This window comes from Primulina eburnea, chromosome 13, assembly GCF_022965805.1.
Source record: "Primulina eburnea isolate SZY01 chromosome 13, ASM2296580v1, whole genome shotgun sequence".
Lineage (NCBI taxonomy): Eukaryota > Viridiplantae > Streptophyta > Magnoliopsida > Lamiales > Gesneriaceae > Primulina > Primulina eburnea.
In genome coordinates, this window is record NC_133113.1 from 28,451,079 (window position 1) to 28,521,896 (window position 70,818).

The 70,818-nt window shown below is 34.7% G+C and overlaps 9 protein-coding genes and 1 pseudogene across 18 annotated transcripts in view; 5 read left to right on the forward strand and 5 right to left on the reverse strand.

Moving 5' to 3' along the window:
* Positions 1 to 1,459: 1,459 nt before the first annotated feature.
* LOC140809817 (CASP-like protein 5A2) lies at positions 1,460 to 4,625 on the forward strand. Its single transcript, XM_073167553.1, has 3 exons — positions 1,460 to 1,981; positions 3,063 to 3,195; positions 4,209 to 4,625. The coding sequence occupies exons 1-3, from the start codon at positions 1,761 to 1,763 to the stop codon at positions 4,398 to 4,400; spliced, it is 546 nt and encodes a 181-aa protein (XP_073023654.1). The 5' UTR covers positions 1,460 to 1,760; the 3' UTR covers positions 4,401 to 4,625.
* Positions 4,626 to 5,158: 533 nt separating this feature from the next.
* LOC140808716 (vacuolar fusion protein MON1 homolog) lies at positions 5,159 to 13,386 on the reverse strand. Its single transcript, XM_073165911.1, has 14 exons — positions 12,618 to 13,386; positions 12,241 to 12,320; positions 12,017 to 12,088; positions 11,877 to 11,916; positions 10,112 to 10,213; positions 9,848 to 9,969; positions 8,711 to 8,843; positions 8,500 to 8,591; positions 7,560 to 7,641; positions 7,356 to 7,420; positions 6,872 to 7,174; positions 6,698 to 6,789; positions 5,704 to 5,768; positions 5,159 to 5,429 (listed from the first exon to the last, which is right to left on the reverse strand). The coding sequence occupies exons 1-14, from the start codon at positions 13,182 to 13,184 to the stop codon at positions 5,334 to 5,336; spliced, it is 1,911 nt and encodes a 636-aa protein (XP_073022012.1). The 5' UTR covers positions 13,185 to 13,386; the 3' UTR covers positions 5,159 to 5,333.
* Positions 13,387 to 15,670: 2,284 nt separating this feature from the next.
* On the reverse strand, positions 15,671 to 16,156 carry LOC140810443 (protein S40-4-like). The gene has a single exon (XM_073168299.1). It carries the CDS (start codon positions 16,154 to 16,156, stop codon positions 15,671 to 15,673), a length of 486 nt encoding a protein of 161 aa, XP_073024400.1.
* Positions 16,157 to 24,718: 8,562 nt separating this feature from the next.
* Positions 24,719 to 25,489, forward strand: LOC140809232 (large ribosomal subunit protein uL11-like). Its single transcript, XM_073166777.1, has one exon. It carries the CDS (start codon positions 24,803 to 24,805, stop codon positions 25,301 to 25,303), a length of 501 nt encoding a protein of 166 aa, XP_073022878.1. The 5' UTR covers positions 24,719 to 24,802; the 3' UTR covers positions 25,304 to 25,489.
* Positions 25,490 to 32,488: 6,999 nt separating this feature from the next.
* Positions 32,489 to 34,003, forward strand: LOC140810707 (aquaporin PIP2-2-like). Its single transcript, XM_073168587.1, has 4 exons — positions 32,489 to 32,859; positions 32,939 to 33,234; positions 33,431 to 33,571; positions 33,670 to 34,003. Exons 1-4 carry the CDS (start codon positions 32,556 to 32,558, stop codon positions 33,781 to 33,783), a joined length of 855 nt encoding a protein of 284 aa, XP_073024688.1. The 5' UTR covers positions 32,489 to 32,555; the 3' UTR covers positions 33,784 to 34,003.
* Positions 34,004 to 37,432: 3,429 nt separating this feature from the next.
* Positions 37,433 to 41,159, forward strand: LOC140810444 (protein disulfide isomerase-like 1-4; annotated as a pseudogene).
* Positions 41,160 to 42,106: 947 nt separating this feature from the next.
* On the reverse strand, positions 42,107 to 45,831 carry LOC140808962 (uncharacterized). The gene is made up of 8 exons (XM_073166370.1): positions 45,408 to 45,831; positions 44,052 to 44,531; positions 43,741 to 43,900; positions 43,240 to 43,537; positions 43,052 to 43,124; positions 42,885 to 42,975; positions 42,568 to 42,647; positions 42,107 to 42,429 (listed from the first exon to the last, which is right to left on the reverse strand). Exons 1-8 carry the CDS (start codon positions 45,510 to 45,512, stop codon positions 42,187 to 42,189), a joined length of 1,530 nt encoding a protein of 509 aa, XP_073022471.1. The 5' UTR covers positions 45,513 to 45,831; the 3' UTR covers positions 42,107 to 42,186.
* Positions 45,832 to 48,685: 2,854 nt separating this feature from the next.
* LOC140808702 (serine/threonine-protein kinase GRIK1-like) lies at positions 48,686 to 54,320 on the reverse strand. 7 transcript variants are annotated; one of them, XM_073165879.1, is made up of 13 exons: positions 54,058 to 54,320; positions 53,541 to 53,746; positions 53,418 to 53,471; positions 52,923 to 53,324; positions 52,301 to 52,375; positions 52,173 to 52,217; positions 51,692 to 51,766; positions 50,932 to 51,019; positions 50,727 to 50,851; positions 50,140 to 50,235; positions 49,699 to 49,881; positions 49,545 to 49,623; positions 48,686 to 49,204 (listed from the first exon to the last, which is right to left on the reverse strand). In XM_073165879.1, the coding sequence occupies exons 4-13, from the start codon at positions 53,214 to 53,216 to the stop codon at positions 49,053 to 49,055; spliced, it is 1,212 nt and encodes a 403-aa protein (XP_073021980.1). In that variant the 5' UTR covers positions 53,217 to 53,324; positions 53,418 to 53,471; positions 53,541 to 53,746; positions 54,058 to 54,320; the 3' UTR covers positions 48,686 to 49,052. The 7 variants fall into 7 exon arrangements, with proteins under 7 accessions (XP_073021980.1, XP_073021982.1, XP_073021984.1 ...); XM_073165881.1 differs by lacking the exon at positions 53,418 to 53,471 and having other exon boundaries at positions 54,063 to 54,320; XM_073165883.1 differs by lacking the exon at positions 53,418 to 53,471 and having other exon boundaries at positions 53,541 to 53,689.
* A 4,087-nt stretch (positions 54,321 to 58,407) lies between these two features.
* On the forward strand, positions 58,408 to 59,471 carry LOC140809281 (fasciclin-like arabinogalactan protein 11). Its single transcript, XM_073166860.1, has one exon. It carries the CDS (start codon positions 58,464 to 58,466, stop codon positions 59,187 to 59,189), a length of 726 nt encoding a protein of 241 aa, XP_073022961.1. The 5' UTR covers positions 58,408 to 58,463; the 3' UTR covers positions 59,190 to 59,471.
* Positions 59,472 to 69,052: 9,581 nt separating this feature from the next.
* The window catches only part of LOC140808846 (zinc finger protein GAI-ASSOCIATED FACTOR 1-like), a 2,742-nt gene continuing 976 nt past the window's right edge, over positions 69,053 to 70,818 (reverse strand). For all 4 annotated transcript variants that reach the window (XM_073166146.1, XM_073166145.1, XM_073166142.1 and 1 more), the window contains exons 3-4: positions 70,768 to 70,818; positions 69,053 to 70,428 (exon numbers count right to left, since the gene is read on the reverse strand). The exon at positions 70,768 to 70,818 is cut by the window's right edge. In XM_073166146.1, coding sequence (XP_073022247.1) covers positions 69,450 to 70,428; positions 70,768 to 70,818 — 1,030 coding nt within the window. In that variant the 3' untranslated portion in view covers positions 69,053 to 69,449. The remainder of the gene's footprint in view (positions 70,429 to 70,767) is intronic.

Genomic DNA, 70,818 nt, shown 5'->3' on the forward strand with positions numbered 1-70,818 from the left:
ACTCCAAAGTTAAGCGTGCTTGACTTGCGGAAATTTTGGGATGGGTGACCTCCTGGGAAGTTTCCTAGTGTGCGTGTGAGTGAGGACATTAGCACGCTGGAAAGACTCGTCTTGGTACAGTGAGGACAGTCATCAAATCTGGGGCGTTACATATCAGTCCCTAATTTTTACTCCTCTAAGAGGACGAGGCCGTATAGCGGTTATCTCTCCCACCGCGTAAAGGTACGTATGGTTGGGATTCCCACCCATATCAAGTTGAATTTTCATAGTGTCAAAACATTACTCATGCAAAAACATCGTAGCGAGAAGGGTGTAGAAGAAGAATTGTACTCGACCGAATTTTGACAAAAACCGAAAATATCTGCACCGAAATTCAATAATTTAAAACAAGCCCACTTACCTAAATTCTTGATGAAAATAAACGTGAAAGGCTCGGGTTTACTGCACTGGAATTTTCGAAATTCCTGTTCCGACGGCTGGACGGCAGGCAGCGCTTCGCTGTGCTCGAAAACCCTAAGGACACTAGAGGAGAGTCTCGAAATTTGAGAGAGAATTATGGTGTAATTTTCGAGCTATATGGCCCTCCTATTTATAGGGGTTGGCTGCTATTGAGATCGAGTGATATCGCGTTGAAATCTGACTCAAATCTTTTATCTCGAATCATGATCTATCTATCTGTGATTTGGGTGATAACCGAATTCCAAATCTTCCATCCCCTAAATTTCGAAATTCACATAGATATATATATATACACTGATTAATTCGAATTCTAGTGATTTTATTATCTCATGCTTGATCTTTATCTTCGTATCTTAATCTCAACTCAAATCTTAGATCATTTATCTGCTAATTTTTGAAATTCCTTGATTAATTCTTGGATGAAGATAGATCTATTCCTCCCACACGATAAATAATATCATCTAAATTTCGAGCTTCAAAATTATGCACACGATAAAATTATCTACACATTATATTCTGAAATGATAATAATAACATTGATATCCAAGATTACACCATCCTAGTATAATCAAATTAAAATTTGATATGATCACGATTGTACAAAATCCAGGGTTTTGCATTTATTCTTTTCAGATCATATGTATATGTTACTTTCAACTCTGGATTTGTCGATTTTCAACTATATCGAGAGTCAAAAGTTTGAAATGGTTGAATATATCGTTTTGCAATGCCAAGACACAGAATGAGAATTCACTTATTAGTCACTTAAAAGGAGATGATCTATCAGCAGTGGATGGAAGAGGTATTGAATTACACTCACTTCGAAAAGAGAAAAAAATTAAAAAAAAAAATTAAAGAAAAGTAACTCGTTTTGACCATCAAACGGGCCCGGGCCTGAGATTTGTTGATATTTTGAAACCAAATTGGGCCGAATGGTTTGGTTTGGACTTTTGACCATGTAACACTCCGTTTGTTTGACGCAGAAAATGAGAAAGAAATAGGAAATAAAGGGAAAAACGACTGCCAAACAAGGTTTGGGGTGGAGTATTTGCTGTTGAGGTGGACCCCATTGAGGCTTCAATCCTGTAATCACAAATCCTCAAGTCTAATTCCTCTCTCGATTACAGGCGACCACTCATCGCCAGTCGTGTCAGATCGTGTGAGGCGATCGCCGGAACCCTACAATCGTCCGCCGCCGATTCATGTACTCAGACATACGTGGCTGTTTCTGTTGGCTGTAGTTGGTGGATGATCCGGTGATTCTGAGAGAGCTGTGAGTTGGGATAGAGATTCAAGGAGAGATGAATATCAGCCAGGGGGCGGTGCATCCGGTGGAAGCGCCGCCGCCGCAGACCGAGGGTGCAGCTAATGTGCCGCTTCCGCGAGTGAGGATGAAAGATCTACAAGGGATGCCGGGGACAGTGGGCGGATGGGTGCTGCGAGTCTGCCAGTTTTTGTTCGCAGCTGTGGCACTTACGGTTATGGCAACCACGAGTGACTTCCCTTCCGTCACTGCCTTCTGGTAACTCAACCTCTTTATTTCACTTTAACTGCTCCTCTTTATACACTGATGCGCGCAAGTTTTTTCTTTATATTCATCTGTGTACATCGGAATTGAGTTTGAATGTTATATTCAGACTTCAGTAACAAATTGAGTTTATTTTAAGCATTAGCATGCTGAAATTCTCTATAGTCATTGCTCTGCATCGGTGTCAGCTTTTTCTTTGAAAATTTTGCCGTTGGATTAGGGGAAAGATGGTTCATTCCTTGTTCTTTGTGGTAATTGGGTTTGATGTTTTTTTGCATGGTGTCTAGATGCATACTGACAATCTATCTAAGGTTTGATGTGCTTGTTTATTTCATATCTGATTTTGTGACGCCAAATGCAATGGACAAATTCGAAATCTCCGAGCCAAATTTTTTGGAAAATAATTCAGGGAAGTGCGTAGAATGCTCTATGCTCCATTGTCTATTCTTCTTTATCTGGAGCGGTGGTTCTCAAGGAAATGCAGAACTCTACAATCCTGACGACGAAAGAATGCCTGTGCACCTAGAAACACACTTCTGCATGTTACCACTTACCAGAGTAAATTCAAAAGACCATGCCCGTTCATTATAAAATAGGGAACAAAGTAAAGTTCAAAAGACCATACCCGTTCATTATAAAAGTAGGGAACAAGGCACATGCGAGGTGTGTTGATAAAAAATCAGTATTTTAGAAATAAGATGTTTTCATCGTAAAATTATTTTGTAATTTATTAATAAAGTTATTTTGATGTGAACAGAAAATTATATTTTAAAATCATATCTTTATATCACAGAATCATTTAATTATTATATGATTAATTTAAACTATGTAAAAGTAAAATGAACCTGCAATAACTATTTTTTGTGTAGGATATATTTGCACTGCAAATATTTTGCACCAAAAATAGTTAATATAACACTTGGTGCTTAATGTATGATAACGTGTCATCCAGGAAACATTTCTATAGTGCTCTTGAATAATATATGGCATGGGAAGATATAGGACACTGATTTGATTAGTCTCATATATCTTGGCTTTAAATTGACTTCACTTTTTTACCTTTTCCCCTTTTCAGCTACCTGGTTGCTGCTGCTGGTTTGCAGTGCATGTGGAGCCTTATACTATCCATTGTTGATGCTTACGCACTTCTTGTAGGTCGTCGTTTGCAGAATTCTCGAGTTGTTAGCCTATTTGCTGTTGGTGATGGGGTAAGTTTGCTACTCATCTAATAATGATGTTCCGTATAAAACATTCTTGTTAAATCCAATGAATATTCACGGTTTGTGGTATGAAATGGTTGATTTTGTTGAAATACGATGAGTGCCAATTTATGGTGTTCTTCATTACGATAACTCTTGCGGCAATGTTGCATGGATACGGGTACGAGTATCGTATCGAATACGATACGGATACGGCGATACGTCAATTTTTGAAAATATAAGACACGATACGGCTAGGATACGACAATCATTAAAATATATATAAATATTATATATATTTATACTTCATATAAATTTAGTATTGAAAAGTAAAAATCATAGAGATAGATGTAATATGCGGCGACGGCGGCAGCGGCGGCGGTGGCGACAGCAGTAGCAGTGGCAGAAATAGAGAAGAAGGGGGACGCGATATCACGAAAGAGAAAGAAAGAGACGACAAATGTATATTGGAATTTAAAAGCCCAGCCCAATATATGTTAAAGTATTTTCCTTTTAGTCCTTAGCAATTTTAATTTTTTTAATTAACCCATAAAACTTCTAAAAATTTACAATTTTGCCCAAACGTATCCGAAAAACGTATCCACGCCGTATCCATGGCGTGTCCTCGCCGTGTCCAAAACGTATCCGACTGGTCAACCCTAAACAAAGTCAACGACACGGATTTTGGAGTATCCGACACGCGTATCCGCGTATCGTATCCGTATCCGTGTCGTATCCGTATCCGATACTTCAAAAAAAATTCAAGGTATCCGTGCTACATAGCTCTTGCCCCTCCCTATTAGCGATTTAGTGTTAAGATCCTCTTTTTATAGCACAAGCTTATGTGCTAGATTTAGTAGTTAATGGAATTGATGCTTTTGAATGGCCAACTGGAACATGATAGAATCACAAAATAATCTGCTGATGCGAATTGCTTCGCGGAATAGTAAGATATGAAATGAAACATAATTCTTCTTTGTTAAGTTTGATTTTAATTTGATTTTTCGTGTTGACTGTTGCAGGTGACATCAACCCTAACATTTGCCTCAGCCTGTGCATCTGCAGGCATCACGGTTCTAATTGGCAATGATCTTGGGGCATGTGGAAAGAATCATTGTACACAGTTTGAAACTGCCACCGCCATGGCCTTCCTTAGCTGGTTTGCTGCGTTACCATCTTTTTTGTTGAATTTCTGGTCATTGGCATCACGATGAAGAACAGATTTACTATTTTATGTACAACCATGTTGGAGTTTTGCTGATTTCATAAATCAGGGCAGGGCAGCCATGTGTTCATAATATGTCTAGATTCTGTGCGAAGTTAGTAATCTGGGAACTTCTAGTTGTAATGAATATGTTGTTTCTTCTTTATGGTGCTCCATTGGGGCGAACTATTTTTGTCTGGTGGTGGATATGCAATCATTGTACGTTTGATGGCTCGTGCTTGTACTCGAGGAGATTATAACCTTTATTATAAATATAAGGTATTAGTTAAAATATTTTTGCAACATGAACGGTTGTGTATATATATGACAGATTATTAGGACTTTAAGAAATGGTTGGTTCTTCACAGTTGTAAATTGGTTTTTTTTTTTATTTATTTTTTTTTTTATATATATATATATATATATAAGAACTTGATCACAAGTTTCAGTTTGAGATGAGCAAAAGAAGATGACAAGTGCCACCATGGTAGATAACTTTCATTCTTTGATTAGCCCTTGTGACGTACATAAGCTGTTGGGAATCTTGAATCTTCCAATTAGGACATCAATGAAATCGGAATACTTGGTATCAAAAATAAAATCGGTAATATTGATTTATTTTCCAGATAACAATGCAGCATTAGCAAAGTATACATCAACATTCCTACTGTACCTGACGTTATATATTACGATATAATGACATCCCTTCGTAGTTCGTTTCACGACGCTACTTATTGAAACTGACGGTTCATTATTGGAGAAAATCCAGTCACCATAGCTGACTATGAACGCCATATATAGTAGAAAATTACATTTTGGTGTTTTTTAGGTTACGATACAAGAATATGCTTCAAAAAGCATATAAAAAATCTACGCAAAGGTGAAATGACCAAATATCGCAAGAACAAAAAAAAAAGACTAGGATACATGGGTGTAAGCATCATCACCATGAAAAAGGACTTGCCCCCAGCAAGAAAATTTCGTTTTCTACATCTTTCACCCATTGACAAACGCGATTGCAAGTTTTGATGGCGAGGGCCTGCAAAATCCAACGGGAATTTCTCTGAGACGTAAGGACACACAAACTAGCAGTAATTCTTGGCATGTAAGACTGCCCAGTTATCAAAATATACTTATCGCGTAAGAAAATGCAAGTTGCTTGCTTTCAGCACATGTAATTTTGTTCCAACCAACCAGAATACATATAGAAGTGCCCTAGTCAAGTTTCACACAACTCGACTGCCGCACTATTTTGTAAAGGAGTAGAATTTCTATGCAATTGTTTCTGAACAAACAAATTTGAACGGACGAACCTTGTCTGCAAGGGGGTCAAAAGCTCCATACAGTTCAAAATCCGATGTGACCCAGCAGAGTAGCACTGTGAGTTTAGCACCAAGGTGCCAGTTAAAAAAGCAAACAGGAGTTGAAGTTAACAAATGGCCAAATGCATGAAGTCAGTCAATGTGTATTTCAAAACTTAAAATCCATATCACACATTAAAAATGAAAATAGATCTTTCCAGATTGCACAGTAACATTTATCTCGTCATCAACTGATCCAAGAAAATTTGCACACAATTACAAGCCAGCCGCTGGAGATGTTCGATTCACAAAAATGTCCACGCGTCAAAATCATTTCTATTACCAAACTGAACCCCTCAAACGGTATAATATCAAAGTTAAGCAAATAATGTCTTTCAAAATATCAAGATAGTAACCAAGCTCAAGGCACCTAATTGTTCCTTTACTTCTAAATATTTAAACCCGTCAATTATATGGCACTCATATTGGAAAACTTCTGCAAAATTTACAAAACTTCACCATCATTGTTACCTCCACCTAGTCCACTGTTTTTCGATAAGAACGTGGTTGACTTATTCTATACTGAAACTAAAAGGGCTGGCAGAGCAAATGCCGATGTAGGACCTTACAAAGATGGCGACCTTGAAATGACTCCTTACCCCTCTTCTAACTACCAACCGTAAGCCATAGAGCTATGCCTTCATAGCATTTTGAAATGACCTAGAAAAAAACAATGGATAACTTCGTGTTCCACGAAACATGTTTCCTCTGGAGAATTTGGGATGTGGTGCAAGAAACTATTTTAATGGTAGTAATAATATATCTAGGTAAACACGCTGGTTATGAACCCATCAATTTCGTTATCAAGAAACGCTTGAATAAATTGAATTATTTATGAACGAAACAACAAAGAATAACTGGTCATACTGGATACCATGCTATCAATACAAAGAACAGTCAAAATAGCTCCACTAAAACAAAAAAGCAGAAAATGAAGATTATTTACCATAATTTTCGTCTCTTCTAAACTGGGTTTTGTGAGGTCCCACTTCTTTATCATGCATGGAAGCATAAATTCTTTGATAAGCCCTGTATAATCTGTGAAACAAGAAGCTTCCATCGAAGTGCTTACGATAAAGAATACTCGTGGGTCCAATTGCAAACATATTTTTCTACTCACCTTTTTTGCTGCCTCAAACTATTGATTGGAGATGAAAATTCAGATGACACATATTGGTCAAGATAAATACTTCGATATATGAAATGCCATAATCCAGCTGGACCACCAAGCCCAACAGATGACTCCGTGGTTCTACCTGGGGAATCTGTTTCAGATCTTGGATTACCTAAATGAGGAGATGTGGCTCCAGCACGAGAAGTGAGTTCTATTGACAAATCCTCAACATGCATGCCACCATCTGCCAGGGATCTTTGAGCTTCACTTAGTAAGTTTGACTTCAAAAGTACACTTTCAACTCGCATCCTACAAGATGTGCCAGATTTATTCTTTTCAGCAAAGACTGGAACAAAATAGAGCAATTTGCCCAATAAACTATGATGTGCTTCATGGACAACAAGATTCTCTATAAGAACACAAAAAATCTCTGACAAAGTTGGAGATTACAAACCTATGGTTCTCTTGCTGCAGAAAACATAAAATTTACCTGCAGTCTTTTAGATGATAAAAAGCATCTGAACTTGTGGTAAGTAATATCAAATATGTATCGATCTGTAACCAAATTCAACAAATCAAACATAAAATTTATGAACTTAAACAAATAACAGATGAAGTAATAACCAAATACACAGTCTCTACAACGATGTCCCATGTAATAGTTACTGTTTTTCCAAACTTATGTATGACTTACATCAAAATAATGTACATAAGCATAAAGGAATGCCATGGAATTGTATCTAGGCAGGCAAATTGGTGAAAAAGACTCTGAAGTCCTGCATGAAATTGAAACATGTAAGAGACAAGTGTCAGACAGTCATGTAAAATAGTAAGCGCCCTTACCTTTTCTAATAGAAAAGCTACCAACTTTGAAGGACCTTAAACAAGTAGCTAAAGATTATACAAATTTTTTATTTTTTTCGCACAAGATGTATAAGTAGATGAAATAAAATAATTGGTCTTGATTTTCTTCTACATGTTATCATGATAGTAGAAATAGAAATTCATCACCAGAACTCTAGGATCCTTCATTGACAATGCTTTTGGAAGAGGTATTTACTTTTCATCTTTGATGCTATTCAACATCTAAGTTTCATGTTTGAAGCTGGGGTTTGCTCTCCACTACTTTCTTACCTTACCTCCTCTTCGTAACCGTGAGGACAATAAAATGGTTTTCTCCCAGTTGTTCTCCACAAATTTAAGTTATGTATTGTAATTATGTGCAAGTAACAAAGTCTATATCCAGAAACTTTATCACGCATATCCAAAATATTCATTAACGGGCTATTACTCATCAATAAGCGCACCTGGATCATAATTATCCGAATAAGCATCCTAGAATGGAGACTGCCCAAGGACACTAAAAAAGGTCTAATAGTTACTTGATATACATGAAATAACAAAAGATAACATTCACGGAACTTCCCGGGATTAACTCTCCCTGGTGAAACAAATCAGCATAGTATTTTAGACCATTTAACAGCAACAATGAAGTGGTGCACAAAATCCACAACCAACATAAGTTTGCAAAGCGTGCATGAAAACTACAAAAACTGCTTATTGAATGAATGTATGCCTGCAGTTCGATCAATCAATAAAGATAATAATAACATGTGGAAGCTATATAGACTTACCTAAATGATTCAGAAGACGTAATAAAATTTGAGAGTAACAGTAAATCATCGGGATGAAGAGATGCTTTTTGTGCACCAACAAGACTGATAACCTGCATCACATTCAATCTAAGATGGTTTGACAAACAAATCATCAAGTATTCGGTCATTATAGTTACTAAGAATATGTGATCAGGCAACTTTAAAATGAAGGCAAGCATGGCACAATTACCTTATGTCTACACATTAAGAGTGCAAACAGAACTCCTGAATCAGCTACGTCTTGCAAGATGGCACCTGCAGCTTGACGTGTCGCGTGAGAAAGTGGAAGACAAGAGTAGGCGTGAAGAAAAGTGGCAGGATTCCTACAATTACAGCCAAGAATATTGTAATTATACACCACTGATTAAGTTTCAAAAATTTATCATCTAAACTGACATGATTAGATGACTAACTAGAGACCAATTTGAATTAGAAATGAGAAATCGCGTGGTTCACTACTTAATTTCATTCAACTAATATTATAAGTTTTTTGACCAGTTTCATGTCTTATTTTTTGGAGCACATTTGATCAGAGTCGGACAGTTCTGGCATTCATTTAGGCACATGTAATTTCTATTTTGGCAGCACATCTGTGTCCGAAGAGAACCCAACACCACATGGCATGCACATGCATCATAGAGCAGCAGTCAAAGTGGCAGTGGACAGGCTTTCCTTTCTAATAAATAAATTGGTATAGCATGGGGATGACAGGCGTATCACATGGACAACAACTTTCAAAAGCCTCAGTTTATACACATTTTCTGTTTACTTTCAACGTGCTTGGGAATTCAGAGTTAGGTCTTACAATGTTTGGGGAGCAGAACAACTGGTTTTTCTTTAATATTAGGCATAATGCTTGTAACCAGAAATCCATAAGATAATGACTCGTGACTCAATTGGTAACATTTAGTTGAAAACAGTCAACCCTGGTAGATCATAAACTGGTGGAACAATGACAATGGTGATCATGTGACTTGAAACATTAAATCAATGATATGTGCCATAGAACAGTAAGAAATCAAACTAGAGGACAAGAACAGGATATTATCAAAGCAGAGATAGGAAATTGTAGGGCAAGAGGAAAGTAAAAGGAAGAAGAGGGGCGTTTTCACCAATTTGTAAGAGTAGATGGTAAAATACAGTTTGTGCTCTTTAATTCCCTTTCGACGCTTAAATTTTTGAAAAGGAAAGAAATCAAACCAGTAGTAATGACTAAAGAAATTATACTGTTGAACACATCTTGGAGAAGAGAGAAACGAGACATCAATTAAACAAAATAAAGATATAGGGTAGCTGATGTACCAAATTAAATTAGCAAGAGGCATACCAACTGAAAGAATGGATGAGAGAGGAGAAGATGGTGTCAGTTCCTCCAAGCAGAGATGTCATATCAAACTTTGGATTCTTCTCGAAACATCGATTTACAGATTTTGTGAGGATGAGTATCATCTGGATTTAGATGGGAATTAATGTACATAAGGGTAGCATCCGTTTGGGAAAAAAACAGTAACCTAGAAGAGGCAAAAACTACAGGCTGGGTGTTCAGAGCCATGAAAATAAAAACGATAACCCAGAGGAAAAGAAAACCTACCTGACCATAAAGGAGCTCCAGCTGTCCCCTCAATGATTCATAAGGTTCTTCTGTGCAACTTATGCACACCAAGTAAATAGGTCCTTTCAAAAGAAAAATTACCTGAAATATGAACCTTTCCATAAGATTTTAAAACACGCAATCAATACAACACCATATAGGATATGTACTAAGTTTTGCAACATAACCACCTTATGGAGGGGGGGGGGGGGGGGGGAGTGGGGAGTTAGAAAAAGATCACATCTCACCTAAACTAAGACGTCGTAGAGATATGAATGGTTCAATAACAATTGAAAAGAAACATGCATTTCAGGTTCATGCAGGCATACAGGGGATATAACAGGCAAGCGTTACAATCCATGATGAATCAAAAAATGCAAGCATGTTTTTACATTTTCGACTTGTCATTTTGAAATCGTTATTCTTGTTGCACTTAGAAATACACCTGGGGTCATACTTCCTGCTTCCTAGATAACATTAGGTCAAAATGAGTTTTAGTTTTACCTTGGAATGGTGCTCTTTATAGATCACCCTTCAAGCACATGGTGTTTTAATATTATTTCAGTGTCTACTGAGTGCCACCACTTTTAAATCAGATGATCCAAAATAAAGTACATACACAAATTCGATGCATTATTAAAAAGGGTAAAAATGACGATGTTTCGTGCAGTATAAAAGTTATGGGACAGAGACTGAGAGCATTTGTCATAACAGCTCAGCGTGATTTTTTCCTTCTTAAGACATTCACAATTGGTGATACAAGCTTTGCTTCATGACACTAGAGTAGAGTGTGCAAAGTTTGACAAATGACCCTTTTGAAACATGTAGATGTAGTTTTTACCATTGAAATATATCTCTTCCACAAGCAGCAAAAAAAACCACAGAAAACAGAGCAACTACAAAAGAACCCAAGGCCAGGCTCAGTGATCTTGTTGAATTGAACTATGTTATTTTGACATTGAGACTATCTCAACCGTTGCATTGCACTTCTTAATTTTCACCCATAATAAGCAAAACAAATAAAATCAAAGAATGATAAAGGGTTTTTGCATTCACTTCCTTTGCTACCTATTAAAATACTAAATGAAGTTCGATCTTCAATTCGATTTCATATTGTTATTCTACAACCCTCAATACAATCTGAATGAGTTAACCCATCACATAAAGTAGCCCATCGGCCGACAGTTCGACAAGCGTTAACAACAGGTATCAAGCCAAAATGAATTTAGTTCAAACATAGAAGGCAATCGTAAGAAATAAAATCCACCAGAATTGCTCGATTTTGCATAAAATCCCCTCCAAATGACTGAAAACAACCAATAGTGATGAAGCTTTATAGTTTCCTCGTAAATGGCTGGAAAAATTGTTCATTTTAGTGAAAAAGAAACTTTCATTTTACAATGTTTCATTTATGATTATGCTGTCTGAATTATTTTCCAAACTCTCCACATTAACCATGGGTGCAAACCTCGAATTCGCGTAAATCGAATCCTAGCCAGCATATTTTACGTTCTTTAACAGCTGAATTTTAACAACACGCATTTTTTTCTTTTTTGATAAATAAAAATGGGTGCACATAATTATTTGTCCGGCTCATAGTCATACAAACACAGAAAACAATGCAAGCAAATAAAAGTGGTAATGTCAATAAATTTCTGTAGCTTATTGCTCCAACTTCATATGTCATAAGGTAGCTCCTAAAATTGTTCCATGAAGAAGCTGTAATAGTTAACGAAACTGTAAAACTTGTCATTCGACGTCTAACCTGGTGTTTTCCAGCTCTCACCAATTTGACCCGGTCTCCCCTGAGAATATCAAACAAGTAATATATGACATCCAGTCAGCGAATTTAAAAACAATTGAAAGTATTAGTATGTAACAATACTGTTGTTGCAACATGCATACCCATTCTCAACAAAGGAAATTATGGCCTGCAATGTCGCAGAGAATCCAGCTAGCTTATGCTCATCCCCATATCTTTGAAGTCAACAGTAAAACCAGATAAGAGAAAATCATTCATTACTAACTTGAAGTTCACGAAACAGAAGAAAGACTTCACACCAATACGGAGAAAAGAATATGAGCCTCTTTCATAATCCAGTATCTACTAAAAGAGCAGGGGCGCAAACCTTGAAAATATGGGTTTGCCGGAGTGACTCAAAATAAAAAAATGTTTCTTCCTCTTCCTCCACGAAACTGAAGCATCGTCCTGCAATTAATCACAAGATAACATAAATCAGATAGAATTCTATTTTTATTTGTCTTTCTTTTTTATAACATCATAAGAAACTAAATTCTAGCTTTATAGCATAATAAACAATTTAAACATATGATATCCTTCCAATCGATCTTAAACTAAATAGCATTCGATTTTCCAGGTAGTGAATACTAGAAAATAACTAACTCCATCTAACTGCTACATTTGGGAAACAATTTACAAACTTTGTCCATCAGGAAATACAATGCCAAATGGAATTAAAATTTGAAAGTTATGAACCCAACTTACCTCGTCTGGGTTGCGTTTTCCTGAAATAAATGGTTCCTGGTAACCCACAACTCCATCATTTTTAACCTCACTTATCTCATTCTCATCCCCATCATCATTAATTTCATCACTGCCACTGGTGCTTCCCCTCTCACCGGCATATCCGCTGCTGCTCGGACTCAAGGAAAGCTCAGCTTCTTCTCCCTCCAAAATATTCCTCCACATCAACGAAGAGCTTTCTTCAGTCACACCTGAAGTCTCCGCCATTGACACACCTCCAATCTGCTTCTCCTCGATCTCGTCTTCCTCCTCGTTACCTCTAATTTCTCCGTTCAAAGACCCATTCGATATAGTAATACTCTCAACGGGTTCCTCCGCTTCTTCGTCTTCCTCTTCTTCATCATCCTCCAGTGTCATCGACGGAGGATTGGAAGAAATTGAGATAGATGCTAACTGATTTTCCAAGGCGTCGAGAGATTGGTCGATCGAATTCGGGTTCGGATCCTGGTCCGAACTGTAATCAGGGTTTTGATGATAATTGCTATCGGCGGATGAGCTGGAGGATGAAGAATTTGAATCAGAAGCCATTTTTAATAATGGTTTAACCAAAAGAAGTGAACTAACAACTGAAGTAAATTTCTGGGTTCGTGAAAGTTAGGGTTTATAAGAGAAATTTCGGATTCGATCGAACAGCCAGTTTAGAGTAAGGTCCGAAAATTTGAAGTCTAGTGGTTGTATCTATCAGTCAGTCCTCGGTAGCCGTGAAAGAGACGGACAATTGGCAAAACGACGACGTATGTCTGATCAATGGTATTGGGCTAGGAGTGCAGAGTTCGTAGAGCAAACATGGGTCAAAATTTAATTTGGGGCTACTCACAGGCCTGCATTCTTTTGCAAATGAAATTTTATATTTTCTTAGATCTCAAGATGGTCTCGGGTTCGGGAAATATCTAATATGAAATCGCATCTCAAATTTTAAGTCTTAATTGTCAAATACACAAAAACTTTTGTGAGACGGTCTCACAGATCAATTCCATTAGTCGAATCTCTTGTTGGAGTCATCCATGAAAAAGTATTATTTTTTTATTCCAAGGGTACTACTTTTTATTGTGAATATCGATAAAGTTGATCTGTCTCACAGACAAAAATTCGTGAGACCGTCTTGTAAAAGACTTGCTCTAAGCAATATTATGATTAACCTCCCGTGAGAATAATAAAATATTAATTTTAAATACTAGCAAATAAAAATGATATACTTCATAAAGGAATAGTTTATGAATGAACAGATGCCAAAATCTGAAAGTTTTATTCCATGATTATTAAAGTTGGTCAAATGTGGTTGAACCATATTAGCTAGCGATTAAGAATTTATTCTCCATTGAAATTTCAACTAAACGTTCCCTCTCATAAAAGTGCTTTTGATCTTTATGTTTTTTAGTTTATTAAGGTTTATGCTTAGTTTCCGTTTTTATGAAGATTAGCATATTTTTGATCGACGAGCGTTTCGACAAGACAGAATGAATGCCTTCTTTAACATGCATTATAGGAAAACTAGAAAAGTCCTACATTGAAAAATTAAGTAAAATGAAACAAAAAGATTAAATTGTGTGTGGATAATTGGTGCCGTGGTGGGCGTTTTAACTTTGATGTTCTTGCAGACAACTTTGGGAAGCTATTTGCTGATACCATGTACTATATGTTGAATGAGAATATTTGAGTGTTTAAAACAAATTTTTTTTGACATAAAAACAATGTTAAAATTATCTATATATTAAACTAATAAAGATTAATTTATAAATTCAAGATGTTGAACCATCTCTTATATAATATGAGTGACCATGATTTATCTACTCATCACGTGAAGATATTGTCCATATAAATAATATCTACAAAACTCCCATGGACAAACTTTTTGGGATGGAACACTTGTTGTGTTTATAACGTAACAAACAACTATACTATCTAAATTAATAGTCTTAAAAAAAACAAATGAAAATCCCACATGAATGATGAACATTATACAATCAGATTTTGGAGATGGATTCTACAAAGGTTATTCATACAATCTACAGATCTGCTCCGTGGTCTCCTAAAGCCCTGATTATGTCCCATGCATACTCGACATGCTTACCTCCCAACGTCGTGTCCCGGCAGCGAACGACATCGCATGTTTACCGGCAACACGAGGTCCTCATCTCCGTGACTATTTGTGGGAATCAATTCTTTAATTTTAATTTTAAGTTCTTTTTGTAAAAACATTGTTTCTCATTGTGTGTTGCTGATATTTGTTCATTCAAAAAAATAAAAAGAGTAGGGCATCGGCTTCATATGTGCGTATGTAGTACATACACATGGTCATAGGAGGTTGTGGGAAGAAAACATTGATTCAAAAAGCAGGGGAAAATCAAGAAACCGCTCTTCACAATTTATGCAAGATCATTACAATTTACAAACAAGGATAACCCATACAGCCCAAGAACGGAAAATGGGTCAAAATCCATTAAGTGGTGTCGATTTTTTAAATGAATTTATGCATTTCTTGTCCCAATCACTTACCTGTGGAATGTAAGTAGGCCTAAATTATGAAAGTGTCGTCGAACGAAGAATGGATTTCAGATATTTCAAAAATAGTATTTTTTTTATGCTTTTCAGATAAAAAAAAAAAATTATAAAATTATTGTAACTTTCATAATGGAACACTTTAAAGAAACTTCCCTCTGCAAAATTGCTGTTAATACGAGGGGACCCTGGTTTGCCTTATTGCATTGGCTTTAATCTCCTTCATATACTTTAAATAGTAACAATTGTGCACATTTTTTTCATGATATTATTATTTTGCTGGTCAATTATCATTCCATCGCAGAAAAAATTATACATATTTGTGATTTGAATATCACACATTCAACTCCAACTAAAAAAATCGCATTGAAATTCAACTAATTTATCCATTTCAACAGAACTTTAAAGATTTCTGATTTTAAAAATAATACAGATTTCTTCATGGATCATCAGAATGTTAGAATCACATTAATTCCCCAACAAAGTCATCGTAATTAGTAACCTCAGATCAAAAATCAATCCTGAAACCCAGTTTTCTGCCAAATCGCGTTCCTAACCCTGCGGAGATCTCTCCCCTTCAGAGTCCTCCCAATCCCTTCGTGTACCGAAAACGAACCGATCCTCGTCATCGCCATTTGCCGTGCCAGAAACTCGTGCGGCGGAACCCAGTCCCCAGTCTCCCCTGCATACTCCTCGTAATCATCATCGCTGTATTTGCTTCGATTCTCTCTATACTCGTCCTTCAGTATCTTTGACCAGTCGGGGACGTTCATCGGGAGCGACGCCGGCGAGCTGACTACTCTCCTAGTCCCCGCCACAGAGGGCTTCCTTAAAACTCTTGAGGTCTGCCTAATGTACTCCGGAGAAGCCGAGCGGGTCGCCGTGTTCCAGATGTCGGATTCGTCGAGCTCGAAGATCATTGAATCGTTGACGTGTAAGTGATCGGTGGGTAGGAATCTGCAGTTACTAGCTCTCGGGAGGCAGGTTTTCGGTGCCGACATGTAATAAGAGAAAATCGAGAGAAATTTCTTGGAAGATTTGTAGAGAGAAGGTGGTGCTGTGAAAGGTGGGCTTTGATCTGCTTTAATAAAGGGGTTTGAAATGGATAAGCCTCACTCTCTCTCTCTCTCTAAAACTGTCATCTGCTTCCCCTTCTCCATAAAATTATTTTCTCTGAAACTGCAAGTCTTTGCCAAGTTACGATTTTGCCCCCCGAAAAATTCAAGATGGTCACCCCCACCCCTCATTTCTATATTTTTTACAATTAATTTAATTGATATAATATCAAAATAATAAAATTAATAAATGATCATATTATAATTTGAAATTTTTATATTTAAATAAAGAACATATTATAAATGTAAAAAATATAAAATATTAAATCTAGAAATAAAAAATAAGTAGATAGATTACCATTTGAAAAAATGAACTTAGAAAAAATAAACTAAAAAATAACAAACAATGACATCATTTTGACTTTATTACCAAGATTCTTAACGAAATATATATATAAATAAAAGATTGTGTCACTTAGTTACACTACATGAGTCATGTAAAGAAGCACGTTAGCTCTAATTTTGTAACTGAAATTTTAAACATTTGATAACAATCTCTTTGGAAAAGCAGATTTATCATACTTCTAACTACAATAATTTGATATATTTCCCGAATTAAGTAAAATAAAAATTCAATAAATCACACTATTCTGAAATTACTGAAAAATTACTAAAAGACCATCCTCAAGTGTTGAAATATTCTATTGTATATGACAAAAACTCGTAAAAGACGATATCATAGTTTCATATTTTGTGAGACGTACTTTTATTTGGGTTATTTATGAAAAAATATTATTTTTTATGCTAAAAGCATTACTTTTTATTATGAATATTGGTAGAACTAACGCGTCTCACAGATAAAAATTCATAAAATCGTCTAAAAAAACGCATCTTTTACAATTAAACAGTGTTTCGGCTGGGGGGTTAAACTTTAATTATCCGGATAATAATAACTGTATGCAGTTAGTCTTATTACAATATATCTGCACACTATACACGTGTCCCCCTGTGGCTAAAATAAATAAATTCCGGGTGTCCAAAATCAAAAGCCCTAGGGGCATATTAGTAAAATCGTATGCTTGTCTCTTGAAAGAGAGACTTTGAAATTTGTCGCTTTAGGGGAGATGCGCTTCACCTGATTCAGCTCTCCAGTTGAGGCTTCCAAGAAATTCCAACACGTGTCCATCCGTTCTTGGAAGTATGCCACGTGGTTAGACATTTGTAGGAAGCGTGATCGCACGTGAAGTGGGCCCCGCATAAAAGCATATTCTACCTATATGTGTATCTTTCTTTTTTTTTTCTTTGTTGTATTTCGTATATATTTTTGTAGGGGCTATACATAATTTTGTGTGGATAAAATTTATGTTTTCCCCTCTCAAGAGTATATATATATTAACAATATGACCTGGGAAAACACACACACATGTATATATATATATATATATACACAAAATTTATATAAAACAGTCTCACAAGTTAATTTTATGAAATGAACACTCAACGCGACTCAAAAAAATATTTTTTTATTTTAAAAATATTGATTTTTATTATAAAATAAATTGAGTTAATTTATTTTAATAATCAAAAAGTCGTGAGATTGTCTAGTAAATCGATTGATATATACATACATTTGAAATGTGTGGTGAAACTAAAAGCAACAGAAATTGAAATGAAGGAGCCAGCTGGTCTTTACCAATCATCAATGGCAAACAAATGGTCAGTCACGTGTCAGCTTATCATCTCCTCTTTTGTCCGTTTCTGCTCAATTATGTGTTCACTAAATACAAATTTTTGAGGACATTAATGAGCTTATCATCTCCTCTTTTGTCCGTTTCTGCTCCATTTTGTGTTCACCAAATACAAAATTGAGGGAGCCTCACGTGAGACCGTCTCACGGTCATAATCCGTGAGACGGGTCAACCCTATCCATATTTATAATAAAAAGTGATATTCTTAGCATAAAAAGTAATATTTTTTCATTGGTGACCCAAATAAGAGATCTGTCTCACAAATACGACCCGTAAGACCGTCTCACACAAGTTTTTACCTACAAAATTTTGAGGACTTTAATGATTCTTTCCTCCTGTCTATAGGCTTTGGAAGGGATCGGTGGCAAAATTATTTAGAATTTATCTCTTTCTATTCTTATTCTTGATTTTACATACAACTCCAGTCGTACATTTTATTTTATTTTAGAGAAAATCAGATATCATGCATTAATTAAATCAACGGTAGCTACATCTACCAATCATGATTACTAAAAACCCTCCATCCAACATGAACAAGAAGGATGAGATAAAGCAAAATACGCTAAACAGTGCGCTAATTTGTTTGCATTTCTACTAACTTTTAAAATCTATCAGAATTTAAGATATCCAATATGTTCAAGACTAACAATCATTGATGGTTGCGAACATCAGACTTCGACGTCACCTCTTTAACAGCATTACAGAAGTCGTCCGAGAAGACCCAAACATCAGAAACTCGATTCGTACATTGTTTCGCCTAATATACGAACAACAAATGAAGACGTTTTCCATAGACTGGAATTGGAGTCCACTGGAATATATTTTGGTGGTCGATGGGATCATCCGAATATCTTTTTAGATAATTTGAAATTATATATTCGACTATTATTTAAATATAAAGTTTGAAATAATATTAAGTTAAAAGAAGTGTCTGCCAGATTGAGTAGACCAATGACGATGTTCCACTTTTGAATTTTTATATTTTGGAAACTTAATAATGAATGCTTCGTTATCACCAACAATCTTTATCCTCAAATAAATTATAATAAAAATGAAAAAGGATTCGTGTCTTTTTATTGAATTGACGTCATTACGTTTCGATGGGATATGCTTTTTACGCGACGATAGAATATTACAATAAAATACCAAATAAGATCCAACTTGTCTTTCACCATTATTTGGTTTTTTTAATGGCAGTTCGAAAGACCAATAACGTTAATTAAATAAATCATATTATATAAATTTTGTGTAATAAATCCAAAAAAATAAGGTGGGAATAGGATAATCAAACTCCTATAATTTAGTAAGTATTGAGCCCTTCATTATAGCTAATTTTACACATTTATGGTAACATGGATGATGTATCATTTATTGAGATGTATTTTAAAGATTATTAACATAATAATATGTAAAATAAGTAGGACTCTTGTGATGCGGTCTCATGAATTTTTATCTTTGAAACGAGTCAACCCCACCGATATTCACAATATAAAGTAATACTCTTAGTATAAAAAATAATATTTTTTCATGGATGACCCAAAAAGATATCTGTCTCACATACGACATGTGCGACCGTCTCACACAAGTTTTTTCCATCTTAAATATAGTATTTGAATATTAATTTAAATGATTTAGTTATTTGTATCAATTATGGTCCCATTGAATGATCAACAGGGAAGATGATTCTTCTTCTTAATTTGTTCGCGAATGGGAGGAAAAGGTAAAGTTTTTTTTTTCTTTTTTGAAAGAGGGTTTTTTTTTTCAAGGAAGAAAAAGTAAAGGTCGATGTAATCTTAAAAGCAAAGCTTCCACTTGAAATTCTATTGTATTAAACATCACAGTAATTGAATTATGTTTTCAAATTGATCAATGTCGAATTACAATATTTTTTAAAAATAATAATAATTGCTTATAGAGAGAAAACTACTAATACTTTTCTATTTTGAATTTCAAAAAGGAAAACTGTTTTATCTTTCTATGCACGCGACAATATGCTCGATGACTAACGTGAGTAATTTTGTGATATTGATATTCGATTTAATTCATCTATAAAAAAAATATTATTTTTTATATCAAATTTTTTTACTTATTATTGTAAATGTAGATAAGGTTAACATATCTCACGGATAAAGATTCGTGATATTGTCTCAGAAAAATCTATCAAAGAAAAAATTCTATATTCTATCCATTTTATTTTTGGTTTTGGCAATGGCTATGATCTATATATTCAATGTGGTCGTTCATTATAATAAGAGTTAGGATTATGTATGTTTACGTGTATAATTTTCAAAAGAAAATTTATTATGACAAAAACTTATGTGACACAGTTTTATGGATCGTATTTGTGAGACGGATCTCTTATTTGAGTCATCTATAAAAAAGTATTACTTTTTATGCTATGAGTATTACTTTTTATTGTGAATATGAGTAGGATTGACCCGTCTAACAGATTATGATCCGTGAGACGGTATCACATGAGACCTATTCATTTATTATATATACATATAATTATTAGGGGTAACTGTTTTCATCTCAGGAGACAGCTTGGTATTGCTTTGCCTTTGGACACGTATTAAATACACTTCACCGATAACGAAGTCCGGGATTTTAGGCGAATGGGTGAGCATATCATTTAAAAACAGAATGACCACCACTCTCTTAAATCTTATCTTTTTTGCAGCGACATATACAATAACCACTTAAAAATATTATTTTTTTAATAATAAATTTTATGTGAGATGATAATACGAATCTTTATTCGTAATATGAGTTTGTAAAATAAAAAATAATATTTTTTCATGAATCGAATAAAATAAAAGATTTGTATCACAAAAATTATCTTTAAGACAATTTCATAATAGTTTTTTATATTTCTCATAGCAAAAATTCGATATCGTCTAACACACAAGAGACCTACTCCATGACAATAATGTTTTCCCCACTAGCATTTATTTTAAACAAATTCACGAAACTCTAATATGTATGTATTTTGCATATGCTTAACCAAGGACCCGACTTACCTAGTTCAGTTTACACCTTGTACATTTATGCATTGCTAGACAAATCTACGAGTCCTACCTAGTTAACGAGAGATGAAATAAACAGATACAAGATTGGGATAATAGGGACGACCTGTTTCAAGATCAGATGATCCACCAAATTGTCTATTTGAGAGAGCTAACTCGGATAGGTCATATACAAAGAAAAGAACAAGAAAACACAAAAATGCAAGTGTTGCACCAAACACTGGTGGTTGTTTCTTGATGTAAGTGAATGCTACGAAAAGACCCGGAAATAATGAGAACCAAATAATTTAGATGATGATCCTAAGTATACCAAATTACTAAGGAACCCAAGCAGGTCAGAAAATCATATACAAATCTAACTGTAGATCTAAGACGCATGATGGAAAGAGATCCGCATTCACGTATAAATCAGGTGTGAGGGAAGCAAATGTATTTGCAAAATATCTCGTTCAAGTATACTTCTGAAATTATTATAAAATTCTTATTTTATAAGTGTAAAGTGCGTATTAAATAAATCATTATGTTGAATGCAGTAGCTTGCAAATCACATCAATCATACTAGACACTTTTTATGATAGACTCAATCAGATATTGATAGGAAATATAACTTGTGACCAATTGATTTATCACAAATATATATAATCCATCAACTTGAACACTAAAAAATGTTATGTTATGACAAGTTTTATAATCTAAACATGCTTTTTGTTGAAAAAGAATCGCAAATAATTTTGTTAATTTAATAATATATACAAAACAAGGAAAAGAAAAATGAGAACCCAGATTGACAAACGTGATAATTTTTCCATTTCATATCCTATCATTTTCAAAACCTCTTCTTTAAGCAAACAATTTTGTTTCTTTCACAAGAATCAAATTTTTAGTTATTATTCTTCTTTTTTCATTTTTCTCCTCCGAAAACAAAATATATATATATATCATTGCTCTGTCAAAACTACAGTCGTGACGCAAATACTAACGGACGGTCAATATTTTTAAATTAATTTCGACTAATTATATTTAAAAAAAAATACAACTTTTCACTATATTTTCAATCTTCTTCTCAAACCCTACATTAATCATACACAATTTAACACTTGAAATCTATGAAAAAATATATAAAAAAAAAGTCACGGTCATAGGTTCATCGCTGAACTAGCGTTCGAATACACAGGAGATGGCTATAACTAAAAACAAAACACACAGTGGATTCATTGACGAATATCAGCAAAAATAGTCAAATGATTCTTACTTTCTATTATTGCAACGGTGGAATTGGAGGATGATTCTATCTGTTTGCAGGCTTTCGTTTTCTTGCCATAAGATGCCATTGAAAGAATTGGGATTGGGACCATTGTTGGAATTCTTGATGTTCGTGGTATTGTCCGAATTCAAGTCTCATTCATCTTTTTTGGGAGAGTGACTTCTTTGACTTATTGGCTTCAAAATAATAGAGCGAAGTCGTGGCTTACAGCTTCTTAAATGGCGTTATTATTATCTTTTTTTATTAAAAAAAAAAATTGACATTTTGTTTTTAACGTTTAGGTTCGTTTCATCCAATTCCTTTCGTTGCATTGAAGATAATTATTGGAAACAAATTTTTTATATATAGGAGAAATGAAAACCATTTGATTTAGTACTCTTCCAGTATCTGCAGCTTACAGAAATTTTAGTGAAGCTGCGAATTAACCACTGATAAATATAGCTTGTGTAATTCGGAAATTAGTTTGTATTCATCACCTCCAAAATGAAATCTCAGTTTTATAAATCTGTGGATTTTAAAACAGCAGGTGGTTTCATATATAACCCATATTGTATTTGCAAAATATCATGACTTCCACCATATACAAGTTAGGCTTCTGCACTCACACTATTATTTTTATTTTTATTTTTATTTTTATTTTTAATGGTTAATGAGATACTACGGTGAGAATATTGTCTTCATGGCACGTTCAACAACTATCGTTGATAAAAAAATGTTGGATCAGACGTCACATATTTTTTTTTAAAAAATACAATGGTGGACATTGAATTTATTATGAGAGTAATACCTCCAAGATAGTTTGAAGTAAATTATAACGATCACGGTGAGAACCATGAAAATTCATTTTGGCATAATATTGGAAATTCAGCTTGACAGAAAATTTAGTTAAGTGCATTCAACTAGCACAATTTTAGCAGATCATCCCAACAGTAAGATGTGTTTTCGAACTTATAATTGATGCATTAACTCGAAATCATGACAGATAATGTGCATTAATGTGGAGTTTTATATCAAATTAAAGAAATAGCACACGAATTTCAAAATAAAAATATTTCGTGCTTTTTGGTTTATGGCTGGGGTAGAAAGGTTTTAAAAGTAATGTGTATTTAACTTTTGATGTGCCAATGACTCGTGGATATAGTAATAAACATAAAAAATGAGTTCATTACCCGAGATGCTCTAATACAACTTCATGCTCCGAGTTTTTAGGATGTTTCTTGCTTACATGGACTCTTGGTCACCAGATCGCATGGGATACATAAAATAAGAAAGTTGTATGTCAAGCCCTACAATCAAAGAATAGATATCTTGTGAGACGACTACACATATCTTTATCGTGAGACGAACCAACGCTGCACATATTTAAAATAAAAAAAATACATTTTTGTATTAAAAATAGGAATTTTTTATGAGTGATATTTTTCACAAAATTGACTCATGAGACTGTCAATCAAGAATTTTCGTGACAATTCAAATTGGGAAGTCACTTGGTAGATTGCTTGAACCAAACGCGTTAGGATACCAACTCCAGAGATTGGATTCTCGGGGTAATCCAAGTACTACAACAATAAATGACTATTGTGACACTTTTTTATAGACACTTATAATTAAATGTTGTTACAAATACTTAATAATGACAATTGTAAAAAATTAATAATGTGTAAAATAAAAAAATATATTAGATTAGTTATCATGACATTTTTAATTGATGTCATCTTTTATATAGAGGGAAATAATTATTTTTCCCACATCGTAAAAGTTCATTAAAAAAATAAAAATTGTCATTATAAATAAGTGTGAGAATATTTGGGTTGGAAAAATATTGGAGGAAGGAAAATAATTGTCTCCCTCCATATAAAAATGACATCAATTAAAAATGTCAGGATAACTAATCTAATATGTTTTTTTTATTCTCACATTTATTTTATCTTTTCTCTCCTCCTATATTTATCTCACCCAAATATTCTCACATTTGTTATTGTTACTATAAATAACATACACGACACTTTTAGTTGTCATTATAAATGATTTTAACTGACATATAAATTTGTCATTATTACTATAATAACAAGGCATATATAAATGTATTTAAACATGAGTTTTCCTGACATTTAAAATTGTCATTATATGAATATTAAGTAACACGTATGAAGTTCTCATTAACATCTTATAATGACATTAAAAAATGTCAGTAAATTTAAGACGAAATTGAAATAGAGGACACTTATTGGAGATATCACTAAAATTTAAATGTCACTAAATATTGAATACGATGATATTTATGAATTTCATTGTAAACATTTATTCTTGCAGTGAATTGACTGTTGAATTAATGTCCGAGGAAATCATCCGGAGTCCGTCAGCATCGAATCTCATGATAAAATATGTACAGATGGGTTTGAACATTTCACATTATTACTTCAAAACCCAAACTAATAAGCTTTAATGGGCTAAGCCCAATTCTGCTTAGAAGCCGAAAAACTCCACCTTAACCCTAGCATGTAACCAGCTACTAGCTTCGACGTCTGCTCGATTCCACTCACTGCGTTGAACAATGCCTCCAAAGTTCGATCCGTCGCAGGTCGTCGACGTGTTTGTCCGCGTCACAGGCGGAGAGGTCGGCGCCGCCAGTTCGCTTGCCCCTAAAATCGGTCCCCTCGGGCTTTCTCCGAAGAAAATCGGTGAAGACATCGCGAAGGAAACAGCCAAGGATTGGAAAGGTCTCCGTGTCACAGTCAAGCTCACAGTACAAAACCGACAGGCCAAAGTCACTGTTGTTCCCTCCGCCGCCGCATTGGTCATCAAGGCATTGAAGGAGCCCGAGCGTGACAGGAAGAAGACGAAAAACATCAAGCACAACGGGAATATCTCGCTGGACGACGTTATCGAGATCGCGAAGGTGATGAGATCCCGCTCCATGGCTAAGGATTTGGCTGGAACCGTCAAGGAGATTCTCGGTACTTGCGTTTCTGTTGGATGTACCGTCGACGGAAAGGATCCTAAGGATTTGCAGCAGGAGATCACCGATGGCGATGTGGAAATCCCACATGACTGAGATGGAGGTGAAGTATGAATTTTAGTTCCTATTATTAGTTGTTTTTCGTTTTCGTTGTTTTAGTTACCATTTCGTGTTGAGAGAAAAATGTTGCGAAAAGGTTTTTCTTTTGAGTTGGAAACTTTTTGAGGACATGTACACTATTGGATCAACATCAACGTTATATAAACAATGCAGTTTGAAGAAGTGTAATGTTTTGATTTGGCAGACTGGTTTTATTTTTGTTGTTCATTTGTATGCATCCAGTTTTGCATGACACATGGTCATTACGAGATCAATATATGGCTATCTTGAACTTTTTAATTGTCGTGGTACTGATTGGATACACAGCATTTGATGTTTCGTTGAGAATGTTCAATTGATTAACCTTGAGGGCTACTTTGGTGCAATTTGGGACTCAATTTAGCTGTGTGGACCGTGGAGTTCTTCGAGTATAAGCCCTACACATGTGCCTCTTGAAAATAAAATTTCAGCTCTAACTAGATCAATAGTGTATTACGAGCTAGCAAACAACATTAGCTAATCCATTTTGACATGCTTGATTTTTTCATCATCAATCAAAGCTTAGTGTTGGGTAATGAAAGACCAAAATGTTCTTTTCTGCATATATGATATTAGATGTCAGAATATGTAATTGATCAGAAAATTATGGATAAATTTTTGATTTTGATTACATTAATTTTTTCCATCACCGTTTGTCCGTTGAGTGGGTTAGTTAAAGATACTCAAATCTAGCTCATTTTGAAGCTACTTGTATTCGATGTTAGCTTGGTCAATATTGAGCTCTAACTGAGTTTGATCAAACCGTTTGGAATCAGCTCCAACTGCTTGGACATAAGTTATACATATTCAAATATAGCTTATTTTTAAGCTACTAATATTCAACATTAGCTTAGTCAATCTTGAGCTCGAACTGAGTTCGATCAAACCGTTTGGAATCTGCTCTAAATGCTTGGATGCTAATCTTTGTCGTTCTCGATCAGGCGTTGATGTTGGAAACTATTTTGTTTTGTCTCTTGTTTTCAAATTTTGTTCATTCCCCCTTATTGATGTCTTCTGCACGATCTTGGGTTGATTATCTCATTTGAGAAAATCGTCGTTCGAGACATGAAAATCAATGACAAAACAATAAAATTATACAAACTTGACATAGGCGGCTAAGAAGGCTCATACGAGCCAAGAATAGAGTTCTTTGAGATGAGAGCCCATTGATTTGCTGTTTCATCATGGTGCATATGCTCTATTGCTTAGAATTTGAAATGGGCAACTTCCCATGATTCTGTTTAGTTTTATCAACCAGAGTTCACGGTTCTTGATTTGAATCGAAGCTATGCACTAGGAAAATTACATCATTTTTTTTATTGAGCCACTGCAACTTTTTGGAGACGAATGTTGTGATGTATCAGTTGAACGTGAAATTGATGATAACATGCGATCTTTGTGATTGTGGCTGGAGGTTGTATAGACCGATTTTAAGAGGTGTATCAGTTTTTCTTGCCCCTTCTCATTAAATTATTATGCTGGAGGTGTTTCATTTCCTAGTCGTACACCCGAGATCCGGTGAACGATCATGTGGACTTCCTTTTTTCTCTCATGATGATGCCATTTGGCAGGTCCAACAGGAATCATATTTGCCACGTTGGATGGTGGTCCTTGCAGATATTTGCAAGGATGTAAGATACATATAGAAAGTAACTAAACGAGGGCGAGGAGATTGAGATGGTTGGCTAGATGTGTTGTACACGCGTACATGCAATTCTTAACGGGGTGGGGATTGGTTTTCCGTCTCCATCCCCGAATTATTATTGTTGTTCTTTTTGGGACGGGTTCGGGAATGAGAGTTAGTCTCGAACTATTTTGGGATTTAAACCAATCTTTGAACCCAAAAAAATTGGAGATCTTCGTCTCTGTTTCAGGTTTTTCTCGAGTCCTCAAACCCACGGTGAAAATTATCATCCCTAGTTCATAGATGGTGAAGTTGAGTTTACATGGTGTTGTGTTATGAGCGACAATTTGATTTTACTTCAAGAAATAATGAATTTTTTTAAAAATAATTTCATGAACCCCCCTACATGTAGTTTAAACATTACCGAATCTGCAACTTAAATTTGAGATTTTGAATGTTTCTGTAACCGAACATGCAAGATGGAATCAGATATTGGATTTTTTAATCCAAGATGGAAATCGTTCGGTAGATCATTCTAGAATCAAGCCGTACGATAAAATATGTGGTGTGCCATTATTATGCCAAAAATCAAGAAGACACTAATCAATCAGAATTTGTCACGATGCCAATTATTTACATGCAAAGTCTTGGACTGAAGTTTACCCGTTTTCAGGGGCATCTATTTCATTTGCACGTGTATCTGCTCTATACCGTCAATTTCTACAGATGCATGATATTTTTTTGCATGCACTTTCCTTATTTAAACTACTTTTCATCTGCAGTTCTTCTCAAATCAGAACTGTTCAAATTCTCGTACTTTCTAGCCTTATTTTCATCGAAGAAAATGGCAAAGCAGGCTACTAGAATGGAGTATTGGATCGAAATCGCTCCATCTCGCCTCACAGTCCCGCAAAAACCTTCCCGTTATCCTAAACTTGAAACCATCGAAGAAGATAGAGCAGAAGGAGGGCAGCAAGATTTAATGATTCTTGAGTGGTTGTACCGAGTCCTGTCTACTTTACTTCTTGGGCTGTCCCAGAAAATTTCTTTACAGAAAAGCTATCCATTCTTCTGAATTTGGAGCCTTGAATGTTGTTCACAGAACTTGGTTTCTCCTGTTTCGAGGAGTGTGTGTATAGTGTTTTTTTGTGTTTTATATGTTTTAGAGAGGCTTGGAAATAATATAATTCAAGCACATGTGCACTCATTTTGTGTGTGCAGAATAATGAATAAAATATTATTTACAATCTTAATTAATGCGACGAAAAGGTTCAAAAAAAAAGGACAATAAATTATTAAAATAATTTCAGAAATACTAGTCCATCTGTTTTCCTATAAAATTGTGTTGAAAGATTTTTTTTTTTAAAAAGGAGATGATTATTTTAGGAAAATAAAGAAGGTTCCATTCCATCGATTATATATATAATTGTAAATTTAATTAAAACAATAATCTCTTCTATACAAAATATCATAGGGATAACGAGTCAATTCTATCGATATTCACAATAAAAGTAATTTTTTTTTTATGGATGATCTAAATAAGAGTTTCGTCTCACAAAATACGACTTGTGAGACAGTTTTACATAATTTTTTGCTTAAGGGTAATAGTTTGATGAATTACATTTCTGTATTTCGCGTTTTCACTAACTAATTTTAGTGGTTCAAATGATACGTTGTTTGTTGATAATTAAGATGTGCCTCAGAGAGGATAAACAACGTATTAGTAGTGGAGTTAGTCTAATTTTACTGAGAAATATATATTATTAAATTCAGCATAATTTCGATACTAAAAATTTAAACCAATTCAAATTGATAATTTATTTTATAAAATCAAATGGTTTGAGGATAAGTGGTCCAAATATAACCACAGAGAAGTGCCTACGTACGAATTACGACTCGTGGAATTATATATTTGACTGTCGGCGGTGGAGTCTATTTTTTTCAAAATATAAATTAATATAACCATATATTCCTTTTATTTTGTCGATACATACATACGTGTATATATAGCACATACTTGCAAACACAAATCTACAGATAAAAATAAGGCGACTGTCTCCATTAATAATTATGTTAATTAATTGCCAGAAGTAAATCATTGGTTAAGATGACAACATTGCTAATTTAAAAATATTTTTTTATTTTTAACAACTCCCACATAAATCTCTCTTATGGGATATGTTTAAAAATATATACTTGTTTGTTAATGATTATTGACGCCCCAAAGGACAACATTGGGAACTGATTACACTCTTAATTATGTAAAGTGTGCAAACTATTAACCTAGTGGTGCTAATTAATCAATATGTTAATGCTACACCATTGAGTTAATCGTCTACACACTTTACTCAGTGAAGTGTTATAACCCGTTCCCAATTTATATATATATACACACACACGATCCGCACGAATTGGGTAAGCAGAGTCGGACAATCCACCGGATCTGATGAGAGTTTTTGTTAAATGAAAAATGAGCAAGGGGATATATCTTGTGGAGAAGATATATATCTATCTAACATGGCTTCAACTGTAACCCGCAAACAAGGAAATGAACTCGTGAATGACGCCGTAAGGGTGTACGACGTAGCCACTCCGATACTTAAATCAGCAGGTGAAAGATAAAGAAGAAAAGCTGTATATATGAGTGAATATACGTGAATGCTCAAAAGTCCTGAATCCCTTTAATTAAATGCATACATGCTATTTATATGAGAGAAAGTCTCATGATTACCTTGTTTTCAATGTCTACTTGCTAATTAGGGTAAGGTGGATGCTTGTACCCTACCCTTGATAACTTCTCTGACACACAAAACCCCTATAGTTCTGACAGTAAATATTGACAAGCATAAGAGAGCTCATACTGATGTACTTGAGTGAGGTGCTATTTTGAAGTAGCCCAAGTAGAAATCACCCGGGAGCTTGTATGAGAGCTCGGACTTCTGGTAGCCAGGGGAAAAGATACCTCAGACACTCACCTGCCAAGTCACTGATAAACTCTTACTGTAGATTTACCCTGATTTGAGCTATCCATGAATCAGGCTCTTATAGGGTATCATATATATATATATATATATATATATATATATATATATATATATATATATATATATATATATATATATATACATACTTATTTATGAACACAAAAATTGACACCAATAAGTTGACACTCATTTACTCACAACGTCCAATAAACGATTATATTTTATTAATGGACACATAAATTAATATGGTTGATGCTAAAAAAAACATCAAATATCGATTGGTTAGCTGAAATTTGGATAAGACTTACCAAAGAATTTCGCACCTTTGTATATTTAATTAATTAATCAATTAACTTTAAGTTAAATTTATCCACGATTCAAAAGTTAATATTTGCTCAATCTTTTCTCGAACTGAAATTTGAATCCTACTCTGATATATTTACGATTAAAAGCTTCGACTCACATGAAGAAGACGTTATTTAATAGTTTCGGCCTTCGGGTTGCTATGTTATATATTTATAGATAGATATACACGTATACTGAAATATATTTTTATTATATTTGAGAAGTTTGGTACGTTCTTAAAAAATTAGGATGATTCCAAATTTCTTATAATATAAATGCACGTTGATAAAATACTACCAATCTTCAAGGTTTATTGGCTTTTGAATAAAAACAATTTCGATTTAAACTTAATTCAAGTAAATTGTAAATATAAATATATCCTAAGTCAATTGAAATAATACTTTTTAGGCAAAAAATTTGTGTGAGACGGTCTCACATGTCGTATTTTGTGAGACAAATATTTTATTTGGGTCATCCGTGAAAAAATATTACTTTTTGAGTGAGTCTCATGTGAGACCGTCTCACGGATCATAATATATGAGACGAGTCAATCCTACACTTATTCACATTAAAAAGTAATAATCTTAGCATAAAAAGTAAATACTTTTTAATGGGTGACCCAAATAAGAGATTCGTCTCACAAATACGACCCGTAAGACTGTCTTACACAAGTTTTTGCCTAACTTTTTATGCTAAGAGTATTACTTTTTAGAGTGAGTCTCATGTGAAACAATATCACGGATCCTAATCTGTGAGACGGGTCAACCCTACACATATTTACAATAAAAAGTAATACTCATTATACTCTTAACATAAAAAATAATATTTTTTCATGAATGACCCAAATAAGAGATCCGTCTCACAAATACGACCCGTGAGACCGTCTCATATAAGTTTTGCCTACTTTTTATTGTGAATATCGGTAGGATTGACCCGTTTCACAGATAAATATTTGTGAGACCGTCTCACAAGTGACCTATTCTACTTTTTAATATAGATTTCAAACATTATTTTTCACTCTAAAAACTCGAGATCCATCCAATTATAATGATTAATGATTCATCCCCATGATCGTGTAAAAAAAAAAACATAGAAATTACACAAATTTTATCAAAATATAGAAAAATTATAGAAATATAATCAAAAATTTTTTTTAAAAATACCTGGTTTGATGCTTATGCAGTTATGGAAAAAATTCCATTCGGATAAAAATTGAATTTTATAGATTATAATTTCGTTGGATTAAAATCTTACCAGTTCGAACCTAATATTTTAAATTCAACACAAAGCTCTACTAATAATACATGAAGGCGACACCGATTTTATTTTTTATTTTCTGAGGGTGGCATAAAAAAATGAATAAATGTCTCAATTTTTTTTTATTTTATTTAAAAAAAAAACCGGAAGCCGTACTTTGGTGACGATGGTGGGGTTTGCAAAAGAATAAATTCGCGATTAATATAAAATGGTCGGCTATATATATATTAGTTGGGCTAATTATTGCTCTAATCACCAATTAATTTATATTGGGCGGCTATAATTTAAATTTTAATAGGCAAAAATTTATATGAGACGGTCTCACGGGTATAATTTGTGAGACGGATCTTTTATTTGGGTCACTCATAAAAGAGTATTACTTTTTATGCTAAGAGTACTATTTTTTATTGTGAATATGGGTATTGTTGACCCGTCTCACAGATTATGATCCATGAGACGGTCTCACATGAGACTCACTCATTTTAATAATACCGATGTCGATATAATTCTTGAATGAGTGCGACATTTCGTTAAACAACGGATTTTGAAAGCACTGAAAAATGAATTCAATTTTTTATTATTATTATTTATTATATTATGATATAATAAAGTTTATCGATCACAAAAAAAAAAATTTCATGGTTTCGATTGTTGTTTAGCAAATTTTATTTGTGAAATAATCTTATAAAATTTTTCCGTAAGAAATTTAATATATTATATGCTTGAAGAAAGTAAATATTTTGAAATTTTGATTAAATTATAGAAATATAAGAGTGGAATTTTTCAAAACAATAAGAAAACTTAGTATTTACTATTTAATTAGTATACATTTATTACATTATTATATTATATCTTAAGAAATTTAAAAAAAAAGGTTTAATTATTTAATATTTAGTTTCTTGCTGCGGTCGTCTCAATAAATACCGGGGCTTCTCCACTCTATGGAGTAACCACGATCCTTTGCAACACTCTTCACTACTTCTACACACATCCATTATCAATGGTGAAAGATTTAGAGGCGGAGCGTGCGGCGTACGCGGCAAAGGACTACCGCGACCCACCGCCGGCGCCGCTTTTCGATTTCGGAGAACTCGCGAAGTGGGCCTTTTATAGAGCGCTTATCGCAGAATTCGTCGCCACCCTTCTTTTCCTCTACGTAAGTGTGTTGACAGTTATCGGCTACAGTAGGCAGTCGGACACTGCGAACGGTGGCGATGAGTGCGGAGGAGTGGGGATTCTCGGCATTGCATGGGCCTTCGGCGGCATGATTTTCATACTTGTTTACTGCACCGCCGGTATCTCCGGTAAGTCACACATCCCAAGTCCCAACACCATCCACCGTTCCATTAGCATAGTTGATTAATAATTACTGTTGATTTTCAGGAGGGCACATCAACCCGGCGGTGACGTTTGGCCTGTTCCTTGGCCGAAAAGTGTCCCTGATAAGAGCGTTACTGTACATGGTAGCGCAGTGTTTGGGGGCCATCTGCGGTGTGGGATTCGTTAAAGCATTCCAGAAAGCTTACTACAACAGGTATGGCGGAGGGGCAAACATGTTGGCCCCGGGGGTTAACAAGGGAGTAGGATTGGGTGCTGAAATTATTGGGACCTTCGTGTTGGTGTACACTGTGTTCTCGGCTACAGATCCCAAGCGAAGTGCTCGCGACTCCCACGTTCCTGTAAGTTTTTATTTACGTCGTTACAATTTGATATCTCGTCTCAAATTAGTCATAAATCATCGGCATGAACTTGCAACTATCTCATCGAATTTACCAATATAACATATATTAATTCACCGTGATTAATAAATAATAATATTTATTTTATTATTATGGTTATCCTATTATATTAACATTTAAAGTTACGTTGAATTAGGTGTTGGCTCCACTTCCGATTGGATTTGCTGTTTTCATGGTTCACCTGGCCACCATCCCTTTCACCGGCACCGGAATCAACCCCGCCAGGAGCTTCGGCGCCGCGGTAATCTACAATAAGGAAAAGGCCTGGGATGACCACGTAATTTCAATTCCCCTCTCTTTAATTTTATTTACTTAAATTTAGTTATACAAAAAAAAAAAAAAAATCAAGAAAATGGTGTAATTTGATGCATGCAGTGGATTTTCTGGGTGGGGCCTTTCATTGGAGCTGCGATAGCTGCACTGTACCATGAACACATTCTGAGGGCTTCAGCTCTCAAGGCTTTGGGATCATTCAGGAGCCATGCTTAAAGTAAAATCTTTGGATTAATAAATTATATATTATGATAATAATATTGTCGTTTCAGGGTATTTGCACAACTGTGCGCACGAAAAAAAATGTAGATATATTTCTCTTGCATGAGAAGTTAAGGTTGAATTTCTATATTTCTGGTTGTCTATGTACTCAACTTTTATGTTTTCATGTATTAATAAATTTTCTTCTTAAATTCAAAAGTAATTGGTTTGCATTGATTACATGCTAATGCTCCTTACGCTTGCTCCTGAATATAATTTTTCCCGTCTCGTTCCCACCCCGAAAACATCATGAATCGAATTTTTCGCGATCCGGTTTGTGTCGGGATTTTTCTTGTCCGGTCGATGATCGGGAGAGGGATTGGCAAACTAATACCTACGATGGATTCTTGACCCGACCCGACTTCATTGTTTTAAATATTTTATTTTTTTAAAAAAATATTATTATATTAATTATGCACTGTGTTGTAAGATTTTAATTTTAAACAAATAATATTAATTTGAAGACCATATAAAAATTGACTAACATATTTGAAATTATTTGTCCACATATGACGAATTTAGGGTTTAAATTAACTTGTTAATTAATTCATCAACATTAAAAAAATGTCCACATAGAAAAACTCAAATAAAATCATATAAAATAAAATATAGTTTATTATATAATTTTCTCATTTTCAACCTAACTTAGAATAATGAATATACCACATTGTTGTTCACATCCCTATATTTATCGAGATATCATTTTCCTACTCGAGGGGATCCGGAACTTTTGGGATATCCTGAAAAAATATTATCGATTCTCATCGAGACGAGAATTGAGTAAAAAATTATCGGGAATATTCCTACTCGAAGGATCCAGAACTTTTGGGATATCATTTTTTTGTATCCAAACTTTCAGGTCCCGATATTTGAGAAAAAAATTATTCTCGATTCTTCTAGAGAAAAAAAATTGAGTAAAATGGTTACGGACGAGTCCCGACCCGATTCGGCACCCAGGATAGGATGACACACTGGATTGAATCTATCCCAAGAGCAAGTCCCCATAATAGATGAATTGAATTAAACATATTAATTAATAAAAATCAAGTCACCAATAGGACATGCAATTTATTTCTTAATTTTCTCTAAGTTAAACTTGGATCTTATTTTGATGTTTTTTTTCCTTGCCTATTTATATGTGTGGAATCTAAGGACCTAATATTTAGAATGATACTGGAAAAGCCCTCTCTTAATTTGCATACGTTAATTATCCACTCTGACAATATAATGTTGAGACGGTCTCTTGTAAGACGGTCTGACGAATCTTTATCTGTGAAACAAGTCAATCTTACCGATATTCTAATAAAAAGTAATACTCTTAGCATAAAAAATAATAATTTTTCATGAATGATCCAAATAAGAGACCTGTCTCACAAAATATGACTCAATGAGACCATCTCACAAGTTTGTGCCTATAATATTGTTTGCAACTAATTATTTTTTTAAAATAAAGAAATACTATTCATGAGTTGGATTCTACGTAATGTTGATTAATAAGTTGTCGAGAAATCCAATTATTACATGTAAAAAATTATAATAGTAATCATGTGATGCGAAATATTAAATAATTGGAAATATTCATGGTCAACATACCCGATAATTAAAAAAAGTGATGGCAATAAAATAAAATAAGAAGGGATGGCTCCAGTTGTATTATAAATTCATTTATAATATGTTAAAAATAAAAACTGCATAAATAAATTATATATTTGAAAGAAAAATTTATATCTATGAGAGGTAAACTTGTTCTATATCTGAAACAAAAGATTAATTTTTGACATAAAAAATAATATTTCATAGATCAGATCGTATATAAAATCCGACTTTCGTATAAGTTTTTGTGATATTTGAAAGGACATGTTAAACTATATTAGAGTGGTTGATGCTGATGAGCCAATTGATCTTATCTTGTTAGCCTCTTTAAGTAATTAATTATCATTATCATTAAGCTTGTCTGGAACTGATATGGACTTTTTGCCTTGAAAACTATGATAAACTCATGGAATACTTTTTTTTAAATATGTTTTCATTATTAATTTAATTGTGATTGAGATGTTTAGTGGCTAATTATATGTTAAATTAAGCACCATGACATCATGGTCGGTCTTATTCAACAACTAATCAGGCCACCTAATTTTGTTTTATTTTTTAATGTGTGAACTTGTCGCTTTCCTTATTATTTGTAGTAAAATATAATTAAAACTACTTTGAGATAATTTTACTGTCTAATTTTGTAGAATATATATTTTGTTTAGGTAATCCATGAAAAAATATTATTTTTTCAGTCAGAATTTTACTTTTTATTACAAATATCACATGATTGAAAATTCTAACGAATAAAGTTCATTAAAACCGTATCACAAGTTTTATATTTTTTTCTATGGAACGACTTTCCTTTATTATCAATGTTTTTGATTATGTCTTGTTTATTTATCTATTTACTTATTTCAACTCACATAGTGAAAGCAATATTGGATCCAATGTTACAATGAAGAAGCACCGGCTCACTTTATTTGAATTTCTAAAAATATTTTATCCGTATTTAATTTTTATTTTTTTACCATCCAAGCTGTTAACATAAAGTTAGCCGATTACATGTTTGATCAAGTCCTTGATTGTTTAAATAGAATATGAATCTATATTAATTATCTGCTGGTTTTTGAAACAATTTTTTTTTTAAGGTTCGAACGCTTGCCACTTTATAAAAAACTATATCTAGTGATAATGATGCAACTCAAACTTTTTAAACTGCAGTGTAGCTCACTCTACCAAGCATGAACAATTATTGCACTCAATAATCTTCCTCCTAATAATTGCACTCTTTGCAATAAACGATAATCGAATCCGTGACCTTGGTTTTGATACCAACTGTAGGACCGAACGCTTGTCGTTTTACCAAAAGCTATAGCTGGTGGTAATAGTGCTAGTCAAAATTTTTAAACCGCACAATACCTCAAGTACCACGGTTCAATCGCTATATCAAATATGGACAAGTATTACATCCAACAATTTTTTTTATATTGGATTCATATTATAGTTTTACAATACTTCAAATTTTATAAAAGTGATTTCTTCAAAATAAAATTGTCAAAATAAAAAATAATTTTCATACCATTGACTTCACCATGGACAAACCTTCGCGGTACAGTTGACATATGCATTTCATTCAATATTGGGCAGCCATAGGCCCAATAATAAAAACCCAATTACTCGCATATATATTAAAGAATAAAACAAAATCAAAATTTAAGAACACAGTTCTAAAATAATTGAAATTAAATGAAAATTTTGGGAAAATGTTGCATAATGTCAATAACATGTAACTATATGATAACGATGTACTAACATCATTTAAATTATATAATAATTGAATCATCGCTGTCCAAAAATAAAAAATATTATGTTCTATGGTCTAAAAATATATACCATCTCTTGGTATAATTTGAATATTTGTTATTGGTATATTCATTTATTTGGGTTCATTGACGCTGACCTATTTTTTTATTCCCTAAAACGAAAAACAAATGTCATTATCTTTTTTTTTTTTTTCCTTTTACTGAAAATACCAATTTCAATAAAACGACGTGTCATGTGGGAGCTACATCTCCCCAATCCAATTCCATGAATAAAACCAGTCACCCTTTCGGATCTGAGTCAAAATCCACTCCAATTATAGTCAAAACCTTGAGGCCATGGCTTTCCGTCCCGTTCTCCCACTCGCATTGGTCTTCTTCCTCGTATTCTCCATCCTATCAGCCCACATTATCTCCGTCGCCGCCTCCGACGACGAAGACCTGAGCTTTCTCGAAGAACCTGAAATCGAGGCTGTTTCCGACCAGAATTATTCGGAAGCAGAATTTTCGGATAATGATGGGGACGGATTCGAAAACTACGAGGATTTCGATGAGGTAATTTCACTGACTTTGTTGAGGACAATAAATACGTGATGGTGGAGTTTTACGCTCCTTGGTGTGGGCATTGCAAGGCCATGGCGCCGGAGTATGCGGCGGCTGCTACAGAGCTGAAGGCGGTGAATGTGTAGCTTCGAAGGTGGATGCTACTCTTGAGAACGAGCTAGCGGAGAAGTATGAAGTTCAGGGGTTTCCTACTGTGTACTTCTTTGTTGACGGGGACCATAAACCTTACTCAGGGCAGCGTTCCAAGTGAGTTTGGCTTTTCGGTCTTGTCCTTTATATCTTCTTGTGCTTATCTGATATTTTGCGATAGAATGAGGAACACATATTTCTGAATTTTAGGCGATCCTCGATTCAGGCTTGCTTACGGTAGAAAAAAATTCTGAAGTTTAGAAAATATGAAGTTTTTGTTTGTTTTTGAGAATCCGAAGTGACAAATTAGCGATCCTAAGATTATTTTTTTTGTTTGTTTTCGCAGCCCAATTGGTATTTCTGTTTTCATTATTCTACAATAACTTTGGCCTGAAAATTGGTTAGTTTCCTTTTGCTAGTAGTTAATAAGACAGTGTGAATGAGGGGAGTTCATATATTTGATGTGGTAATATCAATCAGAAATTGTGTTTAGATTAAGATCAGATAGCTTCAAGTCAAGTCCTATTGTGTTGCTGAAGCAATGATGATATATTTTATCATGTCTCTCTTGTTATTCTTTGGAAACAATGTAGTGCTATTCTAGCAAAGCATAAAAAGGAAAAGGTATTTCCATAACCTTACTGTTTACTTGATGATAGCACCACCCTGAGTTGGCGGTGATAATTAATACGCATAATGTGGGTGATAAGTTGAGAAGAAAATTGACTTATATGTAGGGAAGCCATTGTGACTTGGATCAATAAAATAACAGGACCTGGTATATCCAATATAACTACTGTGGAGGAAGCAGAGCGCATGCTAACATCTGAGAACAAGGTTGTGTTGGGCTTCCTTGACTCATTGGTGGTAAGTTAACTCTTGCTTTGGCCATATTTTTTATGATGGTGTGCCACATTTTACTTAATATTCAACTTAGTATTGCATATGTTTCAAATTACATGCTACCCCGAGGGTAGTACCCTTCTCAATGCATACTTTTTTGCCTCATGGGCCAGATCAATACGTGGCAAAAACTGTCCATCGATGGTTAGCAGGTGGGTGACATCGAACCTTCCCACATCTGCATTCATGTTTTAAGTGTTGGGTATTAGAAAATGCCTTAGATATAATTAGACATTCTCTTGACTTTACATTTTTCATATTCCTTTTCATGTCTTTCGTTGGATTTGTCTCCATTTCATCTTCTTAATTTCATTTTAATACTAAAAGATATTATTTTATAAATTTTTTCATCCGACAATTACAGGGTCCTGAAAGTTAAGAGCTTGCTGCTGCATCAAAACTTGATGACGACGTCAATTTTTATCAAACTTCAAATCTCAACGTAGCAAAGATGTTTCACTTGGAAGCAGATATTAAACGACCTGCTCTGGTTTTGCTGAAAAACGAGGCTGAGAAAGTGACCCATTTTGGTTAGTCCTAAATGCATGCCATTGCTCTAGTGATATTCATTTTCAAGTAAATGGAAATTTTATAATCCATGTTTCAAAATTGATTCAGATTGTATTTGTATCTGTGGAAGTTGACAATGAAGTAACTGGAAAGCCTGTAGCAAATTACTTTGGAGTCACTGGAGACTCACCGAAAGTAAACTTCTCAATATTGTTCATCAAGTTATCTTTGTTTCTGTACACATTATCTTTTACTCTATCAGATAATATAGTCCAAGGACTTGGTCAAATTTGAAGCTGTTGAGAGTTCTTGCAGGTATTGGGATACAGAGTTGATGATGCTAGGAAATATATGCTTGATGAGGAGTTTACATTTGAGAATATTAAGGTTAGTACCACTCGGTATTTCTCATTTTTTGCTTGTACATTGGTTTGACTTCTGAAAACATTTTTGGGTGGCATAAATTTTTTGCTGAGAATGTCTTCCTCATTTCATTAGGCATTTGGGCAGTCATTGTTTGAAGACAAGCTCAAGCCATTCTTCAAATCGGATCCAATTCCTGAGAAGGTGGCTTCTAATTAACTGTTTTGTCCCAAGTGATTTGTCAGTTCAGTTGGCTGACCAATCTTTCTGTGACCTTGCATTTTATAGAATGATGAAGATGTGAAAATAGTTGTTGGGAATAATTTTGATGATATTGTTTTGGACGAATACAAAGATGTTCTCCTTGAGGTACTGTTGGATTAATCTATGTGGCATTTGATATCTCCTTTTTTATTCCTAGGTAAATTTCTAATCTAACAGCATATGTTCATTCAGATATATGCACCATGGTGTGGCCATTGCCAAGCTCTTGAACCAACATACATCAAGCTGGCCAAGCACTTGCATGGTGTAGAATCTCTTGTTGTAGCCAAAATGGATGGAACCACGAATGAACATAACAAAGCCAAGGTAATATCACATTCCACATCTTGAATCTGCAAGAGACTTGGTAGTTGGCTTGATGTGACTTATTCATCAATCCTTCTGCATTTTATTTCTATTTCAAATGGTGTATAATCTCATATTTCATGTATATTTCTTTCATTCTTATTTGAATGTTCAATACATGCATGCCCATGATCATATATATATCTCGGGGAGTATAGAACATTGAATGAAATATTTTTGTGGGAAAAAAAATCTGGAGCAATTGTTTTGGCCTGTTGAAAATATTACCGAGTCTGAACTCTGAAGAGCTGTTACTTTTTGTAGTCTGATGGATTCCCCACAATCCTCTTCTTCCCAGCTGGAAAGAAAAACCTTGATCCTGTAAGTTACTGAAAATTTGAATAACTGATGTTTTAATTTTTCCCATGTTCACCTCATCACGGCTTTGAGCATGTTCCTGCATTTAACAGTTACCCGTTGAAACAGAACATACAGTTGTGGGATTATACAAATTCCTCAAGAAACACGCATCTATTCCTTTCAAACTCGAGAAAACAGTATCTTCACCGGCATCTGATGATTATAATGCTAAAGAAGACATCAAGAGCTCTACGAGCAACATAAAGGATGAGCTATGAAGACAGCATCACCTTCCCCCTTGGATTGATACATTCAGGCACGGTTGATACTTATAGGAGGTGATGAGACACATAGCTGGTAGATTTAGTGAATCTGTTTTATTACTGTTTTTCAGTTTTGGGTTTTGTTAATTGTCAAGTTTTGGATACATGACACATACATACATATACGTTTGTACATATAAATCCCTTCCTCGCCACTGACCTCTCTAACCTTCTTTGGCTGCCTCGCCATCTCGTGCACTCGTATTTCTCATCTGGTTAGAAAATTGTTCAATGAAGTTGGATTTGAGGTTGAAAATCAGAGTAAAATATCACAGTACAACAATGGTTGTAATTGACGATATATTACATTTACTGGAATGTTTCTTTAAAGAGCTTTCAACCGGAAAAAAATGAAGTGAGAAGGCTGAATTTAAAATGTACTTTAAAATACTATTTCCATTTGGTTTTGTTAAGGTTTAATATATTTGTTTCTCCAATTCAATGCAAATTAGGAATTTTTTTCCTTTTAGTTTTCAAAATTAAACTAGAGCTTAAAAGATTTTCTGTGTTACTGCAACTTCAGAAATATTTGGAACCATATTTTTTACGTTATCAGATATAACTTTTGAGTATTTACGTCTTTGGCATTTTATCAGTTGAAAGTAATATTCCCTAATTATATTTCAATAAAATACTTGCTATAAATAATAAAGTAATGACTTGCCTACAGAAAAAATAATAATAATAATAACACACTATGTTTAACGCCTCCAGTGCATCGAATAATGTCGACAAATAATTAAACATGTCAGCTGGATTTTACTCGATGGCTGAATCGGAGTTGATTGATTTGAATATGCATGGTTTTGGTTTTGAACACCAATAAAATGACATTCACATATTAATATTAATAAAAAAATTACTCGTCCAATAAAACTATATAGGTGTGTGTGTGTATATATATACAATAAAACTATACAGGTGTGTGTGTGTGTATATATATATACAATAAAACTATATAGGGGTGGGTGTGTGTGTGTGTGTGTGTCTGGGCCTGCCAGACAGACTTATTTTTTCTAGCTTGAAAATAGGCCAATGGTCAACCTAATCCGCAGACGGTAATTTGCTCGCTAATTTATATTTGGAGGGTACGTTAGTTTAATCATTTTTAATATATGTCTGTGTTGCGAAAGGAATATAAGCAATTTTCTGGGTAAAATCAATCATGTTACCAAGTAGAAGACCAACTCTAACATACCATTCAAAAAAAAAAAGCATTTGCATTCGAATCGTTTCCAAAAATTGAGACAGATTATAACAAACAAACAAACACGATGCATAAATCATCGTCCACCAAACGTTTCTGGATTTTCGACATCTCTGTCGTGGTATAGCGAAGGACTCCCATATGATGATGTAGCGACATGGCTAGATGGAGGATTCAGCATTATCTGGTTTTGATTTGCTCTAGCATGCCTTCGTCTTCTCCATCTCAGGACCTCCACGGCAATGGAGCTTCCACTCATTGATACGCCAAATCCAGCAAAAGTTGCAAGAAGGATTGATAGTACTGCTTGCACATGAACCTACAAATTTCAACGTAAAACAAATCTAAGATAAATTTATGTTTTTTCTCCTTCTTTATCTTTATTATAAATCTATGGAAAGGTCCAAGAATTGATGAACACATGAAAGAAGGTGGTGTGGATAAAAAGAATAATTACCAAGTTGTAAAGGATATGAGCAAAGAGAACCACGAGGGTGAACTGAACTGATGCATACACCCAAATGTATCGTCTCTTCACTACAAATATGACCCCATGTTAGTATAAATAACATAACATTAGCATTTCTAAGAGCATAAATAGTCGAGTGCTTGTCCCGGAACAAAAAATTATGTAAAATTTGGAGCAACGCTCCGTTTCATGTAGAATGTATACAGTTTGGAATATCATATTTATTTTCTTCAAAATAATTATGCATGATAGTGTTTTCCAATTAAATTTAACCATCTTTGTTGCTTTCTTTGGGGGGAGCATACCCATAGTTGAAGAGGTCATAGATGAGAGTAGGCCAAGTACACAAGAAAATGGAAGTGAAATGGAAATTGCACCAGTGCTCATTTTTCCAACCTGCATGTAACAAAATATGAGTGGAGCTAATCAAAGTCTAGCCTGAAATGATTGTACAGTATGTACTTGATCTTACCAAAAGCTGTTCAAGAAAACAGAAGTAGGCAAGCATGCTAACGATGGCAAGAATCGGCAATTCCTGCCAAACCCTGTATCAAAAGAGTTGTTAAGCTAAGTAGAAGAAAAATATATGTTGATCAATTGGATATAGTTCTATGACATTTGGAAAAATATTGTGAAAAATAACATGAAAGACACACTCGCCTGTATCCATTGATCTCCGTATGCCCGAAATTATTTGTGGTAGTATTCTGATTCACAGAGCTTTGAATACGTAAAAGCGTGACAGGGAGATTTCGAACTTCTTGTTTGCAAACCTCGCATGTCTTGTTACCCTTAATTCCAAACCATTTTAGTGCACATTCTTGATGAGCCAAAGCAAGTTCACCTTTGCAGCTGCATTCCATCTTAAGGGTTTCTCCTCCTTCACATAGCTCAATGAAGCAAATTCGACAAACAGCTTCATCTTCGGGTATATCTTCACCATTAGCTTCATTATTTTCTGCAAGTCCAAGAAACTTTATTATAGCTCTTCAATTCATCTGCTGAGTCAAAGAGATGCATGAAGAATCAAAGATAAAAATTCTTATAAAAAGTTGATCACATGATTCTAGTATGCAAAAAATTTAATGATATCCTGATTCAAAAAGTATTTTCATCTTCCAAAAAAGCACCCATATTATAAATAGACAAATAAACATATACCATTATCTCCTGTTGCAGCTATTGACACTTCAGGATCTCCATCCATCACTCTAGGAGTTGAGGGAATCACACGAAAGAATGAATCCTTTGTTTGAATTCCTTTCTCTTTGTCAATGACTGGGACCGAAAGTGAACGGGAGATGCCTCGCATATTTTTTACCTAAAATAGACATGCACCATAATGAACTAGGCTCCTAAAACAGTCTCTTTTCTAGAACTTACATATTATCAGCCAAAGAGTAGCTATACTTTTTTTCAGTTAAATGACTCAGAGTTTTGAGAATAAGGTAAAGAAATTTCGAATAGCTCACTTCATTTAGATGATCGTAGATACTTCCAGCATGAGAACCATCTGAATTGGAATCCCTAGTTACAGGCAAGGACGACATTCTCTTTATTCTGGGTGTAAAAATTTTTGAGAGTGACCATGATCGTGACATCGAGGGCTTGTCTTGGGTAACCACGGGAGAAGAACCAGAGGCAATGGTTGCAGCTTTCTCTATATCTGAGTTAGTATCCCGGTATTTGAAACTTAACTTGGTCAAGAGATTTCTAATGGATGATTTGCCTCGAGTTGAGGAAGGTCCAGGTGACTCATTAAGTCTCAAATCAGAAGGGCTTGATGATAAAAAGAAGTTAACTCTTTTTGGGGTGGGGGTTGGAGTGAGAGGCATCTTTATTTGGACAAATTCTTGATCTGAAAGCTTGGGTATCTCCAAGAAAAGGTTAGGTTTCTTCCAATGCTTGTTGCAGTTTGATGTTTCCGCAGTCATTTCCAAGGTTTTCTCTGTCTGAAAATAGACACGGATATTTGATTGTTAGCTTTTCTAACACAAAATGGCTTCATGAATGAACAACAAACGAAATCGGTTTCAAAAATACTAATGTCAAAAGAGAAACATAGTCGTGCAGCAAGAAACTAGCACTGTGCATAAGAGTTGTCATCCCTGTTGGTAAGATTGAACGCTACAAAGGTTTATATCAACCTACAGAATGTGAGTTTGCATATTCTTGCTCTTGTAGCGTTGATAGATTAGGCTTGCCTTAAATTTGCTCTCGTGTTTTATGATGTAACTCTAGAGTCTAGACTAGGGATGCCTCATCCTCTCTTATGTGTTGTATGTCCGTTTGTTGTTCTGTTTTGTTTAATAAATTTCACCTCCTTCTTGACGGTATTAAAAGATAAAAAGAAAAGAAACATGATTTCGTTCCCTCTAACCTGATGCAACATCTTGGTTGGGGAACTACCTAACCCACTATCAAGAGCGTTATCTTCTGATTTGCAGTGTTGAAGCTTGATGCTCCCAATGGATATAACTTTGATCTTAACATAAAAATGAGCGCAAAAATTGATTTCTTTTTCGCCCATGTAAAGCAAGCCAAACTACACCCAAACATGACAAATGAACTACCAAGGATTTTTCATTCCCCAGTCGCCACCCTTCGACCACAAGACCAGCTTTGTGCTACAAACTAATTAAATTCCTTGACATCAGAAGAATCATAGAAAGCTAAAAGTAGAACCGAATAAAGTAAATATTGTACAGGTACTTCTCCTGAAATGGGATTGAGTTAAAAAAACAATCATTACACCCAATCAAACACAAAACCCCGATTCCAATCATTAAAAAGAATTTGACACAAAAAAAAATTCAATATACTTGTACCTGAGGAATCGAAACAACTTCTTGCCTTCCACACGCACTGCTACTTCCATCATGCATCTGGTCGTCAATGCAACTGCTGCTCTTCTTCTCTTCGGTAGTTTTCATATTCTCACCAAAGAAAAACACTCAAAGATACGTGTTATTGCAAGATAAAAAGACTAGAAGTGGAGAAGATTGGGGGGAAACCTTAAAACTTTCTTGAAATGAGTGCCATAGAAGAAGTAAATTCTGTCGGAATTTATGAATCCAGTAACGGTTGGTATTTACACAGGATCGTGCGACAATTGGGTAATATTTTAGTTAATTAATTGCACTAGAAAAGGCAGGAGGAAGATGATCTGGAGAGTGGAGGTGGTTCCATGGCTGCCAGCATCTCAGTGGAGTGAGATAGTGCGGGGTGGGCCGGGTAAGCCACCTGCCACCTTATTCATTCTATATTACTCCGATATTATTTTCTTACATCATTATTTAGTTAATTTTGAGTTTGTTACCTTTAAACAAATAAAATAAAATGTCCATTTTTTTAATCGACACCTCAAGTTGGTTTTTTAATATGTTTGGAATTAAACATCAAATTTATTATTCAGTAACATCACATTAATATTCCATATATATATAATATATATTTTAATTAAAATGGTTCTAGATAATTAAAAAAAAGCACTATTAATATATTATTTGCTATGGAAAATGGAAAGTTTGCATGGGCATCCTTAGAGCTTGCATGAAAAGCAATGGAGTATGAAGTGAAACCAATGCTCGATGATATATTATCGTGATTGGAAAGCAAGAACTTCGAGTCCAATTTTTTAAGCAAGTTTTGAGTAACTTATCAATATAGCATTATACATACACATGTGGAGGTGAGAAAAAAATATCGAACTTTCGGTATATCATGGTTATCGTAACGAAAAATACTGAATTTATCGAAATTTTCGGTATATTGAAGATTTGATACGTTATAGTAGCGATACCGAAATTTTCGGTATTATAACAATATGAAATTTGGAAAGTTTCGGCATACACTGAAATACCAAAACAGAAATTAAAAAATATATAATATTTTGAAATAATAAATTAATAAATAAATAATAAATTTGTTTTTATACTGTACTAAAATCTCAGTAGAATCACTATGTTATTTATACGTACTGAAATTAGTTTCGGTACGGTATTGACATATGTTTTCTTATACAATAATTTTTCATTACAATATATGGTTTTCGATACGATACGGTATGGTATACCCACCCACCCTTAAATAGTTTTCGAGCCCTTCGATTTTTTTATAGATTTTTTTTTGTTTTTCTTTTATTTGGTATCAACTAATTGAAGTGTGGAAATACAAATTTTATTCACTTGGATAAATAACTTGATTCCCATCCAAGTTCATGGGACCAAATATAGATTCGTTGTGATCCTATGTGTACATCACCTTTCTTGGTTTTCTATCATTGACATCTATAAACTCTTCTTAAACCATTTTTTTTTTCAATTTCATTTTATTTGTTAATGTTCCAAATTTTGGATAATAAAGTCTTTCCATATATATCCCACCAAAAACAACATGCATGGCGTTTAAATTATGATCAAAGACTTAATCCCAAGTGATACTATTTAAAAAAAAAATTAATTTTGAAATGCATTTGATTTTCATCTAAATTTTATATAATACGAGATCAATTATTTGTGCAAGGAAAGCATACATTTTGGCATGTGAGAAAAAAAAATTGAATATGAAAATTATTATATTAATTATCCATCTCAATTATTAAATAATTTTTTGATATAATATATAGTTAATTCGAAAGCAACACCCGTACCATAACATATCATAAACTCGAAAGGCCCCATTTATCACTAGGCAAAAATGTTGGTGCATTTTAATAATTGAGGGCACGAATTAAACCAAGTGGGATAGGATAATTAAATTATTGAATAGCCGTGGATGATTATGGTGTCAAAATCATAACAAAGTTATTTGTCTTCGTAAATTTCATTTCACTAGTAATATCAAAGAATGGTATAGGACCCAAGTCGCATAATTGGAAATCCTAAAAGGAAAAAAAAAATTATCAATTTTTAATCGTACGTTGCTAGTGCTGTCTTGCCTACATTTTGCCTTTTTCTTTTTCTCTTTTTTACTTGGTATTATTTAATAAAATAAAAACTTTAGGCTTTGGAGAAATTAATATATAAAATTTAAGGATATCTTCTACACATATATGTAAGATAAATAAATAAAATTACATTGACGTAAAACTCGCAATTATTGGCTTCATCTTTAATCTCGATAATAGTTGATTGAACATGGCCGGTTTATATAGTTCCTAGAAAAAAATATAACAAAGTATACAATTTTGCTTAATACTTAGTCATTGGATATATATAATAATTGTCTTTATCTCAAACCGTACAACACGTATAAAATATTAATTTGAAGATACGATACGAAGCTCAATTTGTGCTTTGGCTTTCGTCTTTTTTTTTTCTTCAAACAAGTGTACTTGGTGACCGATGTTTATCCACTGATCGAGATACCTACATATGTATCTAATTCTAAAGGAGACATTCAGAGTCACACATCACTTAAATAATATATATATATATATATATATATATATATATATATATATATATATATATATATATATTGTTTATTTGTAGTATTTCATGAGAACTTGGCACATTTCATGCTCAAGTGTCCATGTGTGCATTCGATTTACCTACTTTAATACAAACTTAATCTAAACGTCGTTTTCTCAATTTTTTATGTGTTTTAGAGGAAAGATGTAAATGTATTTGTTAATATTATAAAAAAAGTATGATTGGTTTTATAATGTATCATTATTAAAACGTTTGGAGTCCTATCTACAGCACCTCATATTAACAATGACGTCAAGTTAATTATTATTATTATTTTTTTTATAAAGAATCATAATCATTATCTGATCAAACTGACCTGACCAAGCACCGAGGGTTTCACTGTTTAAATCTTGTTTTTTTTTAATGGTTTTCTGAAATGTATTAATGAAGATCCATCCATAATTTGTATCATACACGAATTATTTAGGCTATATTGTTATTATGTCATTAATTAAATCAATGCTGTAGATTGGAAATTAGGAATTTTTATTTTTTAATAAAAATAGAAAACATACTTGTTTTTGGCTACATTTGAACTGGAGGTTAATATATATCCTCACACACAAAACACACGATGCAAGTACTTGATATAAAAGAGCTAATTCCGCCAATTTTCTCACCAGCAAATCCAATGTCAAAAGTTAGCAACTTTTCCCAACACACTAAAACAACTTGGCTTAAAATAGCCAAATTTTACAGAAAATATGCCATTGTGAGTTGATTTAGAGCTAAAGTACTCCAGAAATAAAAATCTTAAATAAATGTTCAGTTGCAACCCGAAATACAACAATCCCCACACGCGAAAAACTTGGGAATCAAAAGCATCGACACTATGATCTCCCTATCGAATAAAAAGCTCTCCCTAACCTCATTTGCATTCTAGCACCACCTCCTTTAACCATCCTATTCGATTTATGTATACTTTTCAGATTCTCAAAGCGACAAATATTTGTATTACCAAAGACTTCTGTGCAGCAACATTACTTTTATAAGGATTCGTCAAGTTTGAGCATCTGCTTCACTCTCTGCAGACACTCTTTTCTCAAGATTGTTGCGCTTACACCAACACAAGTACTCAAGAATCGGCCCATCTCCTCCCATGACCCATTCGTGCTGGGCAACATCCTCTAGAGTCATCCGTAGTGTAGGATCTGCATAATAAAATCAAATAAATGGCGACACAAAAAGAGAAGTAACGTATACATGGGCAAAAATGTTTTCCATCATTTTGCAAAAGTACTCAATCAGTATATCATATACTACATAACATGATATGCTGTTTCTTAAAATTGCAAAACACGTCGTACTCCATTAAAATAATTCAAATGTATGTGATGCGACTTCACTGACCAACAAATTTTTACATGACACTGCATCTGTTATAAAATTTATCTCATTCAAAAAAATTTCTGTACAACTCACTTTTTTCCAAACTAATCTTTCAAAACACATATCCATGAATACTGAAAATGAAACCAATAACCACCTGACCTTTGCATAGAAGGCCCTCAAGCAGCTTCTTCAAGAGAGGGTTCATATCATCCGGGAGTAACAACGGGTTATTTACTATCTGAATCGAGCAAAATCGGTTAATAGACTTGAAACTTTATGAAAGATGGAAGAATTGTGATTTGACTCTCCACACCTTGTCATATGTATCTTGTAAAGTCTCTCCTAGAAAAGGGTAATTACCCAGAACCATGCAGTACAAAGTTACTCCAACTGCCCATGTATCAGCAGCTTTTCCACGATAGATTACACCTAAACAACACTCAGGTGCAGTAAATACTGGAGTTCCAGGAGACCGACGGAGCTCATCATTATCACCCTAATGCAAAATGTTAGAGCGTAATGTTGATAACTGAAAATAACTATGGTATAAGTTGACAAAGATTACTCAATGTCATTTTTCAAAAGTAATCCATTTGGATCCTCACATTCATATTTCAGTTTACCACCTCCTATGCGACAACCAAACACTCAACCATTAAAACACATATTAACAATAAATTTCTAGATAGACCACATAAGTGATTCACAAATAAAATACTCATGATTCATGCTGAAATCTACTAGTAATTCTTACCTCAAAAACCTGGCTGACGCTGAAATCCCCGATCTTAACAGTGCCAGAACCAGTAATTAATAAGTTATCAGGTTTGATATCTCCATGCACTATATTCTGTTATTATCGGAAAACAACATTCCAAGTTAATTTCCAGCTCTTTTTTTTTTTACTCGTAAAAAGTAAAATTAGATTTTTTTCAGATGGCATAAAAAATACATCCTAGAAAACAGAAAATCAACAGAATTTCTGAAACTTTTCCATGTTCGGATATCCACGTGTGGAAGTACGCTGATACGAAAGCATCTGATTTGATTCTATGATCCACAAATTTATCCAATACGAAGAAATGATGTGAATGGAATATGCAAAAAGAGGTTAATTTCCAGAATATCTGAAAATTGATTTAAGGATATTTCTACGAACTATATATTTTTTCAATTATATCGCTGTTTATGTAATAGAATATATTAAATACACATGAGTACAAATAATTCATAATTAGGTGATGTCATTTAAAAGATAACTTGAAAAATTGAGGGAAAACATATTTGAAATTATTGTGATAAACTAATTTTTTTTTCCAATAAGTAGTCTGAACATCATACATGAGAATGAAGATACATCAAACCAGAAATAATGTCACGCAAGTACTTCCGAGCAGTGTCTTCTCCTACGCTACTAACAGGACCAGTATCCTCGCAGACCCATTTGCCTTCTACATATTCAAGAACTGAACAACAGTAGTTTTATAGTCACATAAACAGAAATTATAGGCTAAAAAGGTACAAAGGAGGAGTAAGTATAGAGTACCCATAAAAAACTGATCTGTCGTGGGGTCATCGATGACCTCAATGAGATGGACAATATTTGGATGACCCAAAACTTTCATGATAGAAACCTGAAAGCACACAATTCATCTAAGTAGGAAAAACAGTGAAAGCATCAATGATAATCAGAGAATCATCAGAAGCATTTCCGAGAAGCGAGACTTTTAGAATTCATTTGTTATTCATGTTCCAATCCTTTATATTGGATGTCTAAGCATAGTGGGTTTTTTGTATACGGGAGGATCCTTCTCTTGTTTGTTTTTTACCGTTATATGTAAAAGCAAGCCATTTGTGGTGGTTTCTTCCCCCCACCCACCCCAATATAGGTAGGAAAACAGCCAAATAAAGCACAATCAAATTCAGAAAAAGCTCAAGGTACAAATGGGACAATCCATCAATGATTTGCACGTGTATTAATAAGAATTATAATACAGAAACAATAAACAGAGTATATTTGTGTATAAGTGATTCTATGATCGATAATAGCTGCTTAAAAAATAGAAATGCTATTTTGCGAACCATTTTATGGGAAACAAATGTTTTACAAACAGTTCTATATTATATTATATAAAAATGGAGGATAAAGCAATGCTGGTGACCTTTAGTTGAACTTAAATGAAATTACACACACACACATACACACACACACACACACACAAACGTTCAGTGGAATGAACGTAAATACAAGTAACATGCTCTTCACCACCCCAATAGATGACATACAAAATGAAATACTCAAGTACCTCACGGAAAACATCAGTCATGGCAGTTTCTGAGGGTCCAACTCGCAGCTTTAACAAATGAGACTTGTGAAATACCTGTGTTGAATCGTATAAAGCTATAAATTGAATATCAATAAAGCATTTATAACAAAAGGATAGCCCTTGATCCTCTGCAAATGAGTCAATTATAATCACCAACTGAGAATTTGGAACTGTGAATATAAGAACATTACTTTTTCATCCAGATACCTCCTTAACTTCTAAAGCGCAATACTTTACCCCAACATAAAGCAAAATAAAGTTCTCTGTTGATCAACATATTTGAGTATTCATGTTTGAATTATATGATCACTACAAGATTAATTGTGTGTGAAGAGGGGGTTTAATACAGATCAGAGCAAGGGGAAAATATTTTTACCCAAAAGACGGTTTTGAATTTTATAAGGATTAAGTGACTGCAGATGTAAATAGCTAAGATTTGAGCAAGACGAAAAGACATTACCTTTATTGCATAATGTTTGCCATCCAAACGGCTTCGATAGAGATTCTACACATTCAAGGCCAAAAATTAAATGTGATATTTCATACAGAAAAGCCATAAAGGTATGTATCTATAGCATTTAGTCTCACCACTTTTCCATAGCTTCCGGCACCTATTTTGTGTTCACGGACATATTCATTAACCATCTTATTTCCGTTTTCATCCTGCATTTATACAAGTTAAATACTAGCAGAATTACGTCCAATACTGAATACATTACAACCATCAAAGTAAATCTCCTTTAACCCATTAAAAAATGTAGACAATTCTAATAAAAAAAGCAGTCAAGAGCAACCTCATTCTTCCAAAATACAAATGTCCTTTAAATTTCAGCAACCACAAAGCATAACACTGTTTCAGTCCTAAGAAGCTCTCAGATGCTATACTTCAATGCGACTCAGTAAGTTTTTTACAATATTCATAAAAAGTACATTCACACTCAATGGTGGCTGGTGCCTCTTTAGATTGATGTTGGAGAATGAACCTTGTCAACACTCAGGAGCAGAAAAGAGCACCAAAGAATAAATCAAATTGCAGGAGCAGGAAGAGAATCAGGATGCAATTTGAAAATTTAAAATCACATTTTTGCCTAGTTTTGTTTGATACTGCATAAAGCAAAAATTTTATAGTGTGAGCACACAACAGCTTAGAAGATTATTATTTGCAAGTACTTGTAAGGAATAAAATAAGAGTATCTGTGTCGCAGCTAACCTCTGAACGAAGGACAATGTGAGTTTCTTTAACAGGGAACTCTCTGCAAACAAGTCCACGCTGCATCCGGAGCATGAGAATTTCCTCTGATCGTTTTGTAGGACTTTGGAAATCAGATTCACCCCCATTCCCTATATCAGTCGTGTCACCATCATAAGAGTCGTCTTCTTCATCGCCTGTCTCTTCATCCAACAAGAACTCCTGGGAAGTGTTATTGGGTAACCCCCTACTGGGTCGGATAAACTTCTTGGGTTTCTTTGCAAAGGTGAAACCAAAACACTCACAGCAACCCATTTTCTGTTACTTAGCTCAACTGAATTATCCTAAATGTAACAAAACTAAGAGTCTGAAAAACCGATAAGTTGCAATACACAACCAGCGAACAAGCTCGATCACAAAAACCTGAAGAAACAAAAATAACAAATCTAAAAATTAGGACCAGACTGTTCATTCAACAACCAATAAAAAGGATGCATGCCACAGCTGCAGCAGTACATTGTGACCGGTTACTGCAAATGGAATTACTCCATTTCAATCTATTCCAGCAGTCTGCAACATATCACAGAACATACTGAGATATATTATGTATTTCAAATTTGAATTAAAGTTAATCACTACCTCTTCTACAAGGAAAATACTCAAATTGTGCTTTACGATCAGCTACACGATTCCTTAGGATGCCATTCAGCAAAATGCATGAAACAACTGATCCAATAGAGCCCCTCCAAATTCCATGAGAACATATCGAACATTCTGTTTTCAGTTTGCTAAATGAAACAGTATAAGAAGGAAGATATATCAGTGTGGACCAAGCCTTCAATTTCCTGCTTTTCCAAATCAATTATTCCTCAGCCTTTTGCAACCACAAATCATACAACAGAAAACAACAAAACCAATGGAGTATTTTCTCAAATCAAGATGACAATATTATAATTCAACAAACGAGAAAAATAATTATAATTTTTTCTCAATCAGGACCATTTAAATTTTGTTCCAATTTCAAGAAATGGTAACGATTCCACGAGATTCAGTGAATGACATAACAAAGAAAAAAAAAATCGATGACCTAAAATTTGTAAAGTTCATAAAAGAATCCAATCAACAGAAAAGCCTAAACTCAAAAGAATTTACTCACCTTACCTCCCCTGCGAATTAGGATAATGACGAAGGATGGAAACAAAAAGAAGCCCTCGCTCAGAAATCAGCAAACGATCCGACTCTCAGAAACCCATAAAAGAAATTCCAAGTAATCATGAAGCAAATGATAAGAACAACGGAGAAGCAGGTGAGATCTCCACTCAACACCAATTCCAAAGCAAGCCCTTATATTTATTACCTTCGAAATATAATTCGGCGAAGATTCAGGTAACAAAGACGAGGGGACTTAGGAAAGAGTTGACGAGGAAAAAAATTAAGCGCGAGCCCCAATTTGAACTCCAACGAATAGAAGGATCTGAGGTTTTTGGTAAGATATGCTAGGAAGCCGATGTTTTGAAGAGACTTCTGCTCCCCTCCTGCAAATCAATGCACTTGCTCTCCAATTGATCGCGTTTCATGCGTAGAGAGGCTGATATTGAGATGGGGCCGCGTGCATATGATTTTCCCCTATATATAGCCTATACATACATAAAGTGAATAAAGTTAAAAATAGTATTTTTACTTTAAAAAAATATTAAGCTAATTGCTAGGAGGTATAATAGATATTTTGAAAATTAATATAAAACAAAATAAAATATTTTACTTTTAATTTTGAAATTTTAATATGCTCCACATTTTATCACAAGCTTTTTACAAATTTTGTACACACATATTCTTAGGTGTTTTGTAAAAAAATATACATAAACGAAATTTTGTACATACATCCCTGCTACAGGTTGAGATAATCTATGAAACTAAACTTAAGAATAAAATGGTATATTTTTTTTCTTTATTTTATGTGATATTTATAATTAATAAAAATTATTAAGAATATTTTAAATGAAACAATTTTAATACTTAACATGCAAAAGTATTGCATTTGAACTTTTTATGGTTGAAGCAAAGTTTTATAATATAAAGATTTTATTCTCATATTTTAAAAACTTTTTTGAAAGATTATAAAATCTCAATATTTTTTTTAGTTTTGGAAGGAAAATTGTGACCTTAATTGTACCGTGTAAGAAACAAAAGGTAAGCCATGTCCAAAATAATACACAGAAGAATTGAAACATGATATCTAACATTATTCCGGTCAAAATCTTACTCATCTAGACCACACTATGTTAGAGTTCCTCAGAACAGCTTCAACGGGGCCAGTCATTATATGTAATAGCCTCAAGTATACTTCTAAGATGCTTCGATCGAATTCGAAAACCCGACAAATTTCAGTCAATTAAGATTAAGAACTATCCTGATAACCTCCTCTTTCCTGGTCAGGTCAATAAAATCATGAAATATTTCGATTTATTTAACTCAACTAGCTGCATGAAGCTTCTACAGCTAAGCTCTTTGTAACATTTGCAGAAGGGTCACCAAAAGCATTCACAGAGACCTCAAAACTGCATTTTGCCTTCCCCATACAAACCTGCAAAAGAGGTTGTAATCTCAAGTCATATGAGCAAAAGACATCTCTAGTGTCGAAAATCAAGGGAAAAGACAAGGGCTGACCTGGTGGACTATTCGCCTAGCACGTTTGCTCCTGCATAGACCATGTGAGAAACTACCGCATGCTCCATGAGGATTTCCGAAGCTCACGTATTGGAGCTCTGATATGACTTGATTAGGAGAGGGATACTGGAGAGAAAGGGTCGGTTTTACATTCTTGCTTTGTAAGTGGTCAGAGGTCCACATATCTAATGGGATCGGGTAATTTTCTGAAACTTTGGAACATATATGTCCCGTTTCTCTAGTTCCAAAAGATATAGCAGTTGGATTGCCACCGGCTTCTTCCAACAGAACCAGGACGTTTCCGAATGGTTTAAGCCATGATCGTGGGACGTGGTATCTGCGAGATTATACTCATTAAGACATGAATATTAGTTAGTGGTTAGAATAAGGAGTTCAGTAGAAATTTTGGTGTGTTGAATTTTTTCCTGGAAACGAGATCGATATGGACAAGTGACATATAAAAGATTGACAAGGATATTTAAAATGTATGCTTTGTAGCCCAAGGATCTGGTGGTACAGAATCGATGAACATGGTTCCCCAAATGAACTTGGAAAAATGCAGAAATATCTGGATCAGATTGTTTTTTATTGCTATTTTCAGTTAACTTCGTCATTACATTTGTCCTGGAATTTATCTGATGATTTTTTATACTCTTAATCAATGTATTGGATTTCTGGGCCTAGATTCGATGGAATACATTTGATGGTACTTAATAGGTTTTCTTCTGGTTATAATTTTTGGTTGACAGTATTAGTAATTTATAATTTGGTAATAATTTGTAATTGTAGCAAAACTTAAAGCTTCTATTTAGATTTGATTTTGAACTCTTTGAATCTACTGTCTATGACCCATAGCTCTCAACAATTGCAGGAGAAATTTCTTGATCTGTTCAGCAGGGAGGCTTATGCTTTTGCATTTCTCCATCGCAAAAGTTATATAGCTTACGACCATTTATGTAATGCTTCTCTCTATAGTTTTGTTGGATATGTTTTAAACTTAAGCATTCGACGGGTGTGTTTATATCTAAAATTCAATGTTGCATATGATGTCCGCTATTGTATTCGAATTTCAACTTTTTTAGGGCAAAATTCAAGACTATTTTATTATGAAGTTAAAGGATTTAAATGATTGAGATTCAAGAATCGAGATATGAAATGTTTGTTGAGTGTCCCTTTTATTTCTGAAGATCATCCAGAAAATGGCTGTTACTACTATAATTTCTTGTGTGATCACATTTTCTAGAAGTGCTACTAATCATATGATGCTGTATCACCATGTGAGAAAGTCTGATGCATATGGAACATATACATAGAGCGCAACATTCTTTATATTGGTTTATGATATCTCCTACAGTACAATGTTTACTCACATTTTTTGCGCAAAGGTTCAAATATCTTTTTTCAGTGGTATGGTTTATTTTAGTTTATTTATCAGTAGTAGCATAATTTCACATTAATCCAGTGTATTGATTTTCTTCTGTAAAAAATTTATGCAGCTTCTGTTGTTTCTAAACGAAAGAGATTTGACTTTGTCTTGGTATGGTGCTTTCCCTTCCTTTATTACAAACTCTTATGAGTTAGCAACATCTTATGTTCTACATGGATTGGAGCCCGATCCTTCTTGACTCATTTGCATATCTTGAAATTATGTTTTTTGTTAGATTTCGTTCCCGAGAGGATGAAGGCCGAGTGCAGATTTCAGAGTCAGAGAAGTAAAATTTTTGGAATCTCGGTAGCAGAACCTGATACTTGTTTTGTAGAATCTAATTGAGCACCTTCCTGCATTGTTGGTTCTATACTTGACATGGTGGCAGAATAGTTCTGGGTTTTAGTACACATACAACACATTCTTTAAATTTGTTTCTTCTTTTCCAAGAATAGGTAGGCTCTCATATTGCGTTTTGTGCTCTAGTACAAGGTATAGTCCTCGGAGACTAATCCTTTTTTAATTAATGTATTGATTAGCATTTGTAATCCTTGTTCTGTATTTTTGTTCCATATTCCTTCTCCATCAGGCTTTCTTGACGTATACTTTTACTATGGGTGAGTACGTTGTTGAACATGGGAATTACCTTAAAAACAATTGTGATCAAGTTGTCTTGTCTTAATTATTGATGAAAATAGAATATCAAATTTTTACCAAGCATCGGAGGGTGATAAATGGTCGGTCTTCACTAATCACTATCAATAATTTGATTGAGATCAGTTCAGATTTAACGTTCGTGTGCTGTATCATTCATTTATTATAAGATTAGACCCCCACCCTCGATCAAAACCCCAATTAATTCAATCAAATTTGTGAGAAAATTGTTCGTTTAGAAAAAGGAATCGCGTTAACATCAGAAACAATGCAACTAACTTCACGTACGCTGGCATAATCATTGAAGGATACTTAATTCTTAAGCCTGTCGCCACCAAATCACATTTAAAACCAATATCTGTACAAGTAAAGGAAAAAGCCAATCATGCATATTCATCAATCGTACCTCAACGCCCCTGATAATGTTCTCTATTTCCTGCGATTCTAAGCAATCCATGTCTGATATCTTCTCCGTCTCCCAGTGCTTTGTACTGATAAAAATCGAGCTAAATGATAATATATATTATTCTAATATATATATAAGAATTAATTAGCATTTTTTTAAAAAAAATTATGGTAAAATTTTAAAGACATGTGCCATTGAACAACACATGAATAATTGCTAATAAATTGAATTGTTACTAATACTTCAACCTCTCACCAACTATGTAGGGTACAGTCCATCTCATTTTTGTAACTAAAAATTGCCAAGTAAAATGCCACTTCACCTAACAATTTCCATTCTCATAAAAACCCTACTCCCTTCTCTTCAAAACCACACCACCTTCTAATCTATCCATCCTCCAAAAAAAAATATGGACCAAAAGATCCCTTTGATCTTCTCTGTCCCATTTTTTCTACTGCTTCTCTTCCAATGCACCAAAACCTTAGCTCAGCCACCGGCCACCGCCCCCTCTGGTCCAACCAACATAACCAGAATCCTCGAAAAAGCCGGCCAGTTCACCACATTCATACGTCTCCTACAAATCACACTACTAGGAGATCAAATCGATACCCAACTCAACAACTCCAACCAGGGTTTAACAGTCTTCGCTCCAACCGATAACGCCTTTTCGAGCCTCAAAACGGGCACGCTCAACACTTTAACCAATCAAGATAAGGTGGCATTGGTCCAGTTTCATGTCCTTCCGACTTTCCTGTCCATGTCACAGTTCCAAACTGTGAGCAATCCACTGAGAACTCAGGCCGGGGACACCAGAAACGGGGAGTTCCCATTGAACGTCACAACTTCCGGGAACCAGGTTAACATTTCCACCGGAGTCGACGATGCCACCTTGGGGAACACCGTGTATACCGACAATCAGCTGGCTGTGTATCAGGTGGACAAGGTTCTTCTTCCTTGGAGCATCTTCGGCCCGCCTTCTCCTGCTCCGGCACCGGTGTCTGGTGGTACTGAGAATAAGAAAGCCAACTCGGCTGCCGCTACTGATTCTCCGGCTGATTCTTCTGGGGCAACTGGTGATGCTGTGCCTGGCGCGGTGGCCTTTGGAGCTGCGTTGTTTGGAATATTTTATTTGTGACGATTTTTAGGAGCCCAATTGTCCGATGATGTGATTTTATTCGGGTTTGGATTTGGATTCAAATGTAATGGTCCGGGTTCAGGCCCATTTTACATTCTCGTAAGCGGTAAGGTAAGCATGGGGACAAAAAACTAAATTAAAATTAAAAATTTTGTGACATCGAGTCAATTTTCTCCATATTTTTTTCCAAATTCAATTGTTTTCATTTCTCTTTTGCTTTTATGTACTTACGATTTGTGTATTGTGAGATTATTATGTTATTAAGGGATTTGTTTGAGATAATCGAAATGTCTGCTTAGTTGTTTGAAGATGTGAAATATTGGATTTATTATAAAGTTGGGACAATTTTATATATCTTAGACATCGTTTGGTTCGATCGGTATGATATAATGTGATAACTAGTTATTGAATAATTAATCATTTGATTTTATAAATATTACACAAAATAGAACAATAAAACAAAATATATGATGAACGTGTATTAGAAATTTATTAAAAATCTGGATAACAAATAAAAATTTAGTGTCTTGGTCTAGATTTTTTTCTTTCCTTTTTTCATTTAATAATTTCAAATTGAAGTATGCCCCATTATTAAATTTTATGAATATGATATTGTTTCTATTTGAATATTAATCAATAATTTCAAATTGAAGTATGACCCATTATTAAATTTTATGAATATGATATGGTTTCTATTTGAATATAAATCAAATTAATTACAAAAACGACTATACAAGCATGATACACGTCGCTGACATAATATTATAATTTATGGTACTATATTATTAATATATGGTATTATAATAACTATACAATTGGATAGTTTAGAGATAAACTATATATATAATTATTTAAAATAAAATTTAGCTAGTTACAACTTCGAAATTAATGAACAAGTGAAGACGAGCTTGAGTAATTATTTGCATATTTTGGGAGAGCGCAAATTGCATTATTATTACTCTTATTAATTTTATTTAGTAGGTTTCTTGTTATACAGTATCACAGATTTATATTCATGAGACGAGTTGATTTGTTCCATATATAGAATAAAAAGTAATATTTTCGGAATAAAAGTCATATTTTTCATGAATTGTGTGACGATTTTTTTTTTGTTTAGATACATTATTTATAAAATATTATTCTTAGTTGAAGAGTACTTTGGCAGTGCACTTTACAGGCAATAATAATTGACAGTGTTACGAATGGTTTTAGGGACGCAGTTCATATAGTAAAATGATAATTCCAACATCTTATATTTGATGGTTATATTTTAATACTTCAAATTGTGTGAGAAAGAATTACCCTATTTAGTTTTAGGAAATGGAATTTGTACGATTGCATTAATATGTTTTTTTTTATTAGGATGGTTGTTTGAGTATTAAAAATATGACATTTTCCAAAACAAGAATTTATTTTGAAATAAATTCTATTTGTATTTATTATGGATACATGGTGTATTTCTAATTATATATATTTGAAAAATCTGAATCGACGTGAAAATTATTTCAAATTATTGTTTGCTTGATATAATCTTTTGTAAATGATAAGAATATACCCTAACAAAAAAATATTAAATAAAAATTCGCTCAAATTATGTAGCCTATATTTTAATATTTAATTTCTCTGTGACACATACCATCTCATGTGACATGTATTCTTTTTGTTAGATCAAGCACATTACAAATATTTTTCATAAATTATGACAACGTGATTCAAAGCAACATTGTTACGCCTTAAACGCATACAAATCTCGAGGATGAGATTAATGTTTTTAATGCTATAACATATCCCAAAGTTTTTGTTTTGATGATACCAAAACTTGGATTAAAAATGTACTAATGTTTTATATTGAGGCATGCAGGAAATTAAGAACAAGGTTACGTTCGGAAGATCCGAAATTTGGTTCGGACGTTCCGAAATTGTGCCAATCAAAAGCAAAATAGAAGCTGTTCAGAAGCTGCGAGGAGCAAGTTCGGACGTTCCGAAGACTGGATCGGACGTTCCGAACACAAGCAATCAAATCACTTCAATCCGGAGACAAATTGATCTGACTGTTGATTGAGTAGATTTCGGACGCTACGATGGACATGATCGGAAGCTACGAAGTGTTGAAGATTTCAAATCTCCGGAAACGCGGGAATGTTCGGACGGTACGAACTGGAGTTCGGACCTTCCGAAGTTGTTCATACACTTTCTAAAAGAACTGTTCAGAAGAAACGAAGTTTGATCGGTCCCTTCGAAGCATATGTTCGGACCCTACGAAGTCAAGAACGGAAGATCCGAAGTCATTCCAGAATTACGCAAATTGATCACATCGGACGTTCCGAAGTATAAACAGAAGATCCGAACCTTGGCGTCCAAGACTAGTATAAATAGGCCTTTGAGGATGCATTCTCAATCATCCCACTCCATTCTCTCTTGTCTCTTACAAAGCTTTCTACTATCTCTTGTGTGCGTTGATTAAAAGAGTTGTAATATCAAAAGAGTTGTAGAAAAAGAGTAAAAGTAATACTCTCGAGTGGGTTGTAAAGTTCGTGGATATCCTTGGAGCCCTCAAGGCCAAGTAGACGCATCGAGGCGTGGTTGTAAAAGCTAGCTTGAAGCTCCTGAAGCCAAGTCGTCATAGTGATACCTCGATCCTCATCGAGAAGGGGAGACGTAGACGATTCTTCGTCGAACTTCCATAAACATCTCTATCCCTCTTTACTTTACGCATTTACTTTACTACGCATTTATTTTACGCACTTACTTTACGCATTCATTTTTATTTGTGATTGTCCCTCAAGTCTTCCGCTTGCAATTTTTGCAAACTCGTTTTAAAAATGCTAAAGGGCCTTAAAGAACCTATTCACCCCCCCTTTAGGTTCTTCAAGTGGTATCAGAGCCAGGTTTTTCAAAATCTTTTAAAATGGCCAATCTAGCAAGCGAGTATGCCCAAGGACAATCCACAAATCGTCCCCCTCTTTTCAATGGTACCAATTACGGATATTGGAAGAATAGAATATCTCTATACATCCAATCCGTCGATTACGACCTTTGGAAAATAACGGTGAAAGGTCCCTATATCCCCATGAAAACGGTGGATGATAAGGAAATTCCTAAGGGAATGGATGACCTCACCAAGGACGATATGAAACTTATCTCTCAAAATGCTAAAGCTATGAATATTCTTCATTGTTCCCTAGATATGAAAGAATACAACCGAATCTCGGCTTGCACCTCCGCCAAAGAGATTTGGGACAAATTGGAGATTTGCCACGAGGGAACCAATCAAGTCAAAGAAACGAAGATAGATCTTCTCCAACTCAAGTACGAGACCTTTGAGATGGAACCCAAGGAGGATATCGACACCATGTTCCGGCGGCTCACCCAAATCATCAATGAGCTTGCCCAACTTGGTGAGAACTACCCAACTAAACAAGTGTGGAGGAGAGCCCTTCGAGCACTACCGGCGGAATGGGATGCAAAGCGCACGGCTATCATTGAATCCAACAAGGGAGATGCGGCATCCTACAACCTTGATCAACTTCATGGGACCCTAAAGACCCATGAACTTGAAGTATCTACCCGGAAGGAGACAAAGAAAGATGACGACAAAGTAAAGGCGAAAGGGATCGCCTTGACCAGTCAACTTGAAGATAGCGACGATGAAGAAATGGCACTCCTCACTAGAAAGTTCAAAAGATTCATGCGGAGTTCCAACTTCAACAAGAAGGACAAAAAGATTGAGAAGGAAGTGACCTGCTACAACTGTCAACAAAAGGGTCACTATACAAACGAGTGTCCCTCCAAGAAGAAGGCCGGCAAAGACAAGAAGAAGGCCCTTCTAGCCACGTGGAGCGACAGCGACAACGAAGAGGAGTCTACCCTATGCTTCATGGCAAAGGAAGATCATCTGACCGACTCGGATGACGACGAGGTACCCTCTTACGATGAATTACTCTCCGCTTACACTAGTATGTACAATAAGGCTAAGTCACTTAGAAATGAGAATAAGCAACTTAAAACTGAACTAGAAGCTAGGATGCATGACAACACTAAGCTCAAGACAAACCTAAGAGACTTAGAGAAAGCCTTCAACAAGTTCAATGTGAGTAGCGGTAAACTAGAAAACCTCTTGAGCATGCAAAGGTGTAACTTCGACAAAGGAGGTCTAGGATATGAAAAGAAATCAGTCAACTTCGCTAGTCTTATCGCAAAGGCAAAACTAAGAACACCACCAACATGCACTTACTGTTGTAAGATAGGCCACATAAGACCTAAATGCAAGAAACTTAGACACCAACACAATAAGAATAGTTATTGGAAATGGATCCCCAAATCCCCAACTACTACTAACCTCAAAGGACCCAAAGAAACGGGTACCAACTATCAAATTGTATCTCAATCTTATAGGGACAAAGGGGAGACAAGTTATCGAGCACTTGGTATCTTGACAGTGGATGCTCTCGACACATGACGGGAGAAAAGAAGCTGCTACAATCCATTCGACCAAAAGAAAAGGGATCGGTGACCTTTGGAGACAACAGCAAAGGGATCATAGAAGGCATCGGCTCAATAGGTACATCTAACTCTACTATTATTGATGATGTACTTCTTGTGAAAGAACTTAAGCATAACCTCCTAAGCATTAGTCAATTGTGCGATAGGGGTTATGAAGTCAAATTCACACCACACGATTGCACTGTATTACTCACAACTGACAAATCCATTAGTTTCAAATGTTATAGAAGTGAAAATGTTTACAAGGTCGATTTAAAGATTTCATCTTTTTCAAAAATAAAAAGCCTTGTAACATTAAATGTTGATGACAACATTCTTTGGCATAGACGACTTGGTCATGTTGGGATGAGCACCATAGAAAAACTTTTAAAACTTGACCTAGATTCCGGAATGCCAAAGCTGAATTTAAAATTAGATTCTTTTTGTGATGCTTGTCAACTTGGTAAACACACAAAGGAATCTTTCAAAAATAAAAATTTTGTATCCACTTCTATGCCCCTTGAATTACTTCACCTAGATTTATGTGGTCCCTCGAGGACAACTAGTCTAGGAGGTAAATCCTATGCTTTTGTCATTGTGGATGATTTTTCACGTTTTACTTGGACATTGTTTTTAGCCCACAAAAGTGATGCCTTTGATCATTTCAAAATTCTTGTCAAAAAGGTTGAAAATGAGAAAAATCTTTTGATCAAACAAATCCGTAGTGACCACGGAACGGAATTTCAAAATGAAAATTTTTCAATTTTTTGTCAAAGCAAAGGCATTGGTCACAACTTTTCTTGTCCTAGAACTCCTCAACAAAACGGTGTCGTTGAGAGGAAGAATAGGACCCTAGTAGAGATTGCAAGGACCATGCTATGTGAGCATTCTCTACCAAAATATTTTTGGGCTGAAGCGATGAGTTCTGCTTGTTACATCATCAATCGCGTATCAATAAGGCCAATTCTCAAGAAAACTCCATACGAACTATGGAGAGGGAGAAAGCCTAACATTTCTTACTTCCACGCTTTTGGATCAAAATGCTTCATCCACAACAATGGTAAGGACAACCTGGGTAAGTTCGATGCTAAATCGGACAAAGGTATCTTTCTTGGTTACTCTACTTCTAGCAAAGCATATAGAGTCTTTAATAAACGCACTTTACTAGTTGAAGAATCTATTCATGTCATATTTGATGAAACTAACCCTTGCTTGCCTAGACCTGTTGTTTCTGATGATGACGATATAGATATCCTTGGCGAAGAGTTGGAGTCCACAAGCCTAGATGATGTTCCTAAAGATCAAGATGACGCACCTCTTCCGAAGGAGTGGACTACACACAAGGATCATCCCATGGACCTCATCATTGGTAGCCCATCGAAGGGAGTATCTACTCGCTCCTCTAATATGTGCAATTATCTTGCTTTTCTTTCTCACATAGAGCCTAAGAACATAGAAGAAGCTTTACTTGATGATTCTTGGATTATTGCTATGCAAGATGAACTAAATGAATTTAGAAGGAATAAAGTTTGGAATCTTGTACCTAGACCCACTGATAGACCTGTCATAGGAACTAAATGGGTATTTAGGAACAAGTTAGATGAGCATGGTACAATCACTAGAAATAAAGCTAAGCTAGTAGCTAAAGGATATAGTCAAGAAGAGGGAATTGATTATGATGAGACTTATGCCCCTGTTGCTAGACTAGAATCCATTCGCATGCTACTTGCTTTTACTTGCTCTAGAGACTTTAAATTGTTTCAAATGGATGTTAAAAGTGCTTTTCTTAATGGTGATTTGAAAGAAGAAGTGTATGTTGAGCAACCTGTTGGTTTTGAAGATGTGCACTTATCTGATTATGTGTATAAACTTGATAAGGCTTTGTATGGTTTGAAACAAGCTCCTAGAGCTTGGTATGAGAAATTGTCTACTTTCTTGCTGTCTAATGGTTTTTGTAGGGGTAAAGTTGATATTACCTTGTTTACCTTGACTAAAGATAATGATTTGCTGATAGTACAAATATATGTAGATGATATTATTTTTGGTGCTACTAATGAACACTTGTGTAGAGATTTTTCTAAGCTTATGCAGGATCACTTTGAGATGAGCATGATGGGCGAGCTCAACTACTTCCTTGGTCTCCAAATCAAGCAATGCAAGGATGGTTTCTTTGTCAACCAAGGGAAGTACATCAAGGGGATGCTCAAAAAGTTTGGGATGGAGTCTTCCAAAGCCTCATCCACACCTATGAGCACGACAGTCAGACTCGACAAAGATGAGGGAGGTAAACCTGTTGACCAAAAGTTATTTCGTAGCATGATTGGCTCCCTACTCTATGCGACTGCTAGTAGACCTGACATTATGTTTAGTGTTTGCTTGTGTGCACGATTTCAATCATGTCCAAAGGAATCACACTTATTCGCCTTAAAACGCATTTTCAAATATCTTTCAAATACTCCAAATCTCGGATTATGGTATTCTAAGAACTCATTTTTCGATTTAAAAGCTTACTGTGATGCCGACTTTGGAGGATATAAGGTGGATAGAAAGAGCACTAGTGGTACTTGTTTCTTTTTGGGAAATTGCTTGGTGTCATGGTTTTCTAAAAAGCAAAACTGTGTTGCACTTTCAACGACCGAGGCCGAGTATATGGCTGCCGGTAGTTGTTGTGCACAAATTCTTTGGATGAAGTATCAATTACTCGACTATGGTGTTACTTTTTCAAAAATTCCAATCTTTTGTGATAATACAAGCACCATATGTCTAACAAAGAATCCAGTTCAACATTCTCGTACAAAACATATTGACATTCGACATCATTTTATTCGTGATCACATTGAGCAAAATGATGTTGAACTTCACTATGTTGACACCAAGAATCAAATTGCTGATATTTTTACAAAACCACTAGATGAATCTACTTTTACTCGTTTGCGTGGTGAACTTGGCATGATTGAGTTGTAAACATTAGTCAAATACTCTCGTACATATTTGTTAAATTGAGGGGGAGTATTATTAATGTGAGCATTATAATGTCGGATAATACAAATTAATTGTATTTATCCATAATTATGGCTCAACATTCTTTTATGTGCTAAATATTTTAAATTTTAGGTGTTCCTCATCTTGGCTACTTCGGAATCACCGTTCCTTATTCGGATGCTTCGTTTCACTTCGGATCCACCGAACGTGTTCGGATATTTTACCTGTTTATTTGTCTCTCTTTATGCTTATGTCTTTTTGATTATCGCAAAAAGGGGGAGAATTTATTTGGTTAAAATTGCTATTAATTCAACCTCTTAGACTTGTTATTTGATTAAGGGGGAGTTATTTAATAACCATTAGATTATGTTGATTATTGTTTCTCAATTTTTAACCAAGTTTTGTGATCATCAAAAAGGGGGAGATTGTTACGCCTTAAACGCATACAAATCTCGAGGATGAGATTAATGTTTTTAATGCTGTAACATATCCCAAAGTTTTTGTTTTGATGATACCAAAACTTGGATTAAAAATGTACTAATGTTTTATATTGAGGCATGCAGGAAATTAAGAACAAGGTTACGTTCGGAAGATCCGAAATTTGGTTCGGACGTTCCGAAATTGTGCCAATCAGAAGCAAAATAGAAGCTGTTCGGAAGCTGCGAGGAGCAAGTTCGGACGTTCCGAAGACTGGATCGGACGTTCCGAACACAAGCAATCAAATCACTTCAATCCGGAGACAAATTGATCTGACTGTTGATTGAGTAGATTTCGGACGCTACGATGGACATGATCGGAAGCTACGAAGTGTTGAAGATTTCAAATCTCCGGAAACGCGGGAATGTTCGGACGGTACCAACTGGAGTTCGGACCTTCCGAAGTTGTTCATACACTGTCTAAAAGAACTGTTCAGAAGAAACGAAGTTTGATCGGTCCCTCCGAAGCATATGTTCGGACCCTACGAAGTCAAGAACGGAAGATCCGAAGTCATTCCAGAATTACGCAAATTGATCACATCGGACGTTCCGAAGTATAAACAGAAGATCCGAACCTTGGCGTCCAAGACTAGTATAAATAGGCCTTTGAGGATGCATTCTCAATCATCCCACTCCATTCTCTCTTGTCTCTTACAAAGCTTTCTACTATCTCTTGTGTGCGTTGATTAAAAGAGTTGTAATATCAAAAGAGTTGTAGAAAAAGAGTGAAAGTAATACTCTCGAGTGGGTTGTAAAGTTCGTGGCTATCCTTGGAGCCCTCAAGGCCAAGTAGACGCATCGAGGCGTGGTTGTAAAAGCTAGCTTGGAGCTCCTGAAGCCAAGTCGTCATAGTGATACCTCGATCCTCATCGAGAAGGGGAGACGTAGACGATTCTTCGTCGAACTTCCATAAACATCTCTATCCCTCTTTACTTTACGCATTTACTTTACTACGCATTTATTTTACGCACTTACTTTACGCATTCATTTTTATTTGTAATTGTCCCTCAAGTCTTCCGCTTGCAATTTTTGCAAACTCGTTTTAAAAACGCTAAAGGGCCTTAAAGAACCTATTCACCCCCTCTTTAGGTTCTTCAAACATTTTCATTTATTATATATATATATATATATATATATATATATATATATATATATATATATATATATATATATATATATATATAACACACACACACAACACTCTACAGTCTACAGTCACATATTTGAACATATATAAACTAAATAGGTAAGAAAATGCCATTAATTAGTTATTAATTTTTGTGAACGACTGATTATTATAAACTCATTGAAATAGAAAGTGCTTATCTATTGAAAATCCACAGGATCTATGTCAACATATAAGGAATAACAGTAATTCTGAAGCTCAAATCGTTGATGACTTGAAGCCCTGACACCTAAGTCCCGAATTTAGGACATGCTCGACTTGAGTTCGAAATTTAATTATAACAATTTCCTCCTCTAACTAAAAAATATGAAATAAAAAAATTTACACTGCAATATGCATCATTCCTTTATATGTTTCTTGAAAATGTATTTACTGTTATACCTATATATTGATATGTCAAGAAAATTTGGAACTAAAGAGATAAAACTAAACTTGTAAAAGATTATAGTTTTAGATAAGTGATTAAATTTATAAATTGAAAGCAGTTAGAAATGTCATAAGTGAATAGTGTTCGAAAATAAAAGTGAAATGCTAAAAAAAATTAAGTTATAGTGTTTGATAAATAAATGATTTTAATATTAATTTATAATAAAATATTTATTAAAAAAAAAACTCTTATTAGATAACACACATTTCTTGAAATCTGTCCGACCAATGATTTCACAAGTTTAATTAACAAATTATATGCCCTAAATAATGCCAAGAAATTGGCAAGTTTGAAGCATCTGGTCCTCACATGCAAAAATCCCTTTTCGACATGCATAAATTCACACTCCACATATAATACCGACCCCCGATAATCACATGCTCACAGTGTCTAGTGGTCCATTGATGATCAAACCCTAGGGAAAATAAAACTAAAATGGCTTTGATTTTTAGTTTAAATTCATCGGCAAAAAGAAAGCTTTCTACATGCAGTAAAAAAATGAATCTGATTCAGTCTTGTGATTGCCGAGTCACCTTTTTGTCACGTCTCTTCCGACATGCAGTGGCCCCCTCTCTCTTCTCTGACAATTCACAAGATATCTTCTGTTTTCCAAGTACTGTATTCCTGCTTATGGAATAAGGAAGCTTTTTGTTATCAATATTTTACCAGCCCGGTAAGTTTTCATGGTTTTTACCATTCGTGGGAGCTCAGATGTTCCTGCTGTAATGGCTCAAATCCATTGAAGAACCCATGGTGGCGAATTTCGCTAGTTCATTTCCTCCAACTCCAAGAAAATCCCTGGTTAGACTGCTTTCTCCTTCGATTACTGCGGTTGATTGGGCTTGTTTTCCTTTGTTGTTTTGGAGTGTGATTAAAGGATCTGAGTTTCTTGACCTGCCCATTAATGGATTACTGGACTCGAACATTCCCGGGACGCCTCCTCCATAGTTGGAGGTCAGTGTTGAAGCAGAAGTGGAAGCCATTAATAATCCATTCAAATTCTCAGGTTTCCCAAGATTCATCTGGTTGACTTCATTTCTTGGCTGGTTCAAGGGATTGAAGTTTCCGAGACTCGAGAAATTTGAGCTCATGAGCCCGAAACCGGTGCCGAAAATGGCTGAATTATTGCTTCTGGTAGATCCCATTTGAGCTGCTTTTTGCAGTAAAGCGGTGGCTGACATTGGAGCTGGTGGATGATTTGTTTCTTGCTGATTTTGGCAGCTAGTGCTGTAGTAAAGTGAACTTATAGCTTCACACATGTTACCTTTGTCTTGCTCCTCTTCTTTTAAAGCTCCCGATGATCTGTTGATCAACCACTGGTTCTGCGAGGCGGCGGCCATTTGCACTAACTCAGGCAAAATTGTTGAATTCGATGCCAAGAAATTTGCATTTGAAGAACTTGGATTTTGAATGGGATTCAGATTGAGATGAGGATTTGTATTGTCTAGCCATAGGGGAAGTCTTGGTTTCTGCAAATTATCAATATTCAGCTGGTTTCCTGATTCTAATCCCGCGAGCTCAGGCCTGAACATGGTGGTAAATTGGGAGTTCGCAGCATTGTGAAGATTGTTGTTCAACAGCACTTCGTTTCTCAAGTTCAAATTTACTGAAGGAACTGGAGTGAATCTTGCACTTTCCTCCGCTAACGCATCGCAGAAGGCTCTATGTGTGATGAAGCTATCCTTTCTGTTACATAGAAAACAAGAAATCGCACTCGATACTAATTTTTAAACCTCTGCGCTTTCCAAGAAATTGGAGCAGAATTATAATTGATTCAAGATCCTGGTTTTTATAAAAGGAAAGATTTTCAAATACATAGGGAAATTCTTCATCCATTCAAATCTCTAGCTCAGTCTCATTAATTTCAGATGTGCATTTATTTCTCACCAAACCAAGAATACATTAATTAAACTCCATGTGTGACTTCCATTTAACAGAAGCACACGGTACATGACAGAGAAATTTGAGAGGGAGATACACATTTTTTATTGCGCATGTCTTCAAGAAACATGGCATAATTAATACCTGGAGAAGAGAGTTCCGCAGTCACATTTGTACTCTCTTGTTCCACAGATC

Bases quoted from the DNA above. Each gene is read 5' to 3' on its own strand.
- LOC140808702 (XM_073165881.1), bottom strand. From the start codon at position 53,216: ATGGGTTGCTGTGAGTGTTTTGGTTTCACCTTTGCAAAGAAACCCAAG. The intron at 52,218-52,300 runs GTGAGACTAAAT...TTGAATGTGTAG, and splicing joins CCGGAAGCTATGGAAAAGTG to AATCTCTATCGAAGCCGTTT. The intron at 49,205-49,544 runs GTCAGGTGGTTA...TTTATTATGCAG, and splicing joins TGAGGGCCTTCTATGCAAAG to ATCCTACACTACGGATGACT.
- LOC140810707 (XM_073168587.1), top strand. From the start codon at position 32,556: ATGGTGAAAGATTTAGAGGCGGAGCGTGCGGCGTACGCGGCAAAGGAC. The intron at 32,860-32,938 runs GTAAGTCACACA...GTTGATTTTCAG, and splicing joins CTGCACCGCCGGTATCTCCG to GAGGGCACATCAACCCGGCG. The intron at 33,235-33,430 runs GTAAGTTTTTAT...ACGTTGAATTAG, and splicing joins CTCGCGACTCCCACGTTCCT to GTGTTGGCTCCACTTCCGAT.
- LOC140808716 (XM_073165911.1), bottom strand. From the start codon at position 13,184: ATGGCTTCTGATTCAAATTCTTCATCCTCCAGCTCATCCGCCGATAGC. The intron at 7,421-7,559 runs GTAAGTCATACA...ATTTGGTTACAG, and splicing joins CTTATGTACATTATTTTGAT to ATCGATACATATTTGATATT. The intron at 6,790-6,871 runs GTGAGTAGAAAA...CTTGTTTCACAG, and splicing joins AGTTTGAGGCAGCAAAAAAG to ATTATACAGGGCTTATCAAA.
- LOC140809817 (XM_073167553.1), top strand. From the start codon at position 1,761: ATGAATATCAGCCAGGGGGCGGTGCATCCGGTGGAAGCGCCGCCGCCG. The intron at 1,982-3,062 runs GTAACTCAACCT...TCCCCTTTTCAG, and splicing joins CCTTCCGTCACTGCCTTCTG to CTACCTGGTTGCTGCTGCTG. The intron at 3,196-4,208 runs GTAAGTTTGCTA...TGACTGTTGCAG, and splicing joins TATTTGCTGTTGGTGATGGG to GTGACATCAACCCTAACATT.
- LOC140810443 (XM_073168299.1), bottom strand. From the start codon at position 16,156: ATGTCGGCACCGAAAACCTGCCTCCCGAGAGCTAGTAACTGCAGATTC.
- LOC140808962 (XM_073166370.1), bottom strand. From the start codon at position 45,512: ATGAAAACTACCGAAGAGAAGAAGAGCAGCAGTTGCATTGACGACCAG. The intron at 43,538-43,740 runs GTATATGTTTAT...TTGGACTTGCAG, and splicing joins AGCTGCAACAGGAGATAATG to AAAATAATGAAGCTAATGGT. The intron at 42,430-42,567 runs GTAATTATTCTT...TGAAATTTGTAG, and splicing joins CTCATATCCTTTACAACTTG to GTTCATGTGCAAGCAGTACT.
- LOC140809232 (XM_073166777.1), top strand. From the start codon at position 24,803: ATGCCTCCAAAGTTCGATCCGTCGCAGGTCGTCGACGTGTTTGTCCGC.
- LOC140809281 (XM_073166860.1), top strand. From the start codon at position 58,464: ATGGACCAAAAGATCCCTTTGATCTTCTCTGTCCCATTTTTTCTACTG.